This window comes from Lytechinus variegatus, chromosome 6 (genome assembly GCF_018143015.1).
Source record: "Lytechinus variegatus isolate NC3 chromosome 6, Lvar_3.0, whole genome shotgun sequence".
NCBI lineage: Eukaryota > Metazoa > Echinodermata > Echinoidea > Temnopleuroida > Toxopneustidae > Lytechinus > Lytechinus variegatus.
Window position 1 is genome coordinate 27,477,489 of NC_054745.1, and position 72,089 is coordinate 27,549,577.

Here is a 72,089-nt window from a genome sequence, read left to right on the forward strand (position 1 = left end):
TATTGTGTTTAGGGTCAAATTTGCGAGGGTATAAACAATCAAGACTAAAATGTTTTATAAAGGATGTACTTTTTGCCCCAGGGGTCAGCACTATATGTGTTTAGAGTACGCTTTGCGTGGGTTGGGCTGTACTAAACCCAATGATGTTGGTAAAGGTAAATCCGACGACCGACGTCCGTGTTTGAAATATCGCTGTACTTGTTTTATAGGGGTACGATTCAGGGAATACTTGCCAATAACTTAGTATACTTTTGTTTCCAATACTTGTTAAGGGTAGGGTTTCACACGCCAATTTTCAGAATATGAGAATACGTTTTTAGGGTGCTTTTTGAGATCTCATGATCGCGCATGGTATTCACTCTTGAATGGAAGTGCCCCCCCCCTCCCTAGCCAGGCGGCTTCTAGAGAGTAAAACAGTCGTGTAACGTTGGCGAAGAACAATAGGAAACAAGATGGCGGCGTAAAAATCGGGCAAGTCTCTTCGGTCTTGTCATGATATTTTTCTCATTTTTTTGATGAATTCTAGTTTAGAAATAAAATCGATGGTGCAGAAATGTCGGAAATGGAAGTTGCATCCCATGTACATGATTTAGGGCTAGATCTTTTAGAAGGAAAGTAGAAATCTTGGGGCGAGTTTCAGGTTTTGGCGGCCTACACACACATGAATGGATAGGAATACCAGGCTTCATTGAGAGTAACCTTACGTTAGTAAATGATTTTTACTCTCTATAAGCCGCCTGGCTACCCCCCCCCCCCCCCCGGGTTAGCGTCCAAGGCTTCAATGCCTGTAACCCAGGGACCAGGAGCACAGGAGCTCATCGTGTATATACTCAAGGGAAAAGGGTATATTATGGTTATGAATCACAACAAAATGGCCGATCGAGACTGGGGTAGAAGGGGAGAACTTTTTGTTTTTTTGAGGTTCCAGTCCGTGCCCTGATGTCAGGATACTACCACTTGATAGACCTTCATCCATATAATCGTGGTAAGTGCATAGACCCTAATTTCTGTTTTCACCATTTATCTTGCTAGATATTTTGACCATAATCTACCCTTGTCCCTTGAGTAAAATAAACGGTGAGCTCCTGGGCGCCGGCCCGCGAAGCGGGCCGGTGCTCCCTGGGTTACAATGCATGGGGAGTAAGCCTACGTAGAGTAGATGAATTTTACTCCTAAGAGTAAGAGGCTACTTCAGAACTCGACATGTTGAGCACCGCAGCTGCCGCGAAGCTCGGCCCGCTACTAACATGACTAATCTACTAAAGGCCTGGTCACACCGCCGGAACGTTGACCGTTGTTAGAGCGGTCGTGGAGCAGTAGCGGGAGGAGGTCGTATTTCGCTCGAAATTGGGGGAATAAATCAACAACAACAAAAAAACAATCGAAATCGAAAATGGTGAACGGAGCGAGCGGTGATGATTTTTTCCTCTCCGCTCCAACAACGCTCGGGCAGTGTAACCAGGCCTTTAGTAGTTTACACACCGCCCAAACGTTGTTGGAGCAGTCATGGAGCGGAGAGGCCTGGTCACACCGCCCGAGCATTGTTGGAGCGGTCGTGGAGCGGAGAGAAAAAAATCATCACCAGACACCACTCGCTAGGCCCTACCAGTACCATGCCTACCCGATTTTTTTTTTTAGATTTTTGTTTATGATTTTTTCCCCAATTTTGAGAGCGAAATTCGACCCTCTCTCCCTACCGCTCCAACAACGCTCGGGCGGTGATTGGACGATTCCATCCTGAACAAGATGACTATCATTACCGATAGGGCCTATATAAAATTCATGCCCATCGGCATCGCCTGTACTCTTCACATGCTAACCAATGAGTAGACCAAAAGCTTCAGTCTCTGTATTTTGGTTGTTCCGCTGAACTGCGTTGGCTCACTCACCAATACATAGACTGAAAAGCTTGGAGGCCTGTACGTACAGACAACGTATTTTAGCAGTAACGTTAGATCGAACAGTTGGAACCCGATTTTCCGATCGTTTTTTTGTACATAAAATGTCATATTATGAAAAAGAAATCACATCCATATTTACGAAAAAATGTTTAAAATTCAGAAATATCGTACCTTAGACCTCAGTTACCGCTAATTCTTTTGAAATGATGATCGAAACATCGTCATCCTCGATCCTTTCGTTGGTCAAGGTAAGTTGCCATCTTGGATGACGTCATCATCATTACAGACGTATTTACCAGTCGCTACCTATCGCGATTTGTGCCGCTGCTTTGCGCTGCGCTTGGACATATTGATGTGCGTGCGTTCGGAACTTGTCGCTCGCATTGATTGGCCAAGATATCGAAAATTTAATCGGAAAGCCTTGATAAAAGCACAACTCGTTGACGGCTGCCATATTTTCCTCTCCGGCAGAAAGTCAAAAAATAAGGAATAACCCGGGGAATAACTCATCGGTAACGTATATTTCCAAAATATTATAAATGTATATGATATCAATAGAAAGATTAGAGTCTAACGAAAATAGTGGACCTTCGTCCAAGATAATATAATGTCATTTAGAATCTAAAAGAAGTAACAAATCTGGACAAAACCTGTCCGCCGAATTGTCGGACCAGATTACACATGAAGGCTCGTACTGACACATTGCCGTCGGTAAATGGGGATTGTAGTAAAATGTCAGAAATTGTTGAATAAATCCCCAGAAACGACGGTTATTCCTGTCTAACCAATGAGCTACATGTACTACTAGATTTCATCCCAGTGCGATGCGATTTATAGCTAATCTCCGAAGAGCGGAGGATCAAAACAGAGAGAGAGGTGTGACCAGGCCATACTGACTAAACGGCTTGCTAAATCGGTACCTCTCTCCTGTGTTCTTCCTCCGCTAAGCTAAAGTAATAAGCCAAGGTACCGTACCTTACGCGCGTACCGGGACCCGGGCGCGTCTTTTTTTTCCCTACCGTTATTGCGTAAAATTGCAGAACTTCACTCAGGAAGCGACTAGTGCGAGAGGCTATTCGCGATATAGAGAATATGATGACGCAGTACACCCGCACTACGCATGCGCGTGGACTTCGTTCGTCGATCGCGTCGGCTTGCAATGCATGTGATATGGGCTAGCTGCGTACACATAATGTAAGCTAGATTTGAAGAAAAATAACTATATTAAAAGTCACTCATACTTTGTGGTAGAGAATTATGAGAGGTTTATATAGTTTTGGATGGAATTGTTCATGTATTGAAGTGCAGCTGACACCGCGATAGTTGGTTGATGGACGCCCGAAGCTTCAGGCGAAAAGCAGTTATTAAAGGGGAATCCAGCATTGGCCATAAAATGTTGTGTTGGGAAAGACAAAAATAGATTAAACAGAATGGTGAAAATTTGAAAGAAATCGGACAAGCAATAAGAAAGTTATAGCTGCTTTAAAATTGAGATCATTAATACTATATATATAGATTTCAAATTGGCAACTGGGTAAGTAAATTATGACAAGGGGCAAGGACAACTTTCCCATAGGCCATGTACTTTATTATCAGGGATTTGTGGTTTTCTCCTAAGTACCTATTCCCCTGGGGAAGTAATCTAAATATAACCCAGGTAGTGTGTTTTTTATGTCCTCATGAAAGAAAAATTCAATTTGAAATAAAACTTTGGGACAAAATGACATTTTAGCCATAATATGTATTAAAGTACCTGGAAGAGTAGTCCTTGCCTTACATCACTATGACATCACATGTGCGGCCAATTTGAAGTCTCCATGGGTATAGTGATTACCAATATTTACATGCAACTTTTAAAAATTCATAACTTTCTTGTTGTTTGTCCGATATTGTTCAAACTTTCACCTATCAACTTGTCTGACATTTCTTTTCCTTATAAAAACAAGTTTTTATTTGGGTTGGATTCCCCTTTAACCCTAATAAGCCCAAGGGCAATTAGGGGGGCATGCCCCCCCCCCTACCATAAATCTGTTCGCCACTCATAGAGTTTTCGTCCGATTCCCACCAAATTTGGTGACTTTTCCTAAAATCTTATTGCGGATAATATCCGATCATAATTTGGTGTTTTAGGACAAGCCTGTTGCCATGGCAACCATATTTACGAATGCATGTTTTTCAAATTTTGAATAATTTTTATTTTTTTTCATAATACAGGCATAAAATGCAACCAAATGATTCTCTTTTTTTTTAGATTTAAGATGGAAATAAGCATTCTGTATGCTTCTGTCATAATATTTTGGTGGAAAAAAAATGTTCTTTTGTTTTTCTTTGTTTTTATACCAATGTTTGGCAAAAATCACGCAAATATGGAAAAATTATTTAATTCCCCAAATTGCAGTTAAAAAGTAACTCTAAATAAATTTGAAGATCATTGCAACATGACCAATTCATTTTCATTCATACACAAATGATTTTTAAAGGAATGATTTTTTTTATTTAAATATGAATGGCGCCACCTTGTGACGAGTAGGATTATTTACGTGGAAATTTGCACTTCTGTGTTAAGTTTGGACCTTTAAATTTACTAGATATCTTTATTTAAGATATAGGATGGCTTCTCCAATCATTTAAGTTATGCAATATCACATATTGAAGTAATAAACACTTCTAATTTTAGATTTACTGCCTCCAAAATAAGTGCATGTCATACTTGATGTTTGCATTTTCCCTAATATTGGCCATATTTTGTGCAACTGCGCCCCCACATGGTGACCTTGAGAAATTGTAACGACACTAACTTTTAGATTATGACCTGTTCTACATCTGTGCCAAGTTTTAGCGCAATCGGCTGAAAAATATAGAAATTGCGGAGGGGGGCACAATGACATATCAAAGACAATGACTTTGTATTATAATAATAATGTAATTGTAGGGGGAAAAGACACGTATAATGATATTTATAAAACACATTATACACAAACAGGCACTCACACACGAGCACATGCACACATAAGGAGCTTCAATCAAACACATACCAGTTTGGATTGAGAAAATTCCATTCAACAAAAATAAGAATTTATTATTTTTCAAAATGTATCTATACATGCATGTACATGTATATAAATACATGAAAGCTAATTAAATTTGACATTTGCATCTAAGTTTGTTAGTATCAATGATTTTAGACCAATAAAACAGTCATGTAACCGAGTTAGCCCCTCAAGAGCTAGTGAGAGGTCGACTCGGGTAACATTACTAACCATACTGTTAGATATAGGAGTCCCACAAATTAAGAGACATATTTTACCCTTACGTACTATAGAGACAGGATTTTATGCACGATTAGTTGATTTTTTGTCTCTATGCCCGATTAAAGCCCCTTACGAGAACACACACAAAATGACGTGCACGTGCACACATGTTCATAAACTTGTGTGCACACACACAAAAAAAAAAATTGCCAAAGTTTTTTTGCAATTGCCTCCAGAGTCCACAATAAAAACAAATGAGTATTAAATCAAATTTGAATGTATAAATCAATTTATTTGTTTCTAACACCCCTATGTGTATTATAGCTCCTTGAAACGTGTACATAATTTTCAGAAACATACATGGTCATTTTCTATAACAAGTCAAATTGATCGAACAGCACCAAAATTCTTCACTGTGATTTTGATATGGCACACATATAATGCATAACCTTCAAATTTGAATAGATCAGAGATGTCACAGGGTGCTTCATATCAATGATTATTTTACTTCAGTCAATAAAAACAGGGAAAACTTTCAGCTGCAATTCATAAGATACAAACACAACAGAGTTGTGTGATAAACAGATAAATAAAGTGGATCAAATCACCTTACATTTATAACTGCTTTCATAAATTGGGAATGCTCATTCTTACAATTCAAATGTGACACCTGGGGACCGTTTCATGATTGTTGTCAGCATTGACAAGTTGTCTTTCTCTGACAGTTACCATAGTAACAGTCAGAGTTACCGTAGTAACAGTCAGAGGCCAGTGCCTTTCAGCCAATCAAAGTCAAGGATTTCACTGAAATTGTCAGCACTGACAATTTAGTCAGTGCTGGAAACTTTCATGAAACACCCATCTGTTTACATGGTTAGGATGACTTTAAAGCTTTGATATAATGGAGTTTAAAGGTAAAGTACAGTGTTGGTAAAAAAATTGTAAAAAAAAATTGATTTCCTTCTACCCGGTATTTCTAATTTTGGATAGACATATGAAGGAAAATTACCACCCAAAAAGGTTTGCTCTGAATATTCTAAGAAATCACATCATAAGTAGTGATTTTAGGGATTTATTGGTGCACCTGGTAAATTAGGCTAATTCACTTTATGATGAATATCTCACGGATAAAGATGTTTTTGATCTTAGACAGTTTTTTCACATCAGGTACCTTCATATCCATTTCATTGAAATCAGTTGAACTTTACTAAAGTTATTAAACGGAAACCATAATTAGTTATTTTTGCATATTTATTGAGCTATGACCTTTAGACTTTGACGTTCATTCTCAGAAATCAAACTACCCTGTATTTTGATAACAGGTACCTTCATATCAAATTTCATGAAAATTAGGTGAACTTTACTAAAGTTATTGAACAGAAATCATGATTACCTATTTTCGCATAGTTAATGAGCTAAGACCTTCAACCTTTGACCTACATCCTAGGAAATCAAACTTAATATTGTATTTTGATATTGAGTCCCTCCATATCTAATTTTGTTACAATCTGTCACAACTCTCTCCGACTTCGTCAACCGAGGGGATAATAACACTCAAAATAGGTAGGTCTGTTGGTACCTAAAAACCCTGAAACCAACACAAATTCCCGGTATAAATCTCAAACAGCTACTTTGTAAATTAAATTTCGGCCCGAGATTTAATTAGATGTCCCTGGTCTATGGGGGAAATTATAGATTTTTGCTTTTTTAAGGCACTATAAAATGAAAAATTTTGAATTTGTTCAGAGCCTTATTATTATGCCATAACAGTGACATCTGTAGCATGTAGAACCATCCATTTAAGAATTTTTAAGTCGCAAAAATGATGAACGATGCCTTAAAACGGACTAACACAAATATTTTGTTTGGACTACAGTAACTGCGCACATGAGTGAGAATCAATGCCGACTGGCATAACAAAAATATGTGAAAATGTTATTTCAGAGATTACTAGTTTATTTTGTACTTCTACTCAAAATCGTTTCAGGAGCATGTGTTATTTAGGATACTACTCTCAGATTATTTGCAGATACATGTGCTAAATTTTCACAAATGCAAATACGTACAGCATATATCTACTATATACTACTAAATTTATATCCTATTGGACAACCGCATATTCAGCTTGAGTAAAGTGGGCCTTTGACCTGTAAATATGACATTTGACCCTTACATTTACAAATGTACGTTCAGTGATTTGAAGTATAATAGTCTTCCTATTTCAATACTACTAGGAAGTTTTAACTCAAGTTCTAGATGGAAAAGCATATCTAGCTTAAGTTATGTGACATTGAAGTTCAATTCTAACTTCAATATTTTCATGAAAATCTAAAATCTTCCTACAAAAATTTCACTCAACATTTCTAACTCGAGTACAAGTTGAAAATTGGCAATGGTAACAAAAATTCACTGAACTCTGACCCTTTTATAAGGCCTTGACATTTGGCAAATTTCTCTAAAAACTATGCCATGAAGTATCTTTGTTTCATACATGCACAGAATCTGTAAATTCTCCTGAATGGTATAGACTTAACCAGATCTAGGGTGTGCGGCTCGACGGACCATCCCAAAACATGCCTTCAGATACCTTCATGTTAATTTTGAGCATATATAATCAGTGCCTCAATTTCAAATTTGTATCAAGATTGGAGACAAGTCACGGGCAACGCCACAGTTAAATGAGAGACTCTTGTGCAATTATAGGCTGGATGTTGATGAAAGAATTCTCATTTGTACCTTGCGATTGGGTGCTATACGATTGCATTGCCTTTGTTTTTTGTTTCTTCACTTAGCACTATGGGTCTTTCCCAGAGATTTATTCCGAGAAACTGCATGGCTAAGGCAGTGTGGTGCAGGGTTTCTTTTCCTGCGTGGTACCTGGAGTACTGCAGATGTAGAAGCACTTTGATTATGAGCATTAGCATAGGCATGTTCCCCCACATGGGAAGATTTAGTAGGTCGCCCAGAATGTAACCGCTTGCCTCCTCTTCCCATTTTGGGACGACGACGAGCCGTTGCTGTTGGTTGAACACCGATCTGGCCCGTACGTCGCATGCGGCCACCCTTTCGTAGAACTACTCCAGATTTACCGAAGCAGTGCATAGCAGACAGAAGACTTGCATCTGTCTTGATGTTTGTGTACGCCTGCACCATGGCATTCATCGCAGGCTTGAACACGTCTGGATATTTGTTCGCCTTTTGCGCCATATCGTCGCACATGGCATGGAACTTGTCCAGGAGATCATCTGAAAACAAAAGAGAAAAAAAAGAAAGAAATTAGCCACTTACACAAGCAAGAAGGTATTCCAAACTTAAAAGATGTTATTGGTTCAAAATTTGCCTTGGCAAATGGGGTATGGGGCAAGGTATTTTCAACTATCATACAATGTTTATTAAGTTTGAAATACATCCCTCGTATAAATATCTGAAATATTCTCAGATTTGACAAAGGACCTGGATCATAATTGTACATCTGATGTTAGTGCTTTTGATTGTATACATTAATAAGCTCAACCTATAGAATAGGAAAAACAACAGGACATAAATATGTAGGATTAGTACTGGCTTTTGTGGATTGGGGCATGTCGCCCCCCTAGGAAATTTATGGTAAAACAGCACATAATCCTTGGATTTTTATGAAGTTCTCTGAAAATGATGATGAAAATGATATACTTTATAACCTAAAATTCTCGCATACAGATATTTTTACGGTTTTTAACTAGCACAAAATAGCGAGTTGTTGATTTCGCAATTTTGTTAGCATTGAAGTGGTAATTTTTGCAAGATTATGGCTTGAGAAATTTGCAAAAATTTCAACCCCTACAGTATTCAAATTAGAATGGCGACGGTTGTCATTTCATATAACAGACTCGTATGTCTGTGATTGTATTAAGTTGCTGCAGGTCACAAATACACAACCTACAGAAGAGCATGCAAGAATGTGATTAAGACATTAACAACCAGCAAACATGCAATTAAAGCTGGCATAACAGTAGGAAAAGTGACTGAAGTAGCACCGGCAAACATGCGACTAAAGCCGGCATAACAGTAGGGAAAGTGACTGTAGTAGCACCGGCAAACATGCGACTAAAGCCGGCACAACAGTAGGGAAAGTGACTGAGATAACTTGCAAGGCTTGCAAGGAGTGGATATTGTGCTCCATGGCTGGTAGAAGGTTCAGCCACATCCATCTCCCAAATTCATCTCGTCATTTATCACCAAACGTTGGTGTCAAAACCCTCAAGTACATGAAGATCTTACGGCAATTAACTAAGTATAAGAATTGCAGCTTTTTAATGTTGTCAATATAAAGTGCAACTCCCTGACGCTGTCACAACTGGAGTCAACTTAGCGTCACATCATCTGCTAAATGATAAGACAAACTTATTCAAGTGTGATTAAAAGTTGGGATAAAATTGAAAGTGATATTAGAATGGCAATGGTCTGTGATTGTGTTAAGTTGCTGCAGGTCACAACGCACAAATACACAACCTACAGCAGAGCATGCAAAAATATGATAAAGACATTAACAACCGGCAAACATGCGACTAAAGCCGGCATAACAGAAGGGAAAGAGACTGAAGTAGCACCGTTGGTACTAGAAGACTGCTGTGAAGGGAAACCTCTCAGACTGAACTGATTCTGAAGAGATGCCTGTGCATGAAGGCTTTCAAGGACTGGATTTTGTGATCCATGGCTGGTAGAAGGTTCAGCCTCATCCATCTCTGTATCTCCCACATTCACCTCCTCATCTATCAGTGAATGTTCCTCATTCACCTCCTCATCTATCAGTGAATGTTCCTCATTCACAGCTGCGGAGGATGAAGGCTGATCCAATAGCCCACTAAAGAAGCCAGTTGGAACATTGCACTTCCCTATTGTGGGAAAGTATACATGTATGTAACATGAAAATTGGTACCCAAGGCATGTTGCTTGTATACTATCATAGCTAGGGTTTAATTTCATATGTTGCAAAAATGAAAAGTCAATGTATTTACTAAACATTTATAAATTAGCACAATTCATTCATATGATGGTTGTGCAATCAGTGGGCGCAATAATTATGGTCCCCCTCCCTCAGCTGTATTAAACTATCAACTACCCTGCATAGGCCTTTTTCTGTAAAAAATACATGTTTGTAAAAGTATACTATCACATGGAAATTTAGGTAGAGCTGGAAGAGCATTTTGCCATGACGGTCAGATCCAAAATCTGCTTGATATTAAAAGTTCCATCTATTACTAGAACTTAGAACTAAGAGACAGATAAGAATAGAGATTGGAAAGACAAACAGTTTATTCAACAACTTTGATAGTTAATTAATAGATTATAGACATGAAAGGAGTACATGTAGACTAGTACGTGTAACAGCAATGAAAACCCAAGTGCAGAAAATGAAACAAGGAGTATAAACTAGTTCTAAGTGACAGTTCTATTAAAGACAGAATATCACCATGGTCTGTAGGATTAACCCTCATTCCATTGGGATAGTTGGAGGACATGGGGCGGGGGGCTATTTTGGCACCCCCCCCCCCTCAGAACTTGGCAATGAATGCACTAATCGACTTGAAAATTGGCACAGACTTTTAAAGAATAAGAATTTTAACATGAAATAAATAAATTCAACAATTATTTTTAATAATTAATATCTAAATATGCAAATTTGTGATGATTTTGGGGAAAAAATGATATTCCTATAAAATCTTCAGAAATTATTTAATTTCTTCAGCTTTTCTTTCAAAATACTTTCAAATAATGTATTTCATTTTGGGGTCATTCAATATCAATTCATCCCCCAAAATTAAATTTTATACCCCACCCCCTTAGAATGTCTTCAAATTTGGTAAACATCAAATTTGAAATGTGTAAAGCTTATCAAAAAAGAAAAAAAAAGTGAAATCTGCCCATTGGTTGCCGTGCTATGGCCCAACCTTTTTTTTTGTGGTTGTTGTTTTAGCATAAATGGGTATGGCCACCAACTTTCAAACAGCCATTGCGCAGGAACGGGTTGACCAATTTTCATGAAATTGATGTCATTGCAAATAAAATGAATGGAGGAATTCAAAAAGTGCATTAAAAAGCGAGTTCACATTTTTTTTTCATTTGATAAGCTTAACACATTTCAAATTTAATGTATACCAAATTTGAACACCTTCTGAAAAGGTTGGGTGTAACTCATTGGGTGAAGCCAGATGGAATGACCGTGTGATAAAAAATACTACTAATTTGCATAAATTATGCAAATATTTGCAAGAATCACAATATTTCATCATGTTTTTTATGCATTTTATTGTTTTTGTTGTTTTGTATTTTTTGTTTTTAGAAACCTGTACAAAATGTGCATTTGTTTGTGACTGTCAAGCGATTATCGACCTGTAAAATCAGTTCTGCACGGACAACTGGGGTGAATCATACATCAAAATATGCAGGAGACTCGAGAGGAAAAAGTCATGAAGTTCAAGCGCGAAATTGCGATTGGTCTAGATGTACCGCAAAGAAAAATTGACAGGGGGGCCATAATACCCCCCCTCCAATGGAATAAGGGTTAAAGTTGGTTTCTACGTAGCTAAAGACAAATAAGCAATTATGTAGGAGTTTAAAATTTTCAACAAACTCCCTTGACTACTAGAAGATATTTACTACATAACATTACCTGTAGCAATCTTGTACAACTGAAGCCTCATGTTCATGTCATTCACAGGGACAAAATTTGTGGAAGACTTCTTGAAGTGCTTGACCACAGCTGCCTGGTGCTTGCACGGGCCACCTGTTTTGCCAACTGGGCATGAGCAGTGGCCGATCATGGTGTCCACGTGGTAGTTAGTGTCTCCTGACTGGCTCTTAACCTTGAATTGGCTCGGTGAAACCTAACAAACAAAAGTAAATGAAATCTAAATTTGGTGCTAAATCCTGATGAAGGCACCTGGACCATAAAATATTCACAACTGCATCACCTGAAATACATTATCAAATACATGTATTTTGATAAAGCTAGTACATCCATCGGGTGCTCGTCAGCAAAAAAAAGTCATAACAACATATACAATGTATCAAATCACAAATTTTACCACTGTATCATACACATTATGTTTACATATAAGCATTTATTTAAATGCAATCATTGTTTCATGATTTCGACCCATGATTTCCACCTAATTGAAAGAATCAATTTATTTTGCTATACAATATATACATGAATGTTTGCATATGTATGTGTACTTCTGTAAACATCCACTTTTGTTGAGACTATCACACCAGGATAGGGCCCTCAGTTGAACTCATCCCATTCTGAATACAGGATAGTCATGTTTCATGTGAGAAGACTTAAATATTAATTCAGTGTCCCTCATGCCAAAAAGATGACACCAATTTTACAAAGTTTGCATCTTTATGCTTCTTTAGTGAAACAATGTTGTTTCTGATAAATGTTTGCATTTCAGGAGTATCACAAACTATAGGTATGTGCAGGGTGCATATATTCTAAAATTCTGCCAAATATGCATAAATCATACTTTCTGCTGTAATTTATTACAAGGTCCTAGAATGCTAAAGTTTGGTGAAAATACTCTTTGTAGCATTCCAAACAATCGTATTAGAATTAATTTTTCATGTATTTTGTTTTTCTTTTTTTGACCTTTTCTTTGGGGGGGAGGGGCAAAGTCTATTGCAGAATCTTTTAAAAGAATAATTATGCTGAAACAAATTAATTTCAGCCAGTTCAACTGAAAATAATATCTTTACAGCTTGTGTGAGAAAACTCCATTTGCATTGACATTGAATATTACAAAATCATATTTTCATCATTTTCGGTCTGATGGATATTTTTTTTTAATCCTGCAGTGTCGCAATGCCCGATTTTTTTTTTAAATGGTTTTAAAACTGAAGATGAGCAAAACATTTTCTAGGCTACCCTGTATAAGATAGCAAAAGTTGGAGACTGCTTCATACCTGCTCGATGTTTTCCTTGGTGATGGTCCTATCTGGAAGCATGAACCTTGATGTCACCACATACTCCAGCCGACCATTGGCTACATCAATGAGGCGCTGATAGTAGTGGTCCTGGAGAAATGTGGACACAAAATCCACCAGCTGTGGGACACTAAATGCCTTGGTGCGCTCTAGAACTTTGTCTTTGAGGACCCTCATTGCAGCTTCACAGAAGTTATTCGTGTTGTTGCCCCGAATATTAAGGTCATTGCGCAGGCATATAGCCCACATGTTCTTTCGAGTCATGTAAGTCGTTAGATGCTTCTTGAATTTCCTGAAATGTTTAAAGGATAAATCCAAAATTTAAAAAAAATATACATTTGTGGAAAAAAGAATTCAGTCTGTCGCAACAACAATTTGTAACACTAGATTCTAATCATCAGGGTAAAAAATGTTATAATATACAAGTTACGATTTCATTGTCATCCTCTCACGATATCATGTAAAATTTATATAAATATATTTTTGATAAATGAAGTCTAGATAAGAATTATTTGGTCATGTAATTGGCAATACACAATATACAGTTGGAAGATTATAGATCTTAGATCATAGATTAATTAACCCTAATCCCGCAGTACATCTAGACCAATCACAATTTTGCGCTTAAATTTCATGACTTTTTTCCTCTCGAGTCTCCTGCATATTTTGATGTATGATTCACCCCAGTTTTAAGTGTAGATCTGATATTACAGGTCAGTAATCGCTTGACCAAAAAATGCACATTTTGTACAGGTTTCTAACTCCAGCTATCTTATAATCATTCATAACATTGAGTTAGAATTTTGATATTTTCATGTTATCAGTTTATTTCATAAACTTAAGATACAAATTCATCTAAAAAAAAATAAAAAAATAAAATACATGAGAATAAAAACAAAGAAAAACATAAGAAATAAGGAAATATTTGCATAACTTATGCAAATTAGTGATACTTTTTATCCCAATAAAAGACATGAATATGATGAATTACATCATTTTAAAGTATTTTGACAGAAAAACTGAAGAAATGAAGTAACTTCTTATAAAATGATTTTAGATAAAAATAAAAATATTTTCCCAAATCATCAAAAATTTGCATTTTTAAAAATAAATTATAAAAAAAAACAATTATATATATATATATATATTTAGATTCTTATTCTTTATGATGTGTTCTACCACTGTGCCAATTTTTGAGTCAATTGGTGCATTCATTGCCGAGATCTGAGGGGGGCCAAAATAGCCCCCCCCCCCTACAGATGTAGTAAGACCCCTGGTTGGTTTTAGTAAATTAGTATTTAATTTTTCTATAGTTATCCCAGATATGGAAAATATAATAATTTTCTATTTCTGAACAACTTGTTTAAAACCAAAGCTTTATTAAAGGACAAGTCCACCCCAACAAAAAGTAGATTTGAATAAAAAGAGAAAAATTCAACAAGTATAACACTGAAAATTTCATCAAAATCGGATGTAAAATGAGAAAGTTATGACATTTTAAAGTTTCGCTTATTTTTAACAAAACAGTGATATGAACGAGCCAGTTACATCCAAATGAGAGAGTTGATGATGTCACTCACTCACTATTTCTTTTGTTTTATATTGTTTGAAATATGAAATATTTTGATTTTTTCGTCATTGTCATGTGAAAAGAAGTTTCATTCCTCCCTGAACACATGGAATTCAATTATTTTAACATTTTGTGCGTCAGGCAAGGAGGTCCTAATCATTAAATTCGTAAAAATTGAAATATTGTATAATTCAAACAATAAAATACAAAAGAAATAGTGAGTGAGTGACATCATCGACTCTCTCATTTGGATGTAACTGGCTCGTTCATATAACTATTTTGTTAAAAATAAGCGAAACTTTGAAATGTCATAACTTTCTTATTTTACATCCGATTTTGATGAAATCTTCAGCATTGTGCTTGTCTGATTTTTATCTATTGATTCAAATCAACATTTTTCTGAGGTGGACTTGATCTTTAACCATCAATAGACGGGGGTACCTTTCTTGCAATAATTTTGCAAAATGTTTGTTTCACGCATTTCAAGTCTTGCGCAACTTTTGAAACTACAAGTGTTTTTTTTTAATCGGATGTACTGTCTCCATGTTACCCTAAATTATGTAATCACATGTCAGCTCAAAATTTGAGAATTTTAGGGATTGAAGTACAAAATTTCCATTTTGGGCAATAAAATGGTGTTATTTGCTTTTATAATACTTCGTATTACTGTAAAACCTGCTGATATTCAATACCAAAAGTATTCCAATTGAAAAAAACAAAAAAATACTTAAGACATAAAAACCAATAAAAAATAAATTATTAGAAATTTGTCATTTTTTTCTTCAGGACTTTGTAAAATAAGTTTGCAACAAAATAAAAACAACTATCCGCATTAAAAAATTTTCAAATTCAGTCTATATAAAATTAAAATGCAATTTATTTAAGAATAAAATCAGCATGAATAACTTCCATAACAATTCAAATAAAAATGTTGCACCCCAAAAAATTCTTCTTGACATGTTCTATGTAGATGCCAAATTTCATAATTTTATGTCACTTGGCAGCCAAGATCTGGGGGGGGGTCAAAATAAGTTTCAAAATAGCCTGGGCTATCAAGGGTTAACATTTCAATAATTATTTGGTTTAAATAGATTTTGCCAGTGGCAGACAGGTAGCAGTTTTCCAACCATGTCAACTTCATTGCTAACATAGTGCCAACATCATTTTATTTACAAATGTAGGTCAGACAATTTTTCTTACACTGAGATGCTAGGATCCTGGAGGCTCTGCTGATACAGCTGCTCCAGCTGCTCGGCCGTGTCCGCATAGATGAGCCGCTTCATGTGCTGTAGATGGTTTGGCCTTTGATGTTTCTGCACACCATTTTTGGCATCCCAGAGCCACCTCCACGTCGCTTGTAAAACGTGGAAAACACAGAGCAGAATGGTGCTTGAGGGGAACATCTGTTGAAGGGCATGTTGTTCAGCTGCACAATCGTCAGTCATGAAGACCGCTGGACCTTGCAGACCTTTCCCTCCAAAGCTGTCATCAGAGAGCAGGGTGGTGTAGAGCTGCAGGGCTGCCTTGATGACAACTTCAGACTCAGAGGTTGTCACCAGCACACCAAGGGGTATCCCTCCGATACAGCTATGGGTCAACATTAGGAAGATGTTGCACCCATGCCGATCCATATTGGACGAGGCGTCCATGAACACCAACTCTCCAGAATGCTTGAGTTCCTCATGTACTCTTTTCATTAAGGGTGTACATATGGCAACAACTAACTGGTTGTCATTGACATCCATCGCCATGCATGTCGAACCTGCCTCTGCATTGAATTGGTTGATTCTCTCACGGAGACTGTTCAGCATATCTTCTCCACAAGACTCCCCATACTCCTCTTTGAAAACTTTGCGATACAACCTACAATACATACAAAGAGAATTAAACAAAAAAATCATGTATTTTTATATATTTAATTATGAAAAGGTAATATGACTAAATTTTTAAGACACTTTAACATTGGGGATTGTACAAAACGGATGTGGAATAAGCATACAGTGCAGTCCTGTGTATTATAGCCATGGTACTGCAATGTACATTGCTTGTAAAGTAAAGGCACGTACGTGCATTGCTTAGATATATCGCGTGATAAGAAGAGCACCATACTATCCTGTACAAATCACGCAATCCAAGGTAAACGGTCAACAGAGGGCACCCGGCGTTTGATTTTTAAAAAGCTAAGGGCTGGACAAAACTGTTTTGAGAGCTGAGATATATCAAAGAAACTTGGGGTTAGTTTTAAATTCATTTCAAAGCAATTAAAAAATGTAGGACTTTAAGATCTCAGAAATATCTTCAGTATTGTCTAATGTTGACTCAAGCCAAGTTCTAGAACGTTTCAAGAAGTGTCCAATTGAGAGCTACTACCTTTAATCGTTTATTTGATTATACCAGGGCCCGTTGCATAAAACGTTTTACCTGAGAAAACTCAGGTTGTTTTTACCAGAGTTTTTGCTCTGTGTTAAAGTCAATGGCAGAAATCAGACTAACCTTAGTTTTCAGTTTTTACCAGAGTTTTCTCAGGTAAAAAGTTTTATGCAACAGGCCACAGGTGTCCCAATAAAAAATGGAACGGTCAAATTTTAGGACTTTGTTCTATTCAAACAGTTGTTCTTCTCACCTTGCTCAATAGAGCATCTTCTCTTCTTTATAACAACTTCAAATTTGGTTGAGAACTTTTTTACTTCATGATTTATATCTTATGCACTGTTATTTTTGGGCTTTGCCATTACTTTGCCCATGGTGGGTGGACAATGGACCCTCAAATAAAGGATCACTTGATTTTTTTTTTTTGCTCTGGTCAATTTCTCACCATACTGTTTAAAAAATGTTTCATCTATTATAATGACACTAAGATTATCAAATTTGGTTGGAAACTTTTTATTTCAAGATTAATTTCTTGTAGATTGTAGTTTTTGTAAGTTATCTTGCCTCAAATCTCAGAAAATCGGGCAAATGCCGAAAACGACAGTCCATGAGACAAAAGAAATTTGATGATTTTGGGGTCATGCTGATGGGAAAAGGTTGCTCTATCCCATAAGATGAACAAATATTAACTGTTGAATAGAGCAAACTCCTGAATATCAACTTAAAGGTCAAACACAGTTTTGGTCATGGTCATGTATGTGGTTGAAATATGTTTTACATGACCATAAGGAAAAATGGGTCCAAAAAGTTTTCAAAATAGCCTTGGAAGCTATAAAACGACGACAGTCGGCGATTACAGTGATAGAATCCAAATTACCCAACAAATTTTCGAATTAAGTATCATTCTCTCCTGTGGAGGATGCTTTATGCAATGATGTAAAAATATTGACAACTTTTAGCTCACAATGTACTGAAAATCCACCGTTCCATTATTTATTGACACATGACATGTATTAATACATCCTAAAATACCTGTGGGCAAACTGGATATCCGGACAGACAGCTCGATCTGCTGCCTTCACATGGTAGTCATCGCCGTGCTTCAATTGAAGGTCGAATTTCAGCATTTCTACTGCTTGTGTTGGCCCGTATTTTCGCTGAAATAAGTCAGTCAGCATTGCTTTAGTGGTTTCCGATACATCTCTATGCTTTAGAGCGTCTGCACACTCAACCGGATGGTTATGCATGTTGTTTAGTACAATTTGTGCCTGATAATCCGGGTGATCTTTGCTTCTGTAAAGATAAGTTTGATTAATTGATTAATATTACTCAATTATTTCCCTCTGTAATCATTAACAAATTTCAATGATATATGCGCAAGGGGTTAAAAATAAGTAAGTTATTGGGTTTTTATGCCTCCGCAGTCCGCACTGAAGGTGCCGGAGGCATTGTTTTCGGGTTGTACGTCTGTCCGGATTTTTCGTTTATGCCATAACTCGAGTATTACTAGATGGAATTTTTCAAATTTGGTAAGAAAGTCAAGTTGGATGTGGCAATTTACTGATTACATTTCCAGCGAGATCTGCTGAAGGTCAAAGGTCAATGAACTTTGTCTGGATTTTTCCGTTTATGCCATAACTCGAGTATTACTAGATGGAATTTTTTCAAATTTGGTCAGAAAGTCAAGTTGGATGTGGCAATTAACTGATTACATTTCCAGCGAGATCTGCTGAAGGTCAAAGGTCAATGAACTTTGTCTGGATTTTTCCGTTTATGCCATAACTCGAGTATTACTAGATGGAATTTTTTCAAATTTGGTCAGAAAGTCAAGTTGGATGTGGCAATTAACTGATTACATTTTCAGCGAGATCTGCTGAAGGTCAAAGTTTAAAGGTCAATGAACTTTGTCTGGATTTTTCCGTTTACGCGATAACTCAAACATTACTTGATGGAATTTCATTAAAAAAAACTTGGTCAAGGGGTCAAGTTGGATGTGGCAATTAACTGATTAGATTTTCAGTGAGATCTGCTGAAGGTAAAAGGTCAATGAGATTTATTTGAACAAGGTTATAGGTCAAAGGTCAATGAGCTTTATTTGAACAAGGTTATAGGTCAAAGGTCAATGAACTTTGGATTTTCCCTTTATGCAATAACTCGTGTATTACGTGATGGAATTTCATCAAATTTGGTCAGAAGGTCAAGTTTGATGTGGCAATTAGCTGATTAGATTTTTTGCAAGATCCACTGAAGGTCAATCACCTTTATCCGTTTGCCCGTATTTTTCCATTTACGCGATAACTCAAGTATTACTTGATAGAATTTCATCAAACTTGGTCAAAATATCAAGTTGGAACTTGGAAGTGACAATTAGCTGATTAGATATTCGTCGAGAACCACCCAAGGTTAAAGGTCAATGTTTTTCCGTTCATGCGATATCTCACGTATTACTCAATAGAATTTCATCAAATTCAAGTATTACTTGATGGAATTTCATTAAATTTGGTCAGAAGGTCAAGCTGCCCATGGGGGGGGGGATCAGAACTCGAGTATTACCGGTACTTAAGTTTTCATCAAATGTGGTCAGAACGTGAAGTTGGCTGTGAGATCGAACCCAGTAGATTTTGAGTTTGACTGCTTACCGGGGGGGGGGGGGTCAATGGGCAGAGGCATTCCAGTCGACTGTGCGCAGTTGAATATTTCTGGTTTAATTTTCATATTTCTTACACCATGTGGATGTTTATCCTGAGTTGAATAAGCTTCACAACTCTCGGTATATTATGTAAGACCCAAGTCTAAGATTATGGTTAATTAAATTCATGCTCATGTGTAAATCTCTACATGTACATGTATACCTCATAGTTAAATATAATGAGAATGAACAGAGTGCACATCTGTATTTTGAGATAGCCAGCTTTAGAATTGTAATAAGTGACAAGAAAAAAAAAAGCCCCATAAGTACTGTGCATTAAACACAACAAAGTATAGCTTGCATCATTTACATGTACATCATTAGATGCAAAAATAATAAAGAATCTGTTTCACACTTCATGTGGTAGTATGAAGAGCCTCAAAAATGGGTTACTTCATTTCAGATCTTGCCCCGAAGAATCTAGTTAAGAGTCTTTGAACGCAGATCACGATTATGTTGCAATATCTACAGGAATTGAGAAAACATAAATTGGAGATGTCTTGTGGCTCAGTAGATATAATTCCATAGACTCTCACCCCATCATGTTTGCTTGCTCTGGCAGGGGCAGGTTTCTGTTCCCATGGGCAAGGTACTTTATCCTCACTGCCATTGCTCTTGGTCTCCTGGTTACTTGTTTAACAAGCAACTTGCTTTCTTCGCAGCAGGTAAGATAAATCACATTAAATCTGGCTGGAAGAGGGAGATTTTAGCTAGAAGGCATGATGATGTGTCCCCCCCCCCAACAATTAAGGGTATATGACACTCCAGGAGGTTATTTTCTATAAGACATAATGAAAAAACACGAAATAGAATAAAAATATACCTGCTGCGTTTGTGTACTTCAAATTTCGACACTCTGATCTTCACCATCATGTCAGCCTTGCAATTGGTATTCTTGGATGCAACACGTTGTTTCGAATTTGTGGAGGCTTTCGCTGGTAGTGTATTGTGCTGGCAACGATAGGATTTCTGAAATGAAAAATAATTCAATAGATATGGTGAATAGAAATACATGTCAGTCCAAACAAATAACCAACTTTCATTAAAAGTTATTAAATCACATTTGTAGCCTGCTCTATCTAAACACCATGGAATTTGACATGAAGGAAGAATGTATTTTGATAAAAATAAAGTGTCTATTACTTCTACTACTACTTAAAGGGAAGTTCAGTAGTGGGTGAGAGGGCGCTTCAGGAAGAAAATTATTTCAGCATTTGGAATAGAAACTGCCACAAATATTGATGCATAATGATAACTTACAAATGAAATTGATCTTTGAGGAAAATCCATTCAGGAATGGCTGAAATATCAAATACATTAATCGAGTAAAAGACGTGGCCGTCGTTTTTTACTCGAATTCGAATGAGCCGTTTTAAAGAAAATCTGCACTATTTACACATATTTCGTTATTCTTGATTGATTTCAATACTACTTTTGTGTCAATACATGTTATCAATGATGCCATACAACAGCAGATACCTTTTTAATACTTTGTAAAAGATTGTCATTGAATCGATCATAGATGATCGATTACAACACATTTATTCAGTTTTGGCCCAAACATCGCTTCTAGAAGGAAAAATTAAATTACCAAATAGTTTCAAATGGTGTTTATAAGCAGTTTATCAATAAAATTTACTGTTAAAATGAGGTTTGGAGAAAATTTTGAGTTCGGATCCACTACTGAACAATCCCTTTAAAAATAATAATAGTAATAATAATAATAATAATAGTAATGATGAAAATGATGAAGATAGTGGATTCTTATAAAGTTTCACGTACTTAGAAATTAAAACAAAACATTCATTATAATACTATGAAATTTATATTCCATTAAGTTTATTTCCAGTTACATATTTTCTTTATAATTTTTTTCATTATGGTATTAAGTTATAAAAAGGTATGTACACAGGTAGGATATCTTATATCTATAACATTTAGCCTAATCACTATTAGGCCTATATTTTTTCAGTGTCAAGTTTTGGGCTGCAATTGAAAAACACTACATCTTTAACAGGCATGATAGTGGGCAACAAGAAAAAAATATACAAAAGCTGGGGATCACATGGACTGCCCTCATAGGGACCATGGGTTCAGTCCCTGGTGGGGGTCAGGGTCTCAAAGACATTAAACATGAACAAAGTTAGAGTGAATACCTTGAACAATACTTTAACTCCGTCTGTTGGAACTGTCCGCCTGACCCGCCAAGTCACGTGAGAAGTCTCTTGAAAACTTTGCAACCATTCTTCAAATTCTTCTTTGGTGCTCAGATTCAGCCACAGAGTTGTACGAAAATGAACTTCATTCTCATTGAAGGATTCAATTTCAAGATTACAAGCATGGTAAGTAATGCCACTGGGGAGGACAGCCTGAAATGTAAAATAAAAATCACAATTATAGATTATGTTTGTTTCTGTTTGAAGTTTATGCCTCATTCAAAGTTTTCTCCAAATTGCATCTTCATGAAAACAACAAGGTGTGAAAAAGTTCAGAGTCCCTAGTTAGAATCTACATTTTTCATATCTTGCCTCTTGAGTCTTGGCATAATTTTACATGAAAGCAAGTTAATATTCAAGCAAGTTCAGACTTTTCTTCTTTTTTTTCTGAAAGCATGCTGCACTTTAGTTATCAAGTACATGATCAGCATCAGGAACAAAATGGAGTCTTTTCAGTGTTTCATTCATTATTTGGTTAAATTGCAAGGTAGATCTAGATCTAGTATTAGTAGATTCAATTTAAATGCATTGAAATCAATGGATAGGATATGCTAGACAATTACAAGAACTCTTATTTAGCAATTTTAGAAAATTATGATTTTTATATTGTAGACTGCTTTTGCGTATTAGAGAACAAAATGGGTTGAATCAATGAGCAATCAATTATAATTATGATCGATTCATATATTTATAAATTTCCTCCAAATACATGTATGGATACTTTGATAGTCAATTCAAATTTTCAACGATGTATTAGAAAATACATGTTATGATGTTTGCTAATGTAAAATGACCATAATCCTCACATATAAATGATTTAAAATCACCCCAAAATAGCCCAATCAGCACATACGTTTAGCATGTAAATAATGTTCTGCTATTTTCAAATCAGAATTGTCGTCTGAGGATTCTCGGACGATAATTTGAATATTTTTTTCTTGTTATATCAGCCATTTTTGGACCAATTTTCCTCAAATGGCAAAGTGTCTTTGTAAATTAATAATCGGCTTCAATATTCATAATCATAGAGCAGGTTTCCTACTATTTTGTATTTTTGTACCTGCTAGCTAAAATAATTTTCTTCTTTGGGAGCCCTCTAGTCTATCCTACCAGACTAGATCTACTGAACATCACTTTAACTTGTAATTGTATTGGCTTTTGCCTTGGCTTTAGGTTATCTAGAGACTATTTTTTTTTTAATAATGTTTTTATTCTGATTTCATGAACAAATAGTTACATAACATTTCAATTTAACATTTCAAATCATATACTTTACACTTCATATTTTCACTTTTTTCCACTAACTTAACAAAATCATGAGTCATATCTTTAAAAAAAACAATGAAATCAGTTATTATAAAAATGCTTAAAGACCAAACTTCCCCCTCCCCCACCACAACACACCCAAAAACACATACACACACACACCCAACACACCACTGCCCAGAAGATCTGCTCACACTCATTATAAACAAATCATGTTTAAAAGTACAAAAACAATTCGATGAACAATTTTGAATATAACAAGCTCACGGGAGAGGCATTACATGTATTGAAAGTAAATAAAGACTTACAACTTAACCTTGTCACAATTTTACTGTTTCCCATTTTTGCAAGTGCCGCCCTAATTTCCCCATTTTAATAGCTATTTTCTTTTCTTGATCCTTATATTCTAAAATAAGTTGATGTATATCATCAATGGTTGGTAAAACCCCCTCCTTTCTAAATATAAATATATATTTTACCATAAAGATAATAGTATTACAACTTTTTATTCTATTTGTATTGCCTGACAAACCAACAAATATATCCCGCCAATTCAAGTCCTTTATTTCATCTAATTCAAATCGCTGTATCAAAGGTTCCCATATCAGTTTGACCTTTAAGCAAGACAAAAATATATATGAATATGTTTCCGTTTCCCGTTTACAGTACGAACAGAGATTATCTTCGACAAATCCAAATCTAAACAAATTAACTTTAGTGTAAATTGCCCCATGCAGAGGCTTAAATTGAAATTCCCTGTCTCCCAATTAATAATGTCATTCTTGGTCTAAAAAAACATTCACTAATTTCTTTCTCTGTATAATTATAATTATTTTGTCCATCTCTTATCTGTAAATCATATGACTTTTGCAATTCTTTAATAATATATTCATATATTTTTCTTGATAATACCTCCTTAAAGCTAATTTCCCTCCCCAACAGAAGCAAGTTTATGCCTATATTATAATTAAGTCTATCTCACAAAATTGTATCGAACCTAAATCATTTCTCCAATCACCTGGAATTGCATGATATATTTCACCTATTGTGAGACACACATGTATCACATGTATTTTTTTTTTTTCATATTGTTTTATTCTGATTCCATGAACAAAAATATATAACATTTCAATTTAACATTTCAAAACACATAATATTTTACATTTCATATTTGGACTTTTTTCGCTAACTTAATACAAGCATAAATCATATATAACTTAAAGGAGAAACAATGAAATCAGTTATAAAAATGGTTGAAACACCACTCCTCCCCCCCCCCCCCCCCCCCCGCCCCAATCAAAAAGTCTTCCCTTGCACATTTGTGGAGGGCTATTTATACATGGAATACAAAGAAAGAACAAAACAAAGTAGACCCAAATCCAAAACAAACCAATTAACAAATAGATATACTGACACTAGGATCCCCTTAAAAAATACATATAATATGCCTAACACTTTTCCTTTCACGTATCAAATATTCAACAATGATTTAAAACTATATGAGATTACTTGGCTTGCACTCATCAAAAACAAAGCAAATCAAAAAAAGAAATCGACAAGTAAAAAAAAAAAAATCCCAAAGAATCACCCATCCCAAAGGAAAACTTCATTATCCCTCCCCCAAAACACACATACACACACCCTCACATACACACACTCACCCTCACACACACCTACACAGTCACTTTCTCCCAAATCACACCTGGATATCGCCCTCAGTCCTGCCATTTCGGTACATTCTCTCCCATTTTAATAAATGCTTGTCTAACTTGTTCCTTTTAATAGCTATTGCTTTTTCTTCATTTCGATATTCTACGACTCTCTGAATACTCTCTTCTTGAGTAGGAACTCTACCTTCTGACCTTGATCTAAAAATGATATATTTCATTAAAAAGATTACCGTGTTACAAAATTTCACTTCAAGATCGGATCCATTCCCACATGTATATCTTTCCACTCTGCATTTTGAAGCTTTATCAAATTAAGTTTTTCAATGACCCTCTGCCATAAAGCTTTAACATCATTACAAAGCCAGAATAAATGTTCATAAGATTCCGGGTTATGTATTTTTTTTTTTTTTTTTTTTTTTTTTAAATAATATTTTATTTTCTTCCTCCTTCAGAACAATAAGTTGACAATCACAATTCATATAAATAAAGATTCGTTGCATGTATACAAGCAATTAACAGTCAAACAAATAAATATATCAATATCAATTAAATTACAAATATTTTAAAAATGATTACAAATGAAATCAAACCGCCATATTTCTCTTCTATCATGTCTATAACAATATGAAACTTTTTTTTTGTAAGAGAAAAAAAAATTACCTCAATATCATGTTAATATCAAAATTATGTCAAATCAAATAAGAAACTCTACAAGCCTTCAAGAGGAAGATTACATATATATGTATACAGTGAGACACACATGTATCACACACACACACACACACACACGCACACAGTATGAAACACAGTTTTTTTGCATGGAACTTGGATGGAAGTCGGCTCCCATGTAAAATGGGATTGGACCAGAGATGCCAAGTTCAAAGACCAGCTATGCGTGAGATTTTCTGTGAATCTGAGTAAGATCACAGACATTGTGTACAATGTATAGCCTATAGGCCTATAGTATGGGGATAGGCTGTGACTGTGCAGTGTGAGACAGAGAATTGAGAGGATGAACAACAAGAGTCCAAAATAGCTCTGTTGCAATGCCAATGGACCTGATTGTCCTTGAAGTTGAAAATGATTGGTCTTAATTTGAAGTCATTTTTACAAATTTTAGATCTAAAAAACGTCAGGGCCTAGGGCCTAACTATAAAATTATAGGCCTATAGGCCTAGATTATAGTCTATAGTGCTAGGCCTAGGCTAGGGCCTAGGCTATAATAGTCCTAGATCCAGCCTATATCCATGATGATATCTGAATTGATAATTCGATCTCATTCTATTTTAAATTAAACTCACGTTAGATCTAGTTAGACCTATATTACAAAACTGCAATAACAAAACAAGAGTCAAGACAGAGAGAGTTAACATACCAGTACTCTTTCAGGGATAGTGACACCTTTACATTCAGCCATGCTTGCACTGTTGCAGCGTAATTCGTACTGTACTACGCTACTATAGTTAAGTTGGAGACGTTTCAAGTCCACGCGCATGCGTACTGCGTGTGTTCTGTGTAGCCTCTCGCACAAGTCGCTTCCTGAGTGAAATTCTGCAATTTTACGCAATAACGGTAGGGAAAAAAAAGACGCGACCGGGGCGGGGCGCGGGCAGATACCGGTAATCGCAGCCATGGCAGCGGCGAGTCAGTTTATCTTATTTTTTTCGTCAAGGAAAGCAGTACAGATCAGCTAACACTCATAAGTCATGGTACGAAATGACAACAAACACAATAGAAAACTAATTTCATCAACTTCAAATTTCCGGTATGGCGCAAACATTACCAAATTCTGACAACTTACAGATCAAAACAGGGCTCCCAAATGGTCAAATTTAGCTCTTGCCAGGCATGCCAGCGCCCACTCATGGTTTCAAATCGTCTCGTGTGTGAAGGATTCATATGCACCTGGTGCACGCGAATCTTTCACACCCTTTTTACTAAAATAACTATGACTTTACATCGTAGCTAAGCATTATATTTATTTTATGACACTTACCGAACCATATGGATCGTTTGTTGAACTCTCTTTCCTGTTTTGTTTAATAAAATAAGAGCATTTTTCGTGATCTTCACGTAGATTTCTCCTGCTCAGCGTGGATATCAATTTTTGCCTAAAGAGGGCGCGCGATATTATTCACAAGCCGGTTTGTTTACGATTTGCAAGTTGTACTGCTAGTTGCATTCTAGGCGCCCAGCATTATTTTCCTCTTTCTGTTTTTTTTTTTGCCGTCATGTGGTATATTCGGTTGTAGCGCCATCAGCGATGATGAAATGTAAAAAGTCGCCTTGAAATGAAGAAAAATTCGTAATATGTCAACTATCTAGTGCTGTAGAATATGATTCATTTTTCACATGGAGTAACGATATTTCACCTGATTACAAACAGATCACAGTTGGAGAGCTAGGAAACTGACTGCATGACTCATGTTTTGAACGTTGTATCAATGTTTTTCTTCGAGCCCAGTGCACACCTTGCACGATCAAAAAAGGAAAAGGTTGTAAATAGGTATTTGTTCATTATTGTTGAACAAAATGTCAATGTATATAATTGCATAAGGTAATATGCAAAAGAATAATTGGGAATATGACATAATCAGCTTACTCATTGCACATATAGATGAAGACATACAGAGAATTATTATACTGAAATAACTTTAATAACTCTAATTTTGATAAAATGTGAAGTATTTTGATCGCCTGGTTGATGTGTTTCAACAATATTATCAGTCTAGGTTATGCAGATGATTATGTTTACACAGTAAACTGGTTAAAAGGTTGTTCAAAATTTCATACAACGTAGTTTGCTTTTTTAAAAACTTTACATAAGTCGTTTAACAATTTACAGAAGCACGTTGAAAACTGAGAAATTGGAATTTAGCAAAGTTTTTAAGATTTCTAACACTTTCTTGAATCTTTTAAACGTAAGTTTCATAAAGTTAACAACGTTATATAAGAAAAATGAAGATTATTTTGAATCTGTATCCATATACATCGTGATTTTGCCATAATGTTTCGCAAATAGATGTCACAGTGAATGAATAGCAGATCTAGCTCTACGTGTATATTTTTTGTTCCCAATGTTTTCAGTCCAACCATGCTTATTGCAAAGACGTGTTTGTTATTAATGTGAATGAGGTAAAAATAATTTTAAAAACTCATGTAAATTTGATAAGCAGAAAACATGTAATGTAGGCAATTTGTCAATACCTCTTCATTGAATTATTTCTCAGTATTGCTATGAAGTATGATGATATGACGAATATGATCTAGAACAAAATTTCTCCCGCATACATTCGTAATTCTGAAGGTTCGTTATTCCCGGAAAGTTCGGATATTCCGAAGTTCGTATTTCCGGAGGTTTGTAAGTCCGAAAACGAAACGAGATTCGTGATTCCGAAGGTTCATTAGTCCGAAAACGTAGTGATTAACGGAACTTATTTCGTTTTCGGATTATCGAACATCGAGGTATAGACAATTTACGTGTTTCGGAATTAAACCTTTGGAATAAAGAACCTTCGGAATTACGAAATGTAACCAATTTCTCCAACCTATATGCAAACATGTTCAACGTTCGTTTGTGTTTGAAAGGTACATTAATTTTGCTCCATAAAATCATAATTCGATTTTTTAAGGGCAATTTCATGTAATCTTTATGAATAAAAAAAAATGTTCATTATTACGCTGACATAATTTTCCAAGTGTCGTTATTATCTTTCTTTTACACACAAAGTCATGTAATAACATTAATAAGTAATGCATGCATTGTATAACTATTGGAACGCTCAGAAAAAAAGTACAGTAAAAATGGACAAATGAATTTCAAACAACATTTTACTTGTTTATGTTTGGTTTGTTATATTAACTAAATGTGTCTTTGCCTCCTAGATATTTGTTTGTGTGTTTTTCAGAGATGATGTGTGTTTGAGAGTTTGTGTTTATGAGTATATGAAAATAATAAGAATATAATCTACAACGAATTCTCCACACGGAAACTTTTTTTTTTAGTTCACTTTTTTTCTTTGTGAACAATATTATCTAAAGTGTGTAAATGGTTGATTTGGGGTTTCAAAGTAGATTCAAATAAAGTTAATGAGTTCGGAGTTTCATCGTATAAAGGCGCAGTTTGACGATTTGACAAAAAAAAACACCCCAACAAAAACAACGGGCATAACGCTGAAAATTTTATCAAAATCGGATGTAAAAAGTTATGACTTTTGTAGTTTTGGTTCAATTCAATAAATTATATGCACATCCTGGTAAGAATGCAAACGAAGAGACTGATGACGTCATGCACTCACAAATGTATATGTATTTTATTATATGAAATATTATCCTCATTATCATTTTGAAACAGCATTTAATCCCTCCCTGAACTCGGAATCGTTTAATACTAGATTGTTTCAGTCAAGTTGGTCCTTAACTATTGTGAAATAAGTAAAACAATGAAATATTCTATAATTCAAACAATAAACCCAAACTTGTGGCTGAAGGACATTATTAACTGCCTCATTTGCATGTCACTGAATTGTGCATAGATGCACAATGTTTTGTGAAAAATAAGCGAAACTTTAAAATGTCATAACTTTCTTGTTTTACATCCGATGTCGATGAAATTTTCAGTGTTATGCTTTTTGGATTTTTCTCTTTTATTCAAATTATCTTTTTGCTTGGGTGGACTAGTCCTTTAATTTTCAAGTCAGTATAGTGCCTATTCATGCACTCTAAAAACAAATCAGTCAACTGGTTAATAGGGTCTGCTGGGAGCAACTGTTATTATTGTCAAATTTGACTGTGTTCTAGTCGTATTTTACTATATAGAACATAGTTATTTCTGACCAGAATATATGTCAAAACTGTGATTATCAGTGATTTCCATATCAGTTGCACCCAGATGACTACTGGTCTAGTCAATTTGAGTGATTTGTTTTAAGAGTGTGTATAGTAAAAATTTCAGCTTATGTTCGCGCTCGACTCATGTGAAACCGGCAACATACTTCTTGTCCGCTTTTCCCTCTAAATACTGGGGTCCGTAACACTCTTTTTAATAATTTTTTTTTTCAATTCAAATAAACATTTATTTTCCTCCATTTTACAAAGTTACATTCATTATTGTTCACAAGAATACACTTCAAATCAATTTCTATAAAGAATATAAATATAAACAACTAAATGTGTAAAGAGGAAGGCGTATGTCCCTAGAAGCATAATGCTTGTGGCGGGATACGCATGTGGACAAATATATACAATACACAAAATACAATACAAAGATAAGAAGGGCGAGGAAAGGAGAAGAGAAGTAGAAAAGAAAACGGGAAGAAAACGAGAGAGGGAGAAGTGAGCAGGAAGGCGGGCGGGCATGAGTTACCGAGTACCTAGCAAGTAGAGCGTACAACAATGTATGATGGAGAGAGGGAGAGATAAAAATAATAATGCCGCAACATTTGCACATTATTCATGTTAACTTAAGATCAATAGGAATGTAAGGTATTAGGATATTCAAGCATAGGATGATAAAATTGATTTTTTAATCTTAAATTTTAAGCTAGTTGCTGACAAGGATTTTTTATGTAGTCTGGAAGATCATTCCACATTTTCGGGCCAGAATAACGGATGTTGTGTTGAAAGATAATCTTTTTGTGTTTAGGAATATATATTTGGTTATTTGTTCGGGTATCAAAATGATGTATATTTGATACATGCGTAAAGAAATCACGAAAATTTTCTGGAATTTGAGAATTTAAGCACCTGTACATAAAATTACATTGCTGAAGTTTATTGATTCAATCGGATTAATCGCTAAGTAGATATACTTAAAACGATTAGAAATTATTATAGATCGGCTGTGAATAGTGACCAGCCGAATATGGAATTTATTTATAATCTTAAGGATTAGCTTTTAAATCTCAAAATATATTTCAATCAACAAGATTTAAATCTAAATCTAATATTCAGCTGATCCCTATTCACAGCCGATCTGGATTTATTACAAATCATTAGAAACTTCAATCATGCAAGATTTTAGGCACATTTGGTTGAAAAGGCTCGTTCTGTCATATTTGCTACTTATCGCTAAGCTTTGTGTTATTCGTGCCAACTTTGATCCTGCGCAAACTACGGAAGGCTCTAAATTATTGCAAGCTGATTAATGGTTTTTAAAAATGGAGACAAACCATAACAAAATCATTTCCCAAAGTATGTTTTTATGTATAGAAAATAGACAACGATTAAAACATGTCTTCCTTCATTAACAAATGAAGGATATTTTCAAATTAAAGTTTATGCAATTAAGAAAAAGGGATGGGTTACAGGCGGCGGAAAGCAAAAAAAATTTAGGGGCCCACCAAATTTTTTTTTTAGAGAGCAAAAAAAATTAGTTATCAACCAAAATTTTAGGGCGGGACCACACAAATTTTAGGGGGGGCGCCTGAATTTTTTGGGGGGACGCAGGAAAAAAAAATTGAGAAGCAAAAAACAATTTAGGGAAGGACCACTAAATATTTTGACAAGCGAAATAAGGGTTATCAACAATTTAGGGGGAATGTCCCCCGCCTCAAATGAAGGGGGAAACGACCCCCCCCCCCTCCCCCGCCTATGTCTGCACCCCGATAAACTTGCCTCATCATCCCACTTTCCCGACTGAACTCGCAAGACATCCTGCTCGTTCAATCCACTTTCATCATCATCTTGTCAAAAGATGGCGTACTTTACCAATAAATATATACATGAGATGCAACCTGTTGATTTTTGGTACAATTTCCTATTATGCGCTGACGACTTGAATTGAGAATGTTCGATACGAAAAATTGCTTTTCGATTGTTGTTTGCGTACTTTCCACCGCAGTATCAAGGACGGATCGAACGGAGTATCCTGGTTGAGACTTGGAGGTAAGCGATAAAAACACTTTTATAAACAATTTTTAACTTATTTTTAATACAAACATAAATAAAAAAATGAGATTACGATAGTGGAGAAATACTGAAACATTTGGCGTTTTTCATTCCCTCACATTCGTGTGATGAATGAAAACGTCAAAGTCCACTATGAAACAACATGCGTTGTGCGAGGTTAGTATTACTAACCTCGCATGTTGTGTGAGTGGCCAGGGCCCACTCCTAGTATAGTACCAATGAGGTCCAAACAACATTACATGTGGAGGCAAGGTACGAAAAAGAAAAAGCACACGACACAAATTATGTTATCGCTAGATGGCGCTGTTTGTTTGATTTTTTTTCGAGGGTACCGTGGCCGAGTGGTCTAAGGCGCCTGGCTATGCATGAAAAAGTCCGGGGTTCGATCCCAGCCGCGGCAGCTATGCCCGTGAGCAAGGTATTTAATCTACAATGCTCTTTTATCTTGCTTTGAAATAAATGGGAATGCTATATGCATTATTGGTGACTAGGTGTGAACTTGTTTTAAAAAAGTTATTCCTGCAGGAACACGATCTACAGTACAGTGCGTATTAAAAAAAGTTTACACTTTGAAAAAGGTGTGGGAATTAAAGAAAATATAAAACATGTGGATAATATTTTCACATACAATCTTGGGTTTGGGTCTCATCTATCCAATAAAACAAAATTTTTGACAGAATGTTACACTTGAGTGAGCACTGTCCATTTCTGTTAAAGCTCGCAGAAATCTGTTTGCGCAGCCTGATCGTTTTCACGCTGTGTTAAAGGGAAAGGGCGAAATCAACCCCCGGGGGGGTGGTCAAATATATTGCTGTACACACGCGTGACCAGGGAATTTCCAAACACCCCCTAAACGAGTTTTTCTCTGTGTGCAAAATAACCCCCTAAACAAGTTTTTCGCGGACTTTATTTACACATTTTGACCCCTATAAGTTGTCGCCAAAGTATGACCTCGGGGGGAACGCTTGGGGGAAAAAAACATACCCTAAACACGTTTGGCTAGTCTTTTTAAAAAGAGCTTTGGGGAAAAACATACCCTATATACGTTGGACCCCGCGATTGACCATTTTTCAGTCTTTCAAAAACCACCCTTTTTCTTAAAAATCTGTGTTTATGATACCCTTAACGAGTCCACGCGCGGACCGCGTCCAAAACTGAAAAAAACACCCCTTTAAAGGCGTTTTTTTTGTCACGCGTGTGTACAGCTAAATATTTGACTCCCCCCCCCCCGGGAATCAAACATATTCTGCGAAATATTTATTTTACATTTTCCTTGCATTTTTTAGTCAACTGAAATAAAACGGATTCATTCAAGCGTTTTAAGCACTTTTGCCACCCAAATTGAAATTTAAACATTCTACTCTTTATGTGCCATCTGGATCTGAGGACATACTGAATCTGAACGAAAGTTTATTATCAGACATCTCCAGCATTTTTTAACTAAGTTTTTATGATTTAAAGTGGGTTTAAATTTCATTTTTTCATTTAATACTTTTTTCTTTACACTTTTCCCAAGCTTGACAATGAATAACAAAATGAAAATCACGCCATTTCATGAGTGTAAATCACAGCTCAGTGTCATATCGTCACGAAGGCCTGGTTGTGTGGGGGAGTGGGCTGGGGCACAATGCACTCTTCGAAGTGTTTTGGGCATGGAAACAAGTTTTAAAAAGGATGAATATATCTTCAAATTAATTTTACTAGCTAAATTCCACGTGCTCTTTATGATTAAGGTCTAGCTTTATTCCCATAACAATTTCAAAGTTCTGCGCAAATCATTAAAAAGTTAGTGGTGCTCACTCAAGCGGAAATACTTTTCGACAGTTACATCGTCATTTGCTTAAATGGATCTGTACCAATGTGTAAATGTGGAAAAATCTTTTGGATATTACATATGTATAATTTTGCAGGATTTTGTCTAAGTACTACGCACTGTATTTTTTTTCTTTGAAAGGATGAATAGCTTCTTTCTTCTTCATTTTTTCTGTTCTACAAGGTTTTTCTGACTTTTTTTTCTTTTCTGTTTTTTTTTGGCTTCCCCTTTTCACTTTAGCTCTTTTATTTTCCCTTTTACCATGTTTACTCTCCATTACTTCCCTTCCCTTCTCAATTTTTAAATTTGATATTGCTGATTGACAAAAATGAATGAATGTGACTGACAAACACTGATTCTAAGTGGAAAGATATATATCACCACTATGGAACTATTTTTTTTTTACTGGCGAAAGTATTTGGGCCATTTCACTCTCTCAAGGCTAATTTGATCCTGTCAGGTGTAGCCTTCATAAAATTTATTTTAAAAATGAGCTGGTCGAGGTACCCTTTTCTGGTCAGATATGGAATGTCAGATATTTATCATATCCACTGGTAGTAAACATCCATTAACCCTCGAATTTCATCCTTATTTTTATAATATTTTTTTTAAGTTCCGCTTTAGCACACGAGTCTACGGGAAATTATATAGGCCTGTGATACACGAAATGACTTTAGGAAAACGTTTACAAAGCATTCACATGTTCGCGTCGACACTATTCAATTCAATTAATCATGACATCCTACTTCATGAATTATGGCATTATGGCATACGTGGGAAGGCCTTGGAGTGGTTCAGGAATTACCTCTCTAACAGAAAACAATTTGTTTTTCTTAATGACCATTCCTCCAATTTGTGTAATATTAATTGTGGTGTGCCACAAGGAAGTATTCTGGGACCCCTCTTGTTTATTTTATATATAAATGATTTTTGCAGAGCATCTGACATTTTATCTTTCATTATTTTTGCTGATGACACAAATCTATTCTTCTCTCACAATGATCCGCTTACACTTGTTAACATAATAAACCCCGAATTAACTAATATTTTGAATTGGATCAGAGCTAACAAAATATAAATTAACCTTCAAAAAACTAAATATATTTTATTCAGTAATACCATAGATTCCTTACCTTTTGACATTTTTATTGAAGATTTCCGATTGGAAAGTGTCACCTCAATTAAATTTTTGGGAGTTCATGTAGATAACAAACTCTCCTGGAAATGCCATATTGATAATATTTGTAAAACAATATCCCGAAATATAGGCATCATAAATAGGTTGAAAACGTTTATTCCTGTTACTTCTCTACTTACATTATATTCTTCTCTTATATTACCATATATCAACTATGGGATCCTTGTTTGGGGCAATACCCATCTAAGTTTACTTAACAAAATATTATTATTACAAAAAAAAGCCCTTCGTATTATTTCATTCTCATGCACACCCCCGTTCTCACACTGATCCGCTTTTCCTTGATTACAAAATTTTAAAGGTTCAAGACTTATACCAATTTCAGCTTGGGCAGTTTATGTTTATGTATAAAAACAGTATGGTTCCTTTTGCATTTAATCATTTGTTTTCTCAAAATAACAATTTTCATAGGTATCCTACCAGACAAGCCGATAACTTTCATCTGCCTATCTTAAGAACTCGTTTTGCGCAAAATACTTTTATTTTCACCGCCCCCAAATTTTGGAATTCACTCCATAAAGATGTTCAACAGGCCCCCTCTATCCACTCCTTTAAGAGAAAACTAAAAATAATTATTTTACTGTCTTACCAAAGTAATTAATTAGTTTGTATATTTTTAGTACTATCTAAGCACGCTATTGAGTCACACTCTCGTTGATCCACGTTTGCACTCTCGGTCTTGCCCCCCCCCCTTTATCTCTCTCTTTTTCTGACCCTTTCTCTCCATATAATCTGTGTCTGTCTGTCTGTGTGTGTGTGTGCCTCTATCTCTCTCTCTCCCCCTCCCTACTTATCTTTGCCCTCTCTCTCTCCCTCCCCTTTCAGTACTTTATTCTTTCTCTCTTCCCTCTATTCTTTATCATGTCTTTGTTTTCTTTTTAGTTTTAGTATCGTCCCGTATCTCTGTCATCTTTTTATCATTTCTCGCTATCACTCACCATCTTGTTATTAATTCCAATATTCTATATTTTAACTTATTGTATTTACACCTGCGAATGAGTCCCATTTCTCAAATGTTTTAATATACTTTCTTAGGGGATCCACGCTCTACAAGCAATGCTTTTTAGTGGATCCCCTCATTTCCATATCAGATTCTTTTAAAAATATTTTACAAATATTTTGTAACTTGTAATTGATTTGTAATCATTGTTTTCACATTTCATTTGTTTCTGTTTATATATGATGTATGTTTGATCTGTATTTGCTTGTAATGTTGATAATGGAAATGGAAAATAAAACTTGATCTCGAACTTATAAAACAAATTGAATAACATATAATGCATATTTTGTATGATTTAAACAATCTTAAGGCCCCTGTTTGGAACTGTTTGTAGTGACTCATGTGGGGCGATTTATCAAAATATATCAGGCTAAAATCCGCCATTCTTGCAGACAATACCGCGGTCCAATTACTTAATGAAATTACGCTGTAATTTGAATATAAAATTACAACAACGACAAAACAAAGCAAAAGATCGACAAAACAAACCAAAACAAAGCAATGCCGACAATGGGAAGCAACCAAGTGTCCATATATTGACAGATACCCCTAAGAATATCCTCACTGCCTTGTGTGACCTGGGGGGCCGGGAGGTGGGGGGGGGGGGGCGGCTGCTGATGGGGGCGGGGGGACTATGTGGAACCATGAAAACATTAACCCAAATTAGAACTGAAGTGTTATACCGAGGGTTTTTTTACCTGACTGCTGAGAAGGCACGAATGCCTGTGAGCAAGCAACCAGGGGACCGACGGCTTAAGGTCCTCTCCGAGGGACCTGGTAATGAGGATAAATGCCTTACCAAAAGCGCACTAGCGCACCACTTGGGAATCGAACCCGGGTCACCAGAATCCGAAACCCCCCGCTCTACCGACTGAGCTATCGCACCTCCCGGCGTTGTGAAATAGCTCGGAACTCGATGGACCTCTGCAAATTTGGCTACATGTATGGGAACTGGAATTCAACATGAAATGGGGGTCGAGAAAATGACGCCTTAAAATGAGGGGCTTATAGGCCGCGATACTGCCATTATTCGCGAGACCCCCCCCCCCCCCGATATGTGACTTTAAAGGAACTGAGTCTCCCTTCTCCGTGACCCGACCTCAATCACTAACAAACGCATTGGCCATTCAAGTATACGTCTCACTCCGGTGGCTACCTCATATGGCTATTATTCTCATCTTGACCATTCTGAGCCATACCCAATTAGTGTAATGGTCAATAGGGGAGGACGGTACTCCCCTATTGACCATTACACTAATTACCTTTCAGCCCCTATCCCCTTTGAAGCAAAGTTGATATGCCGCATGCAAGGAAAGAAAAGTGTTGGATTTTATTATCATCAAAAGAGATAAAAGAACAAAATTGAAAGAAAGGAAACTGTATAGGGGAGGCCTGGAAGAGGAGAAGGGGGGGGGGGTGGAGCGTTGTGGCCCAGTAGATAAGTCTTCTGACTTCGAAAGAGAGGGTCGTGGGTTCGAATCCTAGCCATGGTGTAATTTCCTTCAGCAAGAAATTTATCCACATTGTGCTGCACTCGACCCAGGTGAGATGAATGGGTACCCGGCAGGATTAATTCTTTGAATGCATGAGTGCTGAAAGGCAGCTCGAGCTAAAGCCGGGGTAATAACAATAATAACAACGCGCCCCGGAATAGAATATTTCTAGATAGATGGCGCTATATAAATGCCTATTATTATTATTAAGAAAATGCCTATTTCGTCGGTGTCTTTAAGACCTTGTTCAAAACGCATTCCTATACGATGCTGGTGTAGTCAATGATTCCGGTATATTATGAGATGCGTGTTGGTCAATTCGATTAGCACGTTATACCATTCATTATTTTTATAATATTGAATGTTTCATGATTTTTTGGGGGGTGGGGGAGGGGGGCGGGGGGGGGGGCGGGAGAAATATTCATTAAAATTAAGCATACTAATTATTGTTATGCCGATTTGATTGATTTTTTTCAAATCACGCTTTAAGTCATAACACAAAAATTGGATACTTAAAAACTCCTGTTTTACAAAAGCCCTATAAGCATATTTTCCATTTAATGTAATTCTTTCAATACCAAAAATGAAGAATGCATATGAAATAACGTGCAGGCCTATTTATTTAATATTTCCAAGGATTGTGATGTGATAATTTCCATGATTAATTTGTTATTACTCTAACGCGTTGCTTCGTTAATTAATTGGACCTCCAGATTGTCTGCCGGAAGTCACACCGTTCATCCAAAAGAGATTCGATGACCACTCTAATTCGGACGATGGTGTGTGCTATATAATGCAATTGTCCATATGGGCATCAATTCAGTCGTCCGATATTTTATATATCAACGTGGGCTCAACAAACTGTGCTGAAATCCTCATTTTCACCCGGGATGATGCTGATTTCTACCAGTTCGAACGGACGATTTCAAAATGACAAAATTTTGCCTAAGCTGTATCCCGATCCAGCAACTATAGAACCTACCGATTATTCACCATTGAATAATTATAGAAGAGCACAGTAAACATAAGAAGCTTGCAATTAATGTAATTGTTTTGACGTGTTTTGGCTTTTCATAGTTTAAGACCTGAATTAGACCAGAATTCATTTTAAACCGGAGTTTAAGAATACGAGTCTACGAGTCTCAGTGTTTCATCAATCATCAGGACTTGACAATGCGGAAGGATACCGTGGTATGCAGACCAAAAAGACTGAAATTCGGGAATGAGACGGTGAGTTATCTTCCAAAGTTAGTCATCATTGTTCAGCATGGCCCTGGAAAGCGGGAGTGCTGCGTGTAGTATTCTCCGTACGCAGCAGCCCCCTGAAATTCTGTTGTTAAAAAGTGAAGAAATTTAACCAAAATGACCTATATTTTGTTATAATCGAATTTCCCTTTTTTTTTCCTGTCAAATTTTCCGGACCGAAATAACCTTCATTTGGTGCAGAAACCTTTTCTTTGTTTCTTTCTTTCTTTTTGCGGATGGTGTGGAGAACCAGGAACCATTCAACATCTGTTCATCGAGTGTAAAGGAATCCAACCCCCTCTCAATCTCCTTCATAGACTATTGAACAATCTCCTCCCCTCTCTCAAACTTAATTTTGACTTATGGGCTCTCATTCCGAAATAACCTTCATTTGGTGCAGAAACAGAAATTTTCTTATTATCAGTTTAAAAAGTACCATTTATTTTATGTATCGCACCTCAAACTTCACCGATTCACTTATGATCTGGTAACATCGTCTCAAAAACAGAATACTCTATGAATTTAATTATTACAAATTATGTTCCAATAACGATGCCTTTTTACGTAAATGGTGTATGAATAAATTACTTTTTACAATTAACGAGGGCAGTATTGCATGGCTCATATAACATTTGGTTTTACTCTGTGTTTGTAATCAACACGATTTCATTTGAATGTTTATGTCAAACTATTATTTTATTGTATACTTGACTTTTGTGATTATAATTTGTAAATAAAGTTTTCATTTGAAAAGTAAAATAAGTCTTTCTTTCTTTCTTCGCTCGTCAAATTTACATAAGCACCCCGGGTAAAAAAAATCCCAGGGCCCTATTGATCAGTAAAAGAAGAAGTTCACCCTGAAGAAAAGTTGGTTGTAAAAACAACAGAAAAACATAATAAAATACACTCAGCAAAATAAGTTCTTGGACACTTATAACAGTTAAAATATTCCATATAGATATTTGATTAAAGGCAAATTATTGTATGTCAACATGACCAGACAATATTCCTCTTCCAGTATGACATGAAATTTTCATGTGAGCAGTCATGCATGGGTGGTTAAATGCTTTAAACAATAGCAATGTCAGTAAAAGAAAATTGCAAGAAATGGACCAGTCAGTGCATGGCTGGTTACAGGCATTAAACAATAGCAATGTCAGTAAAAGAAAATTGCAAGAAAACGATCAGCCATTCTTTCAGTTGTGAAAGTTTATGTGGCATCAATATCCATTTAACGAAAGCAATTAAGTTTAAGTCAAATACCACTCTAAAAGTGAAGAGAAAGCATCACTATTCCACTGGATTTTTAAGTCAAAGTTAGTCGATGAAAAAATGTCCAATTTCAGTATCTTGGCATAAGCAAAAGAAAATTCAATATCTCGTTTGTCCATCCTGGCTCTGAATGAGTGCAGCACATCGATGTCACATGCTTGTCACAAGTCGGCGAATTTGCTCTGGGGTGATGTTGTCCCATTCTTCCCGGAGATAACGCCGGACATCTCTAAGAGTGTCTCCTGGTTGAATTCTTTGATTGATCAATTTTCCTAGCTGATCCCACAAATGTTCAATCGGGTTCATGTCTGGTGAACAAGCGGGCCATGGATCCAAGAGCTGAACATTGTGGTCATCCAGAAATCTTGGACAATGTTCGCTCGATGGGGATGCGCATTGTCATCCATGAGAAGAAACTGTTCGGATCAGCTAGGAAAATCGGTCAATCAAAGAATTCAACCAGGAGACACTCTTCAAGATGTCCGGCGTTATCTCCGGGAAGAATGGGACATCACCCCAGAGCAAATTCGCCGACTTGTGACAAGCATGCGACGTCGATGTGCTGCACACATTCAGAGCCAGGGTGGACAAACGAGATATTGATTTTATTTTCTTTTGCTTATGCCAAGATACTGGAATTTGACATTTGTTTCATCGATAAACTTTGATTTAAAATTCTAGTGGAAAAGTGATGCATCCAAGGTGGATAACTTTCTCTTCTCTTTTAGAGTGGTATTTGACTTAAAGTTTGCTTTTATCGTTTGATGGATATTTATGCCACATAAACTTTCACAACTGAAAGAATGGCTGATCGTTTTCTTGCAATTTTCTTTTACTGACATTGCTATTGTTTAATGCCTGTAACCAGCCATGCACTGACTGATCCATTTCTTGCAATTTTCTTTTACTGACATTGCTATTGTTTAAAGCATTTAACCACCCATGCATGACTTCACATGAAAATTTCATGTCATACTCGAAGAGGAATATTGTCTGGTCATGTTGACATACAATAATTTGCCTTTAATCAAATATCTATATGGAATATTTTAACTTTTACAAGTGTCCAAGAACTTTTTTTGCTGAGTGTATATTGGTGAAGGTTTGAGGAAATCATTAGAAGTTTAAGTTTTCGATTTGTGACTCCAGATACGAGCAACTACGTATACCCTTTTAGAATGCATAAATCTCCATATTCAGTTGCCATCGTGCGTAATTTCTCTTTCTTTTTGGAGAGGTCGTGAAACAGTCTGTCTGTTGATATACTGAATTAAGGTACAAATAAAATCATAATCACCTTTTCTGTAGAAAATTTCACTTCATTTATTTTCTCTTACTACACGATAGATGGAGAATTAAGTTGCTCGCATATAACGTCACAAGTCAAATAATTACAATTCTAACAACTTTGTACATCTTTGATGGATTTTCCCCAAACATTCACCAATATTTTCATCATTTTATTTTGCAACTTTAACAATAGGTTTTCTGCCTTTTTGGCCCATTTTTTCTCCATACCTTTCCTCTTAGAGTTATTCCTTTTTTTATTCTGAACTTCCACCTGAAATGAATATATTATATATTTTTCATTCTTGATCATTAGATCCTAGCGCTTTACACCATTCTCCAAGTAGCAGCTTATATAGATGGTAAGTGTTCTTATTATCGTGATCCACTGGGGCCCACTTACATTGGCGAGTGGATACCATGCGCGACCAAAAAAACGTAAAAAGGATGTCGTTTTCACGATAGGGCACGTTACGTACGTAACGTAATTAAGGGTGCCAAATATTAACACTAAACTAATGAAAAAGGGGTATCTATTTTCGCTAGGAAAGCTACGCGTTTAGGGTCAAATTTGCGAGGGTATAAAAAATTAAGACTAAAATGTTTTATAAAGGGTGTACTTTTTGCCCCCAAATTCAACACTACGTTTTTAGAGTACAATCTGCGCAAGGGGTGGGAGGTGGGTCGTGTGGTCCAGTGGTTAGAGCATTGGACTCATAATCGCAAGGTTGTGAGTTCGAACCCCAACTCTGCCATTGTATTCACTTTGATAAAAAAGGCCCGAGAGTGATATCTGTCGTCTATAACGTCAGCCACTATGACTGATTAACCTAGACGTAAAACGTTTCATATGTAATTGGTTATATGCCAGCTTGGCGTTTACCAGCAAAAAATGCTGTCCTGCCGAGTTCCTACGGGAGTTACCACAAACAGAAACAAAACCCAATGATGTTGGTAAAGGGGGGTAAAGCCGACAACCGACGTCCGTGACATAACAACTGAAATATCGCTGTACTTGTTTAGGGGTTCAATTCAGGAAATACTTGCCAATAGTATCGTTTTGTTTCCAATACTTGTTAAGGGGTGCATTTTCAGAATATGGAAAATACGTGTTTAGGGTGCTTTTCGAGACCTCATGGTCGCGCATGGTATCCACTCGTCAATGGAAGTGCCCCCCCCCCCCTGGTCGTGATCATGCTTATTGGAAAAAAAAACATAGTGTTCCACAGTGTGCAACACAATATATGGAATCGCCTTCACACTGTTAAATTTGATAATTTCAACATATTCACATGTGAACACGCTGTGAATAGTCACACAGTCTGTCCACAGTGCGGAAATATCTTCACACTGTTGAATTTGAGCAATTTAATAGTATGAATACTATCTTCACATAGTCCACAATGTGAACACACTGTGATTGCACTGTGCGACAATGTGTACTTTCCACCCGGATGCTTATGATTAGTTATTATCTTTTAAGGGAGTATACTCTGTCGGGTTGAAATATTATGTTTGAGGTGGGTAATATCTCTGTCACATTTGCTCTACGGCGAGTCGAAAACAGCTGTTTTATTCACTTTTATTCAAACCACCTCGCTGGTACACCAAAATGTTAGAACGGCTGTTTTCGAATCGACATATGGCCGCCGTGGAGCAAATGTGACCGAGGTATAAGACATTAATAGCGAGTATTCGCAACACTACGCAGGCACTTTCCGGAACGTTTAGAATATTAAAAAAATGCTTATTAGAATGAACGACTTAGAGTTCATTGTCGAAAATAAGTAAACCGTCCGGGACAACATCCGGGACAAAAATCGTTTCCATCCGTACCTTGCTAGATTTTAATGCTCCATAATTCGTTTGCGTATATAGAGACTAGCATTGATGACAGCGTTTCGTGGTATAGGGTAGACAGTCATGCCCTTTTATCTTATGTGAGTGACAGCCATGTGGCAAGCCGTGTTACGCATATATTTTACTCCTAGCGTCGTTGTCTAGTGCTTACGACTCTCTTTTTTCAGTTAGAGGGACGTGGGCTCGAATCCCAACCATGGCGTATCTTCCTTCAGCAAGAGATTTACCTGCAGATTTTGCTGCTCTCAACCCAGGTGAGGTGAATGGGTACCCGGTAGGATTAATATCTTGCATGCACTGAGTGCTGGAAGGCAGCACGAGCTCCAGCTGGAGTAATAATAATAACAACGCGCTTCAGAATTCATCACTTCTAGATCAATGGTACGATAATAATGGAAGCGGCGCGCCGTGGTGTAGCGGTTCTGACTCTCGCCTTGTAATCAGAGGGTCGATCGTGTGTTCGAATCCCACCATGGCCTAGCGTCCTTTGACAAGACGTCAATCCACAATTTACCACTCTCCACCCAGGTGTTAAATGGGTACCCGGTAGGATGTGAAAGCCTATGTAGTATGCCTAGCAATCGAATCTTGAAACTCTTGTTGGAATGCTCCCAGGGAGTGGAGAAGGTGCATATTGTATGCGGGTATGCAAGGATCCGATGACCGGGGTAATAATATATCTGTAAAGCGCTTTGAGACGTCGTTCCGATGTGTTAAGCGCTACATATACAGTAACGGCGGAATATTATATCGTTTGTGGAGCAATGGTCATCCTTAACATGGAATGTGTGAGCTGCACACTTGCACTATCCGCTGTACATTGACAGCATGGGGGGCCGTGCAATATCATTCATAATCATAAAATCGGTAAAATTTTAACATTGTGCCATTTCATACACAGGATTGGGAAATATCGAAAGACCATGTACTCCCTTGATACCATGTGGCTCTATTACATCTCGCAATAATAGTGACGTCATCGATTTAATCCCGAAGATTTCAAACAGGATGATGACAAGCAGAGCTTTTAACGGAAAGATTGAAGAAACTACGATGTTAATGTGTTCTATGCCAGGTATGTAAACTATAGTTACTTGAGTTTGATAGGTCAGATACGTGAGTGAGAGAGAGAGAGAGAGAGAGAGAGAGAAACAATTAAGGGGGGGGGGGTGATCAAGAAAATTGCTCTAATGATAAGTTTGTATAGCGCTGTTTTTTATGAATATATTCGGCTGCACTTGTTCAGAGATATATTTTTTTTTACTGAATTCTACATGTACATAGCAATTTCTTAATACAAAGAGACATGTTTTCAATTTCGACTTTGAAGAGTTATAAAATAGGCAATTCATAGTTTTGGTGCAGTAAGTGCTCGCCAAGTGTGACTTTTTTGGAAAGTGGATCTTGAACAAAACATCTGCGGAACTACGGAGGCTTCGACTATTTGATTTGGTTTTAAGTTAACGTCAATTCTGTTATGCAGTGCGAGATTTGACCGATCATATATGCAAAACCAGAATTTTGAATGAAATTCTTTGACGTACTGGGCTGCTGCTAAATAGTGGAGCTCTATCAGAAGAGGTGTCGTGGAATTGAACTATAAGGAGAAAAATGAGTGTAAAGAGAAATAAGGGTGTTTGCCAGTCAGGGTCCCGTTAAATAACGCCGTACAGAGATCCTGTGACTGCTTTTTGCGAGAGATCCTTCACCATAACCAATGGATTATCACTCTTAGCATGTAAACTTACGATCAATCGCTTATACCATGGTCACATTTGTTCTACGGCGGCCGTACGGCTAGTCGAAAACAGCCGTTTTATCAATTTTGATTCAAACCACCTATATGTAGTTGGACAAAAAAATGTTAAAACGGCTGTTTTCGACTCGCCGTACGGCCGCCGTAGAACAAATGTGACCATGGCATTACTTCTGCGTTGCGAAAGATTAAACTTCTCTCAGACCTTCAGTTAATTTATGTTGCATGTTCATTATGTTTAAACAATTATCTATGACGTATTCAATTTTACATGAAAAATAAAAATATTTTGTTGATTGTACTATGATATATGTTTTTTTTAATTTGGTGAGAAATATGATATTACTTTAAAAAAGGTTTCAAGGTTAAGGCGCTTGTGAGTATTGTCAGAGATGTGTGGATGTGTACGTCAGGAAGTGTGTGATATCTATCTGATTGTCTTATATTATTGAAATGATACAAGTCCTCTCTGTTAGAGAGAGTGTGTTACCTTCTGTGAAGGGGTATTTAAAACGGTTACACTTCGTAATTCCGAAACACGTAAATTGTCTATACATCGATATTCGTTATAATCCGAAAACGTAAAAGGATTCGTTAATCCGAACATTTGTGGTGTTATTCCGAAGGCTCAATAAAACGAAATAAGATTCGATGTTCTGAAGGTTCGTTAGTCCGAAAACGAAATAAGGTTCGTTCTTCCGAAGGTTCGTTAGTCCAAAAACAAAATAAGGTTCGTTAATCATTACGTTTTCGCACTAACGAACCTTCGGAATTACGAACCTCATTTCGTTTTCGGATTAACGAACCTTCGGAATTACGAATCTCACTTTGTTTTCGGACTAACGAACCTTCGGAATTATTATTATTATCATCATTATTTGTTTGGCGTCACTTGTGCCTGTGAATTACGAACCTTCAGAATATCCGAACCTTCGGAATAACGAAGCTTCGGAATTACGAATGTATGCGTTTAAAAATAATATATACATGCATACAGTGCGTCCTTGAAAGAAAAAAAAAACCAGGATTCCCATGTCTTTTTTTTCTTTCAAGGTAAATGATTAATGATATTTCATTACATAATCATAAAATTCAGTAACTTGTCTTTCCTTCAGTTTGATACCAGTATGGGACACTTACTGCACGCATTAATGAGCAAGACGAATTCGAACTATAATTAATATATCTGCCAAAATTGGGTTGCGCAGAAAAAAATTACAAAAATTTGGTTTAATAGTAAGACGACCGGGCTTATTCGACCATTGGCTCATTAGCATAATTATATTCTTTATTAGGTTTCTGTCACTGATCTTTAAAATGAGATTGGATTCAGATTCACACCTGAGCTTCTGCGCAAATCGTTTCCGATATGCCTCAATATCTATTGTTTGTAATCCGTCATGCACGAACGATTTGCTAAGTTGTTGGTGTTAAATCAAAGACAAGATCCTACTCTTACCAGGCATGTATCATATTTATAGTTAAAACATATCAATGAAATGAAAATGTGTTTCCTGTTTGTTGGAATGCATTGTTGACTTAATAAATTCATTTCCTGATGAATTCCTACCGGTGGAAATTCGATTGACTCTCTACATTTGTTTCATTCAGCTCATTGTATTTTGTTTTAAAATATCACAGCCAACACGCGACCTTTATATGTATATATGTATGTGTGTGTCTGTATATATATATATATATATATATATATATATATATATATATATATATATATATATATCTTGTATATTTATACACACATATGTATATATGATGAATAAATTTTAATGAATTATGAAATATTCATTATATCTCCAACAGCCTGCTTGAGTAACCCTTGTCAGAATGGTGAAATCTGTGTGGAAACCATGGTCGGTTATCGATGCGAATCATCGGGTGAATATCTATTTTCTTATTGCATGCACTCGAGTTGTAAATCATTGTACAGTTTATTTTAATTTCTATCATTGAAAACGGACATTGATAACTTGGAAAGTATATTGTGTATGGCCTTTAACTTTATATGAATGTAGGAAATTGAGTGGGAAGTTGATTAATAAACGAGAAATATAATGATAATGATATTGTAATTCATGTATCTCCTTTTTATGTTGATACAAAGCGCATGATGCAAGTAGATATAAAATGGATTTTATATAAATGATTTTTCACAGGTTTTTTTTTATAGGGCAGGTGACGTACATTGTTATTTTTGATCGCGTTAAAAATAATTCCGAATGGAGCTAGGAGTCACATCTGTTTCGAGTCAAAGTGACTGGTTTCCGAGATACTTCGACTTGGAAGCGAGTGATTTTCACCTGATGACTCAATAGTCTGAGTCAAATTCATTTCGTCTGAGTCATGTTAACTCGGATTGGCTTCGAGTCCCAATTGGAATCATTCCAAGTCAAATTTTACTCTGTAGAAACAAGAGTGCATTGTTTCGTAAATTTAAGGAGAAGAAGGGGGCGGAGGGGTTATATTACATGTATACAGCACAACCTGTCTATACCAGTGACCTGTCTATAGTGACCACTAAATCTGATTTCCATGGAAGCAGATTGCGTGTAAAAGAACCTGGGGCCGTTTCATAAAGCTGTTCGGAAGTAAAAAGTGACTTTATGATCGCGACTGGTGATCTTTTGTTGTAGTAAATGATATCCACCATTAAATGTTGATTATCTAGCGCGTAAGAAAGGTTCACCAGTCGTTCTTAAAGTCGCTCTTAACTTATGAACAGCCTTATGAAACTCCCACTTGTCTATAACAGCCAGCTGTCTGCATAGGCCACATTTTTTGCCCCGTGAGTGTGACGTCATTAGTTTTCCCTTTTTTCGAATTTCAGAGTTTTGATACCATATGTTGGTAGAGCATGATGAAAAAAAACTCCCTACCAAAATTAGGTGGGAAATGGTCCATGAGGCCTGAGAAACGACTTCATGAATACATAATTAGCCCCATTGTCCAAAGTCAATATATTATTGGTCTGATTCTAAATGTTGGGAACCATGCCAATAATACACTAACTTCAGTGGGGCTAATAATGTATTCATGATGTCATTTCTTAGGCCCCCATGGACCGATTCCCGCCAAATTTCGGTAGTGGGAGTATTTCATCATGTGCTACCAAAATATGGTACCCAAAACGCTGAAATTAATGCTAGAACAAAAAGGTTTTTTGTGACGTCGCTATTGGCAGGTTTCACTGTCATTATCATCATTGACTTTATTCTTTTCCCCCCAGTGTGCTACTCTGATTGTAATGCTGCGCTTGACGCTGGTCACCGCGTGGATGGTGTCTATCGGATCTGTTTTATCACATCAGACGGTGTTCACAAAGGACCTTACAGTGTATGGTGCCGCTATGATGAAACATTTCACATCGGATGGCTGGTACAGTCCTCATTCATTTCCTGGGGCCCGTTGCAGAAAGAGTTGCAATCAATCGCAACTCTAAAAATAATGCGTAACTTGTATTTCAACCAATCAACAGCGCGCATTTGGGACTTGTGATTGATTTTTTTACTTGCGTTTAAACGCAACTCTTTCTGCAACGGACCCCAGCAATAGCAAGTTTTCCCAACCACTACACAGACGCTTTCTGAAACGTAAAGAATCTACTGAAATTGCCCGTCAAATAACAATGAACAGCTTTTTCAATTAAATTCAATTATTTTTATTTCATTTCCATTCAAAACATAATACAAAGTAATACCAATCAAGTACAATTTTACAGAAGGGCATTCTTACTTCGTAAAAAAAGAACAGTTTAATATAGAGCATAAATGGAAATGAGGGGGATCCACTAAAAAGCAAAGCTTGTAAAGTGTGGATCCCCTTGGAGATGAAGAAATTATAGTTGACTTATTCTTATATGCGTACATGCATGTGTTACAGGAAAGAAAAAGAGAACAAAAGAAATCATATTCATGCAAACATAATTACTGAACAAATGCAAAGCTTTTCACACAAAGAGGTCTTCGTTGTAAAGGATATGTTGCGCAAGACAGAAGAAATAAAAACAGAGAAAGGGGATGACAAGACATACAGTGCGTCCCAAAAAAAACTATACACTTTTGAAATGGCTGCCAAATAAAAAATGTAGCACTTTTGGGGAAAAGACTTATAGATATGGAAAGCCAATAAAGTCAACTTTCAAATGACACCAAAAAATTGGAAAATTATTCATGCTTGAGCGAGCACTGCCCACTGAAACAGAGGGTATGCAAATTAGGGTGGGCTGGAATTAGCCTTCCAATTTCTTTCAGATTTTTTGTTTGGTACTTGCAAAGTTGAAGGTTATTTGGTGAATTAAAGATCAGATGTGATCAGTTTGTTGTTTGTGAAAATTTCATACGTTATTAAATTGAAATTTAATGCATGAGTGATCATGAATTGCAATTTTTAGTGCAGCTTTATCATGTGGATCATGTGGATCTCAACAATGTGTTCATGACAGTCAGGAGAAGAGGGGGTAATATGACTTAGGTAGGTGAAGTAAGTTGATGGGCTAAAGGTCAGCAGAACATTTAGCAACCCCTCCCTCCATCTCTACCCCCTCCCCCCACTTCTCTCCTCCTGAAAGACTAAGCTTGGCTAGGCTGGGCAGGAATTAGCCATACAGTTTTTTGAGAGGTTAGTCCTTTGGAACTTACAAAGCTAAGGGTGTTCTGCTATTCATGAGTGAGATAAGTTTTGGTTTTAATAGGCAAATTTCATGAATTACTAAATTGAAATGTACTGCATGAGTGAACAGGAATTGTAATTTTAGTGTAGCATATTCATCTTGTGGACATCAGAAGTGTGTTCATGAGAGTCAGAGTAATGTGATGGTACATGTACCTGTTACAAGCAAGAGGGCGAGGTATGCTAAGACTTGGTTAAAAGGGCATTCCTCTTCTTTTTGTCCTTTTACAAATTAAAATTAAATAGGTACCCTCCCCTCTTCATCTCCATTTTCCAGCCCCCCCCCTCTCTCTCTCTCTCTGTCTCATCTCCTGGATTGTAGCCTTTTCAAAACTTAACTGCCAAGTGACCGGTGGCTGATGGTCAGTTTGAATGATTACCAAAAAATTTAATGATTATGATTAATGAAATAATTTATTGGAAAAAATGAATGTTTTATTGATCACATTGCACATTGAATGAGTTGATTTACTGATAAATTGTTGATTGAATGATTGATAGGAAAGAGTTGATGCCCTAATTCAGAATTAATCATTAAACCATCATTCTGCTCTGGACTTCACGCGTACATGAGAATAGCCATCAGTCTCTCAACAGGAGGGGAGGGTGGGAAAGAGGGGGGGGGGGCAGGGGCTGAATGTTCTGTTGACCCTTATTTCATCAACCTACTTCTCCCACTTAAGCCCTATCTCACGATTCTCACCCTCTATTCTCCCGACTGGCCGACTCACATGAACACATTGCTGAGATCCCCATGATAAAGTTGAAATGCTGCCCCAAAAGAGATCCAAATGATAAAGTTGAAATGCTGCTCCAAAAGTGTAATTTGTGTTCACTCATGCATAAAATAATCACTTAAAAAATTTGCTTAAGCTATCAAAACTGATCAAGGTTGATCATTGATCTATCACAACGCCCTTAACTTTGCAAGTTCGAAATGATTTGCCTCTCAACAACTGAAATAAATTGGAAGGCTAATTCCAGCCCACCCTAATTTTCATACCCTTTGTTTCAGTGGGCAGTGCTCGCTCAAGCATTAATAGTTTTCCAACCTTCTGGTGTCATTTGAAAGTTGACTTCATTGGCTTTCCATATATGTGAGTCTTTTTCCCCAAAGTGCTAGATTTTTTATTTGGCGGCCATTTCAAAAGTGTATAGTTTTTTTTGGGACGCGCTGTAGAAGACAAGACAAAACTAAAGACAGGACAGTACAAGACAAGATAACTGTTTTTAAAAAAAGGAGGAAAACTAAGAATGGGAAAGGGCTGACCAAGAACCAGCTCGATCTGGTGGAATAACAAAAGATGTTATAACTCGACAATATCAGATGAAAAAAGATAAAACAATAAAAGTGAAAAATGTAAGGATTATATAATATAATAATAATATAGCGTATTTATATTGCGCACATATCCACCTTGTTAGGTGCTCAAGGCGCTCCTATATTACCCGGCTAAGCTAGGCGTTCATAGCGCACACAGCTTCTTGAGGAATTACTTCCTAGCGGTACCCATTTACCTCACACTGTGGATCAGTTTCTTGCTGAAGGAAATTACGCCATGGCTGGGATTCGAACCCACGACCCTCTTGTTCAAAGTCCGAAGACTAATCCACTGGGCCACAACGCTCCACATAATCAAGACAATAAAGCTTAATGGGCATTGTCGAATATCGGTTAACCGGGGCAGCAGATTGTCCTAAGATTCGGAGATGACAAAATGAAATTATAAGGCCCGAATTCAGAAACGTGGTTTTGAAAACCCACGGTTGAGTCCATGGTTTATGCAGATTTCCTATATAAATTACGAAATTACGCTTGATTTAGCACGCATCGGGCGCGTGTATCAAAAATGTCCAATGCTGATGTGCGCTTTTGTCTCATTGCGCCAAATTGACGCCTGTTACCACGGTAAGATACGGAAATTTATTCATGAGTCCATTGTTTGAAGAAGAAGAGTGAACTCATGAATAAAAACAGTGGACTCATGAATAAAATAGCATGGTTAACTATGGTAACAGGCGTCAATTTGGCGCTCTGTAAAAAAAAGCGCGCATCAGCATTGGATATTTTTTATACACGCGCCCGATACGCGCTAAATTAAGCGTAATTTATTAGGAAATCTGCATTAACCATCTACTCAACCGTGGGTTTTCAAAACCACCTTTGTGAATTCGGGCCTAAATGTGTTGTTTGTCCCATGGACCTACTGCTCCTCTAGGTCCATGTTTGTCCAGAGTGCAGGTGGGTGTTTCATAAAGCTGATACGTAAGTTAAAAGTGACTTTAAGAACGACTGGTGATCCTTTTTGTGGTAAATGGTATATTCATAGGAGATGGGGATAACGCGTGAGAAAGGATCACCAATCGTTCTTAAAGTCACTCTTAACTTACGAACAGCTTTATGAAACGGCACTCTGGGGAGCGTTTCATGAAAGGACTTGTCGGACGCTTTATCCGACAAATCCCATTTTATCCGACAGTTACTATAGTAACAGTGCCTCTCAGCCAATCAGAATCAAGGAAAGATGTCAGATCTGACAACTTGTCAGACAAAAATCTTCATGAAACACCCCCCAGGACGACGAAGGCAGCTTTGACATTAAGGGCCTTTGACAATAAATTCCCTACGTTCCAGAAAGCGTATGTGTAGTTTTTGCTTGAGTGAATGAGACTACTAACACACGTCACAACTCAAACTGTAAGTGAGTCACCTATATTGTCAATTTAAAAGAATGTGGTGGTTTAAGTGTGAGGGTGTGCGTGTGTTTGTATGGGGGTGGGGGTTGTTAGTGTGTATCACAATGATTTCGTATTGAAATACTCTCTCTGATACGCATTTGTTTCGGTTCTTTTGTACGGCTAACATATCCATTTAATTCAGGTGGGTGTTTTATAAAGCTGTTGGTAAAGTTACGACGACTTTACACACGACTGGAACATGTAGTCACAACTCAATTACATAGAGATATCACATAGCATAAGAAAGGATCACCAGTCGCGCGTAAAGTCATTCGTATCTTACGAACAGCTTTATCAAACACCCACCAGGTCATACAGAGGGTTGTGTGTGTGTATGTATATCACAATGAATTCGTATTGAAATACTCTCTCTGATACGTATTTGATTCTTTTCTTTTGTTCGGCTAACATTTGCATTTAATTCAGGTCATACAGAGGCGTTATGGCGGGAGCGTTAACTTTGAACGGCCGTGGGAAGACTACAAGCACGGCTTCGGCAATATCTCGACGGAGTTCCGGCTCGGCAACGACCTCATTCACGACCTGACAAGTAGCAGGACCTTCCTTCTCCGCATAAGCATGTGGAGTGAGGACGGTTCATACTATCACGTGAGATACCATCCTTTTCGAGTCGGAGACGAGGGTAGTGGCTACCAACTCCACCTTTGTCGACGTACGTGTGGTACGTGATGCCCGCCTGTTTATTCTGGTGTTTATTTTCTATTGATATTAAGACTTCTCGCAGGCTTGCCTCATTCCATTGGGTCTTCTTGTCGCAGCTCGTAATCGCGCAACTCGACCATTAAAGGAAAACCCAACGAAACGAGACAAGCCCTTTTCGCATTATCAATGCATATTTTTATATTTTCTGTAATGTGTAATGGTTGTGTAATTGTGTAATTGTGGTTAGTGTTATTAGTAGTAGTTTTATTGGTATTGTTATGATCTATTATTGTTATTGTCATCAACGTCATCACATCAACATCATCATTAGCAGAAGTATACGTAGTAGGAACAAAGTAGTAGTGGCAGTAATCATATTATCGCTCTCAGTATATACCATCATAATTGATATCAATATAATCATAATAACCATTTTGTTAACCAATAGTCTTATGAGTATTGTTTATACATTCATCATCATTTACGTTAAACGGTGTCGTCTGGGAGGGTGATGCAAAAAGTTTCATCAAGAAAAGAAGAAAGAAAGAAAGAAGTAAAGAAAGAGGAAAGGAAAATAAAGAGGGTGAAACATACGATTTCCCGATGAATACGTGTCTATTCGAAATCCATGGCTATTCAATTTTTCAAGGTCTTGCTATTGCCACATCTGCCACTGGTGTTTCCTCGGTCACTGGTCATTATATAGCCTACAAATAGTGAATATGTAGGAATGAGTATATGGTACGAGATTAGGCCCGTCATACTCATGCCTTTAATAAATTCGTATACTTTTTAAAATGAAGGTTGATTTATAAAAAAAAAACTGTGGTTGGCTTAGAGGATATAGGTTAGTCAAAAATTGTCCCATAACTGCAATGTCACTTAAAATTCCGCCCTTTGTTGCCTCCTTTCACTCCAAATCCAAACTGATGAAATCAAACCTTTGGTTTCTTTTTACGTATTTACTTAAGTCAGGTAGTAGCTTGGATCTGCAAGATGGAGCTAAGTTCAGCACCATCGACCGGGACAATGATGAGTTACCGGAAATTGACACTTCATGTGCCCGACTGAAGGGGGCTGGATGGTACGCAGACTGCGGCAACGTCAGTTTCAACATGAGACAAACGGAGAATGGAACGATTGGGGAATGGTGGTCGGATGGAACGGTGATAAGGTTGGGAAGCTTTGAATTCAGGATAAGACCAGATTGAATTGATGACATTAAGGTCAATATTCTTATGAAAATAATAATATTCATAATTTATCTGTAATTATATTCATTGAGGCCAGGGCGGATCCAGGATTTTCCTAAGGTGGGAGGGGGGGGGGGGCTAATTTTCCCGAGGAAAACTTGAAAAGCAAAAAAAAAGGGGGGGGGGATTACCCCAAACTTAAGGCATTGGCGGCGGAAGCCAAAAAATTTAGTGGGTAGGAAACAGAATTGACAAGTCTAAAAATGAAAAAAAAAAAGTTATCAACCAAAATTTCAGCGAGGAACTACCAAAAAAAATTGACAAGCAATGTCCGCCGCCTATGACTAAAGGTCACAGCCAAAAAGGGAAAAAAGTGGTCCTCTCTTATGTATGAACGACAAATTCTCATCAAAGATATGTATTATAACTTTCAAGGAGTGGGCGGGGACTCTGCCAGATGTGCCCCCCTGGATCCGCCATTGATTGAAATAACCATCGTCACGGTCAGCTGGCTTATTTCCAAATTACATTAGTGCATCTAAACCTGCACTAACTTCGTGGTAAACTTGTAGGTCAGATGTTGTTTGAAGGTTTGCATGGTGGCATGTACAATTGCTGATGTGGTTTACGGTACACCATGTGGAGTGTTATAGAAACAGTGGATAGAAGAAGAGAAGAAGTGGATAGGCGAGAAGACTCCTGAAGACGGACAGTCAATCTGTCCGAAACGTCGCCTACTACTCGATCATCATGTCTACTCGCCGACTCAAGCCAGCATCTCCTCATCAGCTCTACTACTCAAGCTGTTCTCACTCAACATTCCTTCTGGTTTACAGTCCTTTTCAGGACTATTTTCAAGAAAGAATACTCTAATCTCAAATCTCCACTTTCTCGCCTATCCACTTCTCTTCATCCACTGTTTCTATAACACTCCACATGGTGTACCGTAAACCACATCAGCAATTGAAACTTGTAGGTGTAGAAATCAATAGAAATCTACAAAATAAAACCTACACAATACGCGTGATTGATATAATTGCGATATATAAGATGAAACACTATTTAAGTTCGTATCAATTACAAGATGAAGTAATATATTAAGTCATTAAACAAGTGCATTGCGTGAAATATTCTATCGAAAAACATAATGAGATAGGTAGACTTAAGGATAGATATATATATAAATATAAAGAAAAAAAATCTTATATGATTTTGTTATAAGGCATATATACAAGGGATCTCCGGCAAGGTATCTTGCGATTTGAACTACTCATTCATTGATTTCATTTCTGAAAATAAATACAATTGTTATATTAAAAAAAAGACCACAAATAAAAATTATGCAACGTGTTTCTAACGCGATAAACTGATTGCTTTAAAGGCGATCGATCCATTCTATTCAAATGAAATTTGACCTAGTCGTTTGCTATAATCATACGAAATGACCACCGTTGGGGGTGGGGTCGTACGATGAATGAATTGCATGTACGCACCGTTTGATGTTGTAAATTTGTCTATTTCTTATTCACAAATTTTAGATTTAGGTATTTAACAGAAAAAAACTATTCAAAATATTCATGCAAAATATAAAATATACCTGAAAAAAATGCACATGGCTATTATTTTATAGATCTGAATGATGATTCTAAACCGATTATTCTTTTAGAAAGATAGATTGTATTTCTTGTGAAAGTTTTTTTTATCGGGATATTATGATCACGATGGTTATCTTATACAGTCACATTTACTCGATACGGCGGCCGTACGGCGAATGGAAAACAACAGTTCATTTTTTTTACAACCACAAATGAAGGACATTTCTTACCCGAAAAAAAATTGACAAGCAAAAAAAAGAAGAAAGGTTTCAACCACAAAATAAGGATATTTTGTACCCGAAGAAAAATGACAAGCAAAAAAGGTTCTCAATTTCAAAAGAGGGGGAATATTTCGGTTTCAATAGCATTTTTACATTACAAATTTTAATCTTTCTTCTAAAGAGGGAGGGGGGGGGGGCACGTGCCCCGTGCCTGGGCCGACTCAAAGCAAAAGTGACTGACTGACTCCTTCTGGTGGTTCAGACACAACCACAACGTGATCAATATTTGTGATATATGATAACTCTTATTAGTAGTATATTTTGCTAAATACGCTTCATGAACAAGAAGCAAAAGACATGATAATAATATTTTGATTTACATAGCACTTTTTGCCTTCAGATACAAAGTGCATCTATTATTACCCCTGCCTATTATACGCGCTCAAGCATTCGAGGAATTTCTTCCTACCGAGTATCCATTCACCTCACCTGGGTTGAGTGCAGCACAATTTGGGTAAATTTCTTATTGGAGGAAAACAGATGCGTCGATCCTGAGGGGGCAAGGGGGCGATCGCCCCACCAATGAAAATATTGGGGGGGGGGCAAACATCATCCCCCCCAATAATTCCGGATATGCAATAAAAAAACAAGATTGTAATGTTCAGCAAGCAATGGAGATACACAACTCGTTCTTTCTTAAAAGCCTGCTCAAAAAGTCCGCTTTTCAGATTGGAATATAAAAATTTTCATCTCGCGCTTCGCGCTCGCATCGTTTCTGTAGCCAACCCCCCATACTTTTCATGATTAAATAGGTGAATGTAAATGTCCCGTTTTCGGTTCTAAGCCTCAAAAGAACTCCTGCTTCGATTTGCAATCATCTTTTCTTGGGTATATATCTTGTTTTGTTTTTATTTTATCAAAAACATCCATTAAACTGTCATTTTTTCAGATCGAAATATCAAAATTTTCAGCTCGCGCTTCGCGCTCACAGCTTTTCTTCTTATAAATGTAGAATATCAAGTTTTCAGGTCAGAACATAAAGAAATTTCAGCTCATTCTCGGCACTCGTACTATCTGTGATATGTATTCTCCTCATGAAAAAATTTGAAAAATTGGTGGTGATGCCGAAAAAATGTCATTTTTTCGGCATCACCAATTTTTCCAAAGGGTAGATTTACAGATACATTTATGTCATTTTTTCGGCATCACCAATTTTTCTAAAGGGTAGATAGCTCTGGGGAACCTTGATTTAAGCTACGCTTACCATTGTTCTCTTCATCCATTTCTTTACAATATTTAAATAAAAAGGAGTTGCCAAAAGCTGTTGTACATGTATAACTTTACACATTTGTGTTTCTTCTCCCATCTCCCATACATGTACTGTATCGAAGCAATAGCTTTGATCCAGCTGAGGCATGGCGGCTTGTCATTGTTCTAAACCCACCTTCACCCAACAAAGGAAATTATAATTGGTATAGTGTCGAAAATCTGTCTATCTGACGGTCAATCGAATTGGGTTCGCCCTAGCCATTAACCCGTCTCTGTGGTCTAGTGGTTAAGGCACCGGCGTTCAAAGCTGGGGGCCCGGGTTCGATTCCCGGCAGAGACATTTTTTCGGCATCACCAATTTTTCAAAAGGGTAGATAGCTCTGGGGAACCTTGATTTAAGCTACGCCTACCATTGTTCTCTTCATCCATTTCTTTACAATATTTAAATAAAAAAAGTTGCCAAAAGCTGTTGTACATGTATAACTTTACACATTTGTATTTCTTCTCCCATCTCCCATACATGTACTGTATCGAAGCAATAGCTTTGATCCAGCTGAGGCATGGCGGCTTGTCATTGTTCTAAACCCACCTTCACCCGACAAAGGAAATTATAATTGGTATAGTGTCAAAAATCTGTCTATCTGACGGTCAATCGGATTGGGTTCGTCCTAGCCATTAACCCGTCTCTGTGGTCTAGTGGTTAAGGCACCGGCGTTCAAAGCTGGGGGCCCGGGTTCGATTCCCGGCAGAGACATTTTTTCGGCATCACCAATTTTTCCAAAGGGTAGATAGCTCTGGGGAACCTTGATTTAAGCTACGCCTACCATTGTTCTCTTCATCCATTTCTTTACAATATATATATATATATATATATATATATATAAACCCCTCAAAATAAGTTCTGCAACTCAAGTTTGAGTGCTACTAAATTTCTTAGTGTGCCATCATCATATGTGAAAGTGGTATCATCGGAAAGTATGATTATTCCTCTTTACGATCATGTGTCATTTGTAATGCTAGTGTTATCATGAAATACACAGACATGATAAATATGCAGCAATGTAAAAATGAAATGTTGCAAAATTCGTTGTCATGTCATGTTTGAGTTCTGCAACTCAAACTGCAAGTTTGAGTGCTAATAAATTTCTTAATGTGCCATCATCATGTGTAAAAGTGATATTTTTAGAAAGCATGATTATTCTTCTTTACAATCATGTGTCATTTGTAATGCTAGTGTTATCATGAAATACACAGACTTGATAATACGCAGCAATGTTAGACATGAAATGTTGCAACTTGCGTCATTTGCAATAGCGAATTTCCAATTGTTTCGAGGATGGACCGAGTGCATTCACTGTCGCCTGCATGGTAGAAATTCTATAGAAATGGAGACTCTTGTTAGAAATCAATGCATTTTGCAACATTTCACTTCTGACTTTTCTCGATGTTCGGGGTGATTGCATATTCCATGATTACATAATCACAGCAAATGGCATGTCATTGTAAAGAAGAATAATTCAGCTTTCCAATGATACCAGTTTCATCTTTTATACTTCATTAACCAAAAAGATATCATCCCCCAAAACTGAGTTGCAAAACTTTTTTTGAGGGGTTTATATATATATATTTATACACACACATATATATGTGTATGTGAGGGTGTGCGTGTGTGGGTGTTTTGTACGATCGAGCGCCTTTGGAACGTTAATGATTTTGCCCCCCCCCCATCTGAAAAATGGATCGACACCCCTGCAGGAAAACACACCATGGCTTGGAATCGAACGTCCCTCAGATTGAAAGACGAGAGTCGTAACAACTCGACAACGACCATTCCAAGCACAGTGCATAATTTCGAGACAACTAATTGAGAAGTCATATATTTTAAATGTGCAATCAGAATGATAAAGTATTGATTGTCGTACCAAACCATTTTCACGACACACAATATTTCGAAATTGCATAGAAATTATAAATATAAAAACAAATTTTTTCATAGTTTAACTGCTGTAGATTTCTTACCAACGTGATTTGAATCAATTTGTAATTATATTGCATTTTACATCACAATACACAGTGTATATACTTATTAAAGACCCGCATTACAAATTAAAGACTCACCTTAAATGCCTTATAGAAAGCAAGCAATTGTCTAACTGTTGTGGGTTACTTTGATTTCCAGCTAAAACTGATTTTGTAATTTTTTTCTATTTCTATGTATGATGTAAGTATTGTAAGTATTTGAGCTTTTTCTATGTTCATTGTGTGCCTTGCATGTAATTATCGACAATTTGTGCTCTATATAAATCTTAAATTATTACTTTTAGGCAACCAGAGTCAACAATTTGTACAACAATGTCTCGTAATATAGTCATTATAAATAGGTTTTAAATATCCTGTTACTTCTCTAATTGCATTTCATATTTCTCTAATGTTTGGGGAATATTTGATGGCCTTGGGTGGGATGCATATAACGGTTCTTCAACGAGTAACAATATTTCTATGCATCCCACGGTAACGGATCATCTAATATTATTATTTTATTATTTAGACCCCCACAAACCTAAACATAAACTAATGAAGCAAAAAAAATAAAGTTTTTAATCACCATTTATGTCAATCTTGTAAATTATGAACATGGCGACTGAGTATTGTCATATTTAAAAACAAATCTCTGTACAGATGCCCTAGCGTATACAGTGCAAGCGCATTTGGATTCTATGGTCCGTGTTCTGAACTCGGGTTTGATTTAAACTATGGTTTAATGTTGTGGTTTAACTATGGAGAGCCGATTAGGGCACAAATCTCTAACTTTACACGTACAATTTATTAACTCATATGACATCCACATTGTCTGGGAATGATAACTGAAGCATTTTGAAGATTTTTTTTCTTCAATATAAAAGCTAAAGGAAAAAAAATGAAAAAAAAAATCGTCCACAGGCCCCTTCCATCAACCCCTTTAAGACGTAACTAAAGATATTTCTGTTACTGTCTTACCAAAGTAATTAAAGCGTTTGTATACATGTTTATAGTATCATCTACAGTAAGCACGATAATTTCACTCGGTTTGATCCACGTTTGCACTCTCCTTAATCTCTTATCCCCTTCCCTCTCTTTCTCAAAATTCTTCTCTACATCTATTTGTGCGTGTCTCTCTCCCTCTTTGCACTCCCCCCCCTCCAGTAATTAATTCCTTCTCTCCCCCTCTATTTTTTTGCGTTTTTAGTTTTGACTCGTATTTCTGTCATCTTATTATTTCTCGCCATTACTCATCATCTCATCTTGATTCTTATCTTAACATAATAGATCTTCTTGTACCTGCACATGCGAATAGGTCCCCAATTTTTCATTGTTAAGGGATCATGCACGCTCTTACAAGCAGTGCTGTTTAGTGGATCCCATCACTTCCCTAACCAGATTTTGTTAAAAACTATTTGACAAATGTTTTGGAATTTGTAAGTGATTTGTAATCATTGTAATCATATTTGATTTGTATTTGTATTTTTTTTTATAATGTTAATGATGGAAATGAAAATAAAATATTGGACTTTAATTTGAATAATAATCTTCACATACCTTAAATAAGAAGTAATTTATTTAAAAGTTGATTATTTTCCAATGGGCCATTAATTTAGAATTTATTATCAGAGGAAATGAAAGAAAGTTGTTCAATCAATTCATTGAAGAGGAATTACAAATTCAAGACCATCACTAATTTATTTTAAACTTAATCATTTTGCAAGGAATGTTAGGTATTTTGTCTGCATTAATGCTTGTATGAATGTTTATTAAGTATCATGTCTATTTAATTAAGGTTTACTCCTAATTGGTTATACGTTCTCGTTATACATACATTATGTCTCTTATACTGTATTGTTGTACTATTCTGTTATACTTTAATATATGGTTGTTTTTATTTCGAGAAAAATAAATCGAATTGAAAATACGAATTACTTTTTTTAACCCAAGTTGGCGATTAACAATGGTGTCATAGACTAATTCCGTTTAGATTATGTTTACTATCGTAATTTCTACCGGGGGAGGGGCTTTAAAGGAGAATGAAACCATTGGAACAAGATAGCTTGTGTGAAAACAGAAAAATCAAAGAAACAGATCAACAAAAGTTTGAGAAAAATCGGACAAATAATGAGAAAATTATGAGCATTATTTTGAATATTGCAATAACTATTGCTATGGAGATAGCAAATTGGCAATGCGACAAAGACGTGTGATGTCACTTGTGAACAACTCTCCCCATTACTTTAGTATATATTTCACTTGAATTGCCTCTTTTATCACATCTATCCATACATCATGTGTTCTTTCTACATGAGGGCATGTAATACATATTTTTTAAGAATACATCATGGATAAAGAGTTTGTATCATCATAAGAAAAAGTAAAAAGAGACATTTTGAGGGTATTTTATAGTCCACCAAAGGGAAAGTTGTTCATCAGTGACATCACACATCCTTGTCGCATTGCCAATGGGAGGATCTCCATAGCATTAGTGATTGCAATATTCAAATGCTCATAACTTTCTCATTATTTGTCCGATTTTTCTCAAACTTTCTATATTCTTATTCTTTGATTTTTCTGTTTCTACACAAGCCTATTTGTTCCAAAGGTTTCATTCCCCTTTAAGTATATTCAGCAAATGATAATGTATTCACAGACAAAGCAACGCACCTGACACATAGTCTGCAGGCACAGACCCTGATTGACACTTTCATCAGCAAGTGCGTCTCCACGCAAAGACTAGCACATACAAAACTTGCTGTTTCGATTCGAGGGCCTTCGGTATACACAAGGCATCAGTAGGCTGCACGTTCAGACCCAAAATTAGAGTGAAAGGTTTGCACAGCAGACTACCTGGCACGTTCCAGAACCCATTGAAGGTGTTTTTATTTTTCTTCGGAAGCCCCCCCCCCCCTCCTCCAGTTATCGCCATACTCTTAAATCAAATCAGTCAAATTGACTACGCCAGTAGTCAACTGGGTGCAACTGATTGTCTACAATTCTGACATGTATCCTAGTAAAAAAATAACTATTGTTCAAGTAAAATACGACTAGAATATAGTCAAATATGACTAGAATAACAGTAACCCTATTAACTAGTCATTTTTGACTGATTTGTTTTTAGAGTGCAGAGCTTATAGTGATCTAAAGTCGGATTTATCTATTCGTTATACCTCAGTCACATTTGCCATACGACGGCCGCACGGCGAGCCCAAAACAGCCGTTTTATAATTTTTGTAATAGCTACATAAATAGGTGGTCTGAATAAGCGTGAACAAACGGCTGTTTTGGGGTCGCCGTACGGCCGCCGTATGGCAAATGTGACTGAGGTATAACGAATAGATAAATCAGACTTTAGATAACAAGCTGTTCACTCTAAAAACAAATCAGTCAAAAATGACTAGTTAATAGGGTCACTTGGGTGCAACTGTGACTGAGGTATTAAAAACCTGCTCAGATTTGAGAAGATAACAGATAAGTTCCATAGGCGGATCCAGCTTTTGGCGAAAGGGGGGGCGCACTGCCGAGCGGCGCACATATTTTTGCACTTCACCGGCGCCATAAAAGAAAATGTTGAAAAAGAAAAAGAGGTAATGCCTGACCCTGTCAAAACACGCACACGCACACACACACACACATGCATATATATATATATATATGACTCATATCATATAGATATACATGACTCATGAGATAGAGACACATATTTCACCGACAAATTAATGCGAGCGCGAAGCGCGAGCTGAAATTTTTAAAGTATACTGACCTGAAAACAGGAAAAAGGTGCCTGTTTAGGACTGTTTGTAGTAACTCATGAGGAGGATACATATCTCACTACACAGATAATGCGAGTGCCGAGGGCGAGCTGAAATTTACTTATATTCTGACCAGAAAGCTTGATATTCTAAGCATTCTTGGTACCAATGATTAAGATGGGTATCTAAAAAAATGCGAGCGCGAAGCGCGAGCTTAAAATTTTGATATTTCGATCTGAAAACATTACAGTTTAATGTACGTTTTAATAAAGAACAAGATTATATCCAACAAAAGATTATTGCAAATCGAAGCGGGAGTTCTTTTGAGGTTCAGAACTAAAAACGGGACATTCTATTCACCTATTTAATCATGAAAAGTATGGGGTTTTGCTACAGAAATGATGCGAGCGCGAAGCGCGAGCTGAAAATTTTATGTTTAAGTTAATCTGATAATTTTATGTTTAAGTTAATCTGATAATTTGAGCACGATTTTTAATAAAGAACGAGTTGTGTAGCTCAATCTCGTTTGCTGATTTCTGTGTAACATTATACCATCTTATTGTTTATGCACATGCATTATTGGGGGAGGGCAAAACGATCATTCTTGACCGCGACGCCGATCTAGATTTGGTTAGCAATAGGCCCTTCTTCATTATTCTACCGGCGCTTATTTATTGAAATCAGGGGACGCTGATCATTCTTGACCGGCGCCGATTTAAATTTAGGTGGCGCCGGTTAAGACAAAGGCAGCGCCGATTTGTCTTGACCGGCGCCGATTTAAACATGTAGTACTGATTATTTTTACCGACGTTACGTAAGATTCAGGCAGCGGCAATCCATAATCGACTGGCGCCGATCTAGAACCAGGAGGCGCCGATTATTCTTGACTGGCGCCGATTTTTAACCAGGTGGTGCTGATTATTCTTGACCAGCCCCGATTTAGATATAGGTGGCGCTGATTATCCTTGATCGGCGCCGGTTAAGACTCTGGCAGTGCCGATTTTTCTTGACTGGCGCCGATTTATAACTAAATAGCGCTGATTATTCTTGTCCGGCGCCGATTTAGATTAAGGTGGCGCTGATTATTCTTGATTGGCGCCAGTTATATGCAGGCAGCGCACTGCTACCGGCGAAGTTGTTGGGAAAAGGGTAGTTAAAAGAAAAAATAAGGAAGATGATATGATTACGCTTTGCTGGGGATAGTCTTTCCTTTACTGTTGCTAATGTTATATCAGTGTATAATTTGTTTTAAGCAGCGCCTTTTCCCTTTCTTTCCTTTATTTTCAATTTTTCAAGCGGCGCCTTTTCTTTCTTTTACTTTTTTTTATTTTCTTTATTTTGAGCGGCGCCTTCGGCGCCGCTCAAATATTAGGGGGGGCGCGCGCACCCTGCGCACCCCCCCTGGATCCGCCGATGAGTTCTGTTCAGTAATAAAACTGGCGTATAGATTGAGGAGGGGGGGGGGATGGGGATCCCAAAAGTCTCACTATGAAGAAAAGGATTTAGGTAAAAGAACGAAAAGAAAAGGGAAAGGAGTTAAATGCTATTTTCTGAACTTTAAGCCGATTACTATCAAATAATTGATTTTTGTATTAAAAGCGTCAATTTTTTTCTGGCTCGCTTCACTAGCTCGTACATGCAGCATTTTTAAAAAGAAATTTGGCCCTATAATTCATGTTTTGCAGCCCTCATTTTTTTTGTGCTCATTACGCCACTGGTAATAAAAATTGGTTTACATCAACGAACGTAGAGGGCAGCAACACACAACACTGCCATGTTTTGCTGTTCGTTGGTTTAGATTAGATGATATTGCCAGCAAACACGTAATTATGATTGATTATGTAGCATCGGTCCCAAAGTAGCGGCACTACAAGGTTGTGAAAATAACCCAAAGGATATTACTAGAAGCATTTCTGAAATGTTCTGAAACACTGCTAATAGCCCCTAATAGCTCTTATTTGGTTATGAACAGCGCATAGGCCTATTTGATCCATAGACAAATAAGATTTGATCCCACTGTAGTTTCATAGAGCGCCACAATGATCAGCAACACAAAATCATTTTATCATCTCGCTTTTTTCATATCTACTTGAGATTGAAGTTGAACTTGGCCATGGGTGTATTCCTATATTAAAGATTTTATCTTTCACTTTCCAGGGTTGTTACATTTTCAAGCTCTGCTTTTGTGACGACCCTTGCAACTATCCTATTTATTGTAACAGAAAATACCACTTAACGATTTTCATTTATGTAAGATATGTTGGAAGATTTATATACAAAACTATTGTTCATTATCTTGATGTCAAGTTTCAGATATGTATTTTCGTGTCCAGAATTTTGGTATGAAAAATGTTGCAAAACCAATAAATGAAATGAAAATGTTGCTGTATCATTAAATCTATCATCCAGTCGCATATTGATACTTCAGTGACGTATGCACACACACACGCACACACACACACACACACACACACATATATATATATATATATATAAAATAAAAATGCCATGTCATCACAGACATCGAGCACTCTTCTTTACAAGGATAGCATTCACCAAGTGTATATATATATATATATATATATATATATAACCGCGTGTTGGTCACAGATGAGATAAAAGAGGCAAAGAGGTAATGCATTGTTATAGTTCCAACTGTAACAATGGATTTGGAAATAAACTTGGTTGGAACTATAACAATGCATTACCTCTTTGCATCCTTATAAGCAGATATGTTGCAAGCTACACCTTACGTTCTCATTAAAGGTAGTTGATTTTTTTTACTATTGTACATCGTTTTGTAAATTCGACAAAAAAAAGTGATACCACAATTTGAGACCATTCACATCTAGCAATGAACTAGAGCAGCTAGGTGTCCAAACTAACTCCCTTTTGTGTCAAACCTTTTCCGTGGTAAGGGTTGAACTCCTATCATAGAGGAGGTGCGATAGCTCAGTCGGCAGAGCGGGGAATTCGTATTCCGGTGACCTGGGTTCGATTCCCACAACCAGTGCGCTAGTGCCCTTTGGTAAGGCATTAATCCTCAGTACCAGATCCTTCGGAGAGGACCTTAAGCCGTCGGTCCTCTGGTTGCTTGCTTACAAGCATTCATGCTTTCTTAGCAATCAGGTAAAAATCACCACCAATCACCAATCATAGGGCTCCTATGAGATTCTGCTCCCAGTCTACTAAAATAATAAAATACGTCAGGCGGCAATCAAGAAAAAAAAGAGTTAAAAAAGGGTGACGTAGGTTTTGAAGTAACCTTTAAAAGTTTCAAATACACAAACCATGGCGAAACGAAACGTCTCTAATCAGAAAACGTTCTCAAGTAACGACATTTGTCAGTGCATGGATCCATTTTACCAATAGACATATTAGATTATAATTAAAATATATTTCATTGTCGGGTTTGCCTGGAGAAACTTGTAGCGTGAGGTACATCGGGAAGGGTATAGAAAAAAAACTGTCTGGAAACTCATGAAAATGATAATTGTTAATGGAGTATTACCATGACTACCGAAAGTCGCTTCCACAAACACAGCACTTTACGAAAGTGGTGCAAGTCATTTTCAAAGGAAACATTTTAATTAAAATAGTGGGAGTATTGAAATGTAGCATTAAAATATACCAATCCGATGCAAAAAGAAAAAAGAAGAAAAAAATCAAGTACTCGCAGTCAGGTGAAATAGAATATGGAATGCTTTACCTAACTTATTGATTTTACTCGCTTGGGATGCAACAAAGTGATTATAAAAATGAAAACGACAACTCAGTATGTATTGGAGTGAATTTGAGAGTAGGCGGTAATGACGAGCTCGAGAATCCTGTGAAATTATTCGAGCTACCAACTGAAACTTCAGTTTTGTGGATGTTGTATCTTAATGATAGAATATAGATTTTCCGCAACAGCTAAGCAGATCTGGGCCCCTTCTTACAAAGAGTTGCGATTGATCCGATCAGTCGCAACTATTGAAAGCCAGCAACATCAACATCTAAAATGCATGTTGGTTCAAAATGTTTTCTAGAAATGCTGTATATTCATGCACTCATCCTTTTCTGTCAAGTTCAGTGTGCTTTTCTTTGCTTACATAAGAGGACATTTCCTGCAAACTAAATTATGACATTGATGGATTTCCATAGAGTTATAATTTACTGGATCAATTGTAACTCTTTGTCAGACGGGGCCCTGTTCTATAATATTCATGGCAGTGTGGTATTCAAGATCAAGAAAACGAAGGAACAAAAGAAAAACAACAACAAAGAGGAATAAAAGGAATAAGAAATAGAGGCGCATTACAAAGGAAAAGAGAAAGAAAAAAAAAAAGAAGTCGTGGATGCAGGATGTACATTATATGAGAATCAGAATATCAAAATGAAACGTGGGAAGATCGAACGGAATGGAAAAAAAAGAAAAAATATAGAAATATAGAAAATATAGTTTCTTTTTAGTTTGGCTATATAAGTATTGATATTTGGCAAAACTGGTAAAGGGTGCCATTCGAAGGGGAAAAACCAGTACAATAGAGAAAACGAACGAAATATCCCTTGTTCACTCATATCAAAATCATAAAGAACTAGGAGGGAGGAATACATATCTTAAGCTAGATCAGACAATAGCGATGAAAAATATAAAACCCAATGGAGGTATAGACAAATCAATAGAAATATGAACGGCAAAGTCCTATTATCCAAAATTTATGTTTCAACAAAATCAAATTTGTATTTGCTTCAACAGTTTTTCGTCCTCTCAACAAATGGGAAATATTATTGATTTTATTTTCTCAATGCCAACAAAGAAAGAAAAAATCCAGGAAAGGGTTTTGAGGAAGAAATCGATATCTCGAAGATTAAATCAAGATTTGGTCAGGTGTGATAATGCTATTCATTGGATCCAGTCTTTATTTGCACGTTGTGACACTAGCCTCGTTCAGACCTGCGGGCGTTTTACAAAGACCTAATTATGAAGCTACTGGAGTAAAAGCATTTCTTGGGTAAATGCCTCACGGTTTCGTTCACGAGTGGCTTCAAGTAATGATGAAGGGTAAATGGGGGGAGGGGGGTTGTGTGCTTTCCTATTCGGAGGGGGAGGGGATGGCGATTGTCCTCTATGATTATTCTAGAAATGATAAAGGGTAAATGGGGGGAGTTGTGTGTTTTCCTTTTCGGAGGGGGAGGGGGTGGCGATTGCCCTCTATGATTATTCAAGTAATGATATAGGGTAAATGGGGGGGGGGAGGGTGTGTGTTTTCCTTTTCGGAGGGGGAGGAGGGTGGCGGTTTCCCTCTATGATTATTCAAGTAATGATAAAGGGTAAATGGGGGGGGGGGGAGGGTGTGTGTTTTCCTTTTCGGAGGGGGAGGAGGGTGGCAATTGCCGTCTATGATTATTCAAGAAATAATAAAGGGTAATTGGGGCGTGTTGTGTTTTTTCCTTGTCAGAGGGAGAGGGGGGGGGGGCGATTTCCCTCTGTGCTTCTTCAAGTAATGATAAAAAGTAAATAGGGGCGTGTTGTGTGTCTTCCTTTTCGGAGGGGGAGGGGGAATGGCGATTGCCCTCTATGATTATTCAAGAAATAATAAAGGGTAAATGGGGGGTTGTGTGTTTTCCTTTTCGGAGGGAGGAGGGGTGGCGATTGCCCTCTATATGATTATTCAAGTAATGATAAAAAGCATATGGGGACGTGTTGTGTGTTTTCTTTTTAGGTTTCCTCTTTTATGTGCATGGACACACCGTTTTTTAAATCTTAGCAAAATGGGAATGCAATCGACAAGCCTAGCGGTTAAGCCCCCCCCCCTCGCCTAACCTGCCTTTTGAACTTTATCAACTCATGTTTTACAGCGTACAATTCATACCTTCCGTCGATTGAAATATATATGTTTGTTGGATATGGAAACAAAATGAAATGCACTGAAAGAAAAAAGGGGGGGGGATAAATATATATTAAAGGTCTTGACTGCATGTGTATTTTCTATATTAGGAAAAAAAACGTTGGTCATTTTTAGCTAATCTCATGTCCCTACTCAGCTGAGCCATTACGGCACAACTGTTCTGCCGAGGGGTCCAGCTATATTATATAAACAACATGAAATTCATATTACAAAAATAAATTCATTAAAAAGATTATATAACATAAAAGCAACATCATATCAGTTCAAGGGAGAAAGAACAGCGATCCCAACCCACCCTACTGTAGAAACCGAGTCCCTATCCCCGCCCAATACACCCCCCCAGTACCCCCGAATTATTTATTTAATCTTTTATTTAAAGGGAAATAGCTTTCAGGATTTGGCCATTATGGCCCGAATTCACAAAGGTGGTTTTGAGAACCCACGGTTGAATCCATGGTTTTTGCAGATTTCCTGTATAAATTACACTTAATTTAGCGCGTGTCGGGCCAATGTCCAATGCTTATGCGCGCCTTTGTCACATTGCACCAAATATGCTGTTTAGATACGCTATTTTATTCATGATTCCACTGTTTGAAGAGTGGACTCATGAATAAAAATAATGGACTTATGAATAAATTAGCGTGGATAACCACGGCAACAGGCGTCAATTTGGCGCATTGTAACAAAAGCGCGCATCAGCATTGGATATTTTTTATGGACACGCCCGATGCGAGCTAAATTACGCGTAGTTTATCTAGGAAATTGGAATAAACCACGGACTCAACCGTGGGATTTTAAAACCACCTTTGTGAATTCGGGCCTAAGTGTCCCAGTGGACAACGAATTTAGTTAGACATAAAAGGGTCATTCATTCATTCACTTTCTTTTTCTCAAAACGCAAAAAGAATGGGAAAAGAAGGAATGATGATGAAAAAGTAGTTTTATTTTTATGAACTTAGGATTCAACAAATCAAATAATATTTCTGTCTAAGGCACCACGTCCTTAAAACATCTCTTGTATTGACTTTAAAATGCAGGGATATCAATGAATTTAACTACGCTGTTAAAAAATTTATCCTTAAAATAAAAGAAGTTCCTGCAGCAGAGTCTCGAGAACATCTGTAATCTTACCAGATTGCGTAATCTTACATTATATCATGTAAAATCAAAGGAAATTGGTATTTGGTGTATGGAACCTCACAAATTTTCTACAATAAAACACCCTTTACCCTTTTTTAAACAGACTTGTTCCGTTAAATTGCAGGAAAAAAATAGTGTTTTATGAATTTACAGAAGGATCATGATGATTATGTTATTGCTTTCTGCAAAATCTTTTTTCCCCGTAAATCAGGTTTTTTAACAGTGTAAAAGCCTTCGGGAACATCCCCATAAGCTCGTTTTGAAGGAAAAAATATTGAAATTTACAAAACAGACTCTCTTTCTCAGCCATTCAAAATTAGCAGAACATGAGAAAGCGAATTGACCCCCCCCCCCCCCCAGAAAATGGAACATGTCGCAACAATATTCAATTCAATATCTTAATCAAGACACGATGGTAAGAGGTGCAATAAAACAATTTATTATGAAACAATTGTGATCGCTCTTGTAAGACAATGATTATTCTTATTCAGTTGTATTTTGCTTTCCCGACGTCGAATAGATAATGATTGAGAAAGTAATAAGAGAGGGAAAAGTGGTTTTCTTGAGAACTGGTACAGTAAATTGATAGTTAGAGCGGAATTGACCGGGAAAAGCTTCGACAGTGGTTCTAAAGAAAGACTTATTCGAAGAGGAAATTTTCATCGACTAATCAATGAGTGTGTGGGTGGGTTGGTGTGTGTGTGTGTGCGCGGGTTCCATTGTGATTCGAAACAGAGTGAAGCAAGAGGCAATGGAGAGTTATATAAATGATTGGAATATTCTACGATGGTCACTTTTGCGTTTTGAATTTGGAGACTCTTTCTCACTGTGGAAGTGCGAAAACGGGCAAGCTTTTCATCAACTCTTTCTTCCTCAATAAAAGTCGTCGAAAGAATCAAGTAAGTATAATTATATTATTTCCCTCCATTTAATAATAGGGTTTGATCCCCAAGTGCTCTGAAATCATATGATATTATTAATGTAGTGATTAAGGAGGGGGGTGGATAAGTAAAGAGAGTGTGACAACATATTTCTTTTGTAGAATTTGTTTTTAAAAAAGCATCTGCGAAAAGAAGCGAAATCCTTAAGAAATTCAAAACAAAACACACGCGCACATAAACTGTTATTTTTTTATTTCGATAAAACCCGGATTTCTGGAGTTTAAGTAAGGTCCTTCACAAACGCTTTTAGATTTTTTATAATAATTCATAATAAATATCGAAATATTTCGATGATAACTTAAATGTTAATATAAATAATTTATATTTTGTTCTCTTATGCCAAAATGTTAACATTATATCGTCCGAAAATTATGTACTTATTTCTTATTAGAGAAGATATATATTTAAGAAATCGTTATTTTGTTGCGAGTACCGAAAGCATTATAGTGAAATGCGTTTTTGCAAATCGATTATTTGTATGAGCAGATGAGTTGAACTGAATTAATTTTTTTTCATTGTGAATTAATTTCTATGGCAGAAATAGAAATCAACGTCAAAGTCATTTAGAATCATAATTAATGAGCCAGGACTTCTGAAATCCAAGCTTTGCATGTTAATGAGGCCCTACGGCAGCACACTAATATACAAGGAATTAAGATTAGACAGCAATAAATGTTCTGTACATAAAAAGAAAGAGCGATGTTTTGTTACCCTACGAAATTTCGTTAAAATGATAAATCTAGCCAACTTCATTAATATAAAATCGTAGAAATTTTCGCATTTGGTCCCCTTTTCTATTCCAATTCCAGTGGTTTAAATTTGATTATTTATTTCAAATAATGTTTGTGTAATAATATTAATATTAAAATTGTAAATTAATTTTTTTTTGAAGTGCTGATCATATAATAAATATATAGATAAACTATGCTAATTATAACATCAACAATTATTATTACAAAATCGCACCTTTATAGAAATTATGTTCAATATACACTCTAAAAAATGAAGTGCTAATTCAGTTCTTAAAGAGCGTGTATAGTGACTGCACTTCGGAGTGCTGATTTTTCTCGTTCAAATTTGAACTAGACAAGTAGCACTTCATTTTTTAGAGTGTACCATGTCCGGCCCCCTAAAAATTGCTGTTCCATAACGCTACCGCAAAGATATCTTCCAGAAATTCCTTTAAAAAATTGAAATTATTTTTAATTCAAACATTCATTGTGTTTTCAAATCCTCCGATAGC

General features: G+C 36.7%; 2 protein-coding genes across 3 annotated transcripts; one reads left to right on the forward strand and one right to left on the reverse strand.

Moving 5' to 3' along the window:
* Positions 1–5,992: 5,992 nt before the first annotated feature.
* LOC121417299 lies at positions 5,993–26,497 on the reverse strand. Of its 2 annotated transcripts, XM_041610955.1 has the most exons (8): positions 26,277–26,497; positions 21,906–22,118; positions 20,573–20,718; positions 18,093–18,353; positions 15,891–16,553; positions 13,100–13,412; positions 11,805–12,018; positions 5,993–8,397 (listed from the first exon to the last, which is right to left on the reverse strand). In XM_041610955.1, exons 1-8 carry the CDS (start codon positions 26,394–26,396, stop codon positions 7,937–7,939), a joined length of 2,391 nt encoding a protein of 796 aa, XP_041466889.1. In that variant the 5' UTR covers positions 26,397–26,497; the 3' UTR covers positions 5,993–7,936. The 2 variants fall into 2 exon arrangements, with proteins under 2 accessions (XP_041466889.1, XP_041466890.1); XM_041610956.1 differs by lacking the exons at positions 20,573–20,718; positions 21,906–22,118 and having other exon boundaries at positions 26,277–26,326.
* A 16,677-nt stretch (positions 26,498–43,174) lies between these two features.
* LOC121417674 (ryncolin-1-like) lies at positions 43,175–54,109 on the forward strand. Its single transcript, XM_041611408.1, has 6 exons — positions 43,175–43,232; positions 43,880–44,053; positions 46,556–46,630; positions 47,979–48,127; positions 52,586–52,841; positions 53,798–54,109. Exons 1-6 carry the CDS (start codon positions 43,175–43,177, stop codon positions 54,031–54,033), a joined length of 948 nt encoding a protein of 315 aa, XP_041467342.1. The 3' UTR covers positions 54,034–54,109.
* Positions 54,110–72,089: the final 17,980 nt, after the last annotated feature.

What these genes read in the sequence shown, in the direction of transcription:
- LOC121417299 (XM_041610955.1), bottom strand. Translation starts at nt 26,396, where the DNA reads ATGCGCGTGGACTTGAAACGTCTCCAACTTAACTATAGTAGCGTAGTA. An exon ending in CAGGATCCTAGCATCTCAGT is followed by an intron (nt 13,413 to 15,890) that starts GTAAGAAAAATT and finishes TAAACATTTCAG; the next exon opens with GAAATTCAAGAAGCATCTAA. An exon ending in GTTGTACAAGATTGCTACAG is followed by an intron (nt 8,398 to 11,804) that starts GTAATGTTATGT and finishes TTTTGTTTTCAG; the next exon opens with ATGATCTCCTGGACAAGTTC.
- LOC121417674 (XM_041611408.1), top strand. Translation starts at nt 43,175, where the DNA reads ATGGCGTATCTTCCTTCAGCAAGAGATTTACCTGCAGATTTTGCTGCT. An exon ending in TTATCGATGCGAATCATCGG is followed by an intron (nt 46,631 to 47,978) that starts GTGAATATCTAT and finishes TTTTCCCCCCAG; the next exon opens with TGTGCTACTCTGATTGTAAT. An exon ending in CCTTTGTCGACGTACGTGTG is followed by an intron (nt 52,842 to 53,797) that starts GTACGTGATGCC and finishes TACTTAAGTCAG; the next exon opens with GTAGTAGCTTGGATCTGCAA.